Raw genomic sequence first — 72,089 nt, forward strand, 5'->3', positions numbered from 1 at the left:
AAAAATATTCAGAAGACAAGTAGAATTTTAAATCATATTGAGACAATTAGTTTCAGGCACTTGCATTTCAGAAGTTTTTAATTACATAGCCTGTTTTCCAGTATAAAAGTAGCAGTTTGAAAACATCCGTATTTAGATACTGCAGAGTTTAAGCATTTGCATGTCTACATTCAGCTTACATTTGCACGACTATGTCAAAATGTTTTTTAATTCCTCCTCACGCTTTAGGAGAAACATTCAAGAACTGACAGATTTGTGGGAAAAAACCCTCCAGTTGGCCATTAGCAAGAGTCAGTGATTTACATATAATTATCTAGACATCCACAACAGACCAATCTGCCAAGTAAATGGAATGCTAATGTGACAGCTGACTTCTAATCTCCGCATCTTCCTTACTATAATTAAAAAAATAACAGCAACAATGGGAAACCAGCATTGATATAAGGCGACTTAGAACTCTAATTCACCTAACTTAATCATCTATGAGAAGTATTTCAGTAAATTATTAATCGCAAAACATCAAACTTAATTTTCAATGAAAAACATCTCCAGCCTCAAAATTCATGTAGACCTTGCTTACAGAATGGGAAAAACGCTTCATTACTTCTAATTTCACCAGAAAAGGTAAGTCATTTGCATTGAATCAGCTTCTCCAAGACAACGATCAGGGTGAGCTGTTGCTTCTTGAGGGTCCATATGCTCTTACGGAGCACCTGGAAGGCTCGTTCTCTCAGATATTCAAGACCACAAATTTTCAGCATTCCTTGCTTCTGCAGGAATTACTATGGATTTTGCACTATATTATCTTTGGTCCTTATTGACAAAGGTATTTAAAATACATAACTCCTATTAAATCTAATGGTTAATTAGCTTTTTGTAATCTCTCTGTGTGCTGACCCTTACAATCTTATCCAGCCTTTGAGGGAACTAAACAGAAAATGCAGTGCTACTCTTTGTAGTTACGTAAATAGCCACAAAACATCAGGAATTGCTTTCTGTCCATGCCCTGCCAGCAATGGAAACTGGAGTCAGACCATGGTTTAATGAGATAATCTCCATGAGCAGATGTTAAATGCCCCTCAGTTAGAAACCACCAAACAGAGCAAGTTACAACAAGGATGACTTGAATATAAAAACCACCAAGGATATGCGTAAGTCCTAGAAGCTGCCCTACCTGTTGCACACAAGTGGAAGAGCAGGCAACCAGCTTGCATAGCCTTCCACCCAGTCTTACCCCTAATTTTGCAAGGGATGCTTTATAGGGTAGAATTTTTCTGTGCTCTTCATGTAGACGGCTGCAACGCTAGACTACAGCAGAGCAAGTGGCAGGCAGCCTGGGTCCTCCAGGGAAGATTTGTGGCAGCTCTTTGAAACACACATGTTTTCTTGAAGGGAAACGCCAAAGTGGGACTGGATTATTCAGGAGTCTGGAGAATGAGACTCAGCATCCCCATAAACCCAAGATTTCTCCTTTTTTTGGGACACATGGCAGCTGTGTTTTCACATTATTCCTTCTCAATTTCCAAAACTGAAGTTGACATTTGTGCAGTTAAAGACAAATATTCATGCGCTGTAACTATTATCATGGGTATGTTCTTTATGGAAGTCTGTTGCATGAACAGCTGTGTCTTCTGATATATGTAGATGTATCTGGCACACAGCACAGACACAAGGAGATGCCATTTTTTAGACATGCAGGCTGATAATCTGTGTAATACAGACTGCCCCTATCAGCCTGCACAAACAGCTTTTTCTTTCTTTTTTTTTTTTTTCCTTCCAGTCTGGTAGAATGGTCATTGTTTTTAGAAGATTTCAAGGCTCTTGGGCTTTTTTCATCTCACTCTAATCCTTATTAATAAGCTTTCATTATGCTAGTTATTTTATTTTTAAAAGTTACCAAATTTGGCCAAAAGTATTTTCACTGCTTTATATTCTTTAATAATTACTATTACTCACTGAAGCACAAAATTACCATGCATTGTATTTTTTTTAAATGCCCAAGTTCTTTTTCAACCTTTTATTCCCCCAAATATATATCATCTTACACACAATCCCATAATGAAGAAAGACAAAAGACAGCTTAGGAACTATAGTCACTTTTGTCTTGTTTCTCCTCTGGCGAATTATGAATTTTTCTATATGTAATATATTAAAAATAGAGGCTAATTGGTGTTGCGATATATGTGTGGAACATAGTTCTTGCTCTCAACCTGTAGTCCCTCCCCCAGTACTCTGCAATTCAGAAGAAGTCACCAGAATTTTATTGCCAAAAAAAGTGAGTGAATACATAGCCTATACATATCGAAATTGTATCTTCAAAATGGTCTCCCTTTTATCCAGAAGAAGGGAACAAAAAGGAGCATTGGCCTGTCTCAGAGCCTTGCATATGCTCAGCAAGTACAGTCCTGCTGAATGCAGTTTTTCTCTAGATACTCGCTGAAGGTTCTTGGTGGCTGCTCTGCAAAATTTGGGTCCTGCTAGAATACACTGGGATGAGCAAGCACAGTGATACCTCCTTGGTATCTAGCTCCCAACAGGTCTCATCACAACCTGCTACTCATTCTGATAGATCTCTGCGTAACACTGCCATGCCTCCACACTGAACTCTAAGCAAACTCAAAAATAATCTGTAGGATATCATCTTCTATAAAACAAATGTTTCTTTTTCCAAATATGTTTCTGGTTCTGTAATAATCTTCGGGAGAAACATTGAATGCTTTTCAGAGTCTCTCTAAAAAGAGGAAAAAAGGAGTACATCAAGGTTGTATTTGTTCAATCCCATGACTCCAAAAAATTGTTTTTGATATTGAAGAGTACGTTCACCAGAGAGGCATGAGGATTAGAAGAGAAAAAGCTCCAGATATTTTCAGTGCAAAAATCTTAAACATTGATCTCAGCTCTGAAATACAGCTCAGTAATTTAGCAAACATTGCCTGTAGCTGCGTATCAGCAGTCTTCCTTGACATGAAAGATGCAGAGAGAAGACTGACGTGACATAACATTAGGATAATCAGCTGCTGGAAACACAAATAAATGTGCACGCTTGAAAGTATGTAACTCGAGCTGAATGTCGTTAGCACATCTCATGAGAGCTGATTAAAGCAGCCATTACAATAAAGCAACATTGAGTGAAGTAGAGTTGAAATAACGTAGCGATCACAGCTCAAAGCAGTTATGTATATCAACTTGTGTTACGATGTGATGACATTCAAATTCTGAACAGCCGATACTTGACAGCAGTGAGATTTTCAGGCATCCATGGATACTGCATCACTCAATAATACAGCACGCTAATAAAATATTTGGAGATCTTCACTTTTTTCCTAACTTAAAATCAGTAACAGAACATACAGAAATGAATCCTAGTGAATAGCTGAAAATGCTTTGTAGATCAGACCATTCCAAGATTATATTCCATCTGATTGACATATATGCATAAATTGTTTCTGGAGGAGCACTCATTAATACAATCATATCAACCTAACAAATTTGTGTACAGATGGAAATTTCAAATATAGGCTTAAATAGCAAATTGAACACACACACAAAGGCATGGCTCTTCAATAAGCAACAAAAGCCTAGCATGGCAGGATGTTTTGAGCACCCCCTAAATTCTCCCAACACCAGAAATCTGCATTAAATGTCGTATTTTGTCTTTTGGGGAAATGCTGCTTTTATATCTAGTGTGTTAGTAAATAATTGTAAAGCTACTTCTCCATATTCTCTGACAGATCCTGCTGTGTGTTTTCTCTCCTGGATTACATACCCTGCGGAATGCAGATCAAGGACACGACTGATGATCCTCCTGTAATTACAAGCTCCCTAATGCTGCCAACACGAGTTCTATACAGAGACCTAGGTAGAAAGCACCCTGCCCTTTTCGGAGCCCTTACAATCTCTTATGCAGGCAGCAATCGTAAGCCATTAGAGGGAAAGAAAGAATATAATTTATTTGTACTTTTGGGAAGAAACTGGAAGATATTACTCACTTCATTTCAAAACTGGTGATGTCTGCAAACAATCCTCCTTATATATCCAACACGTTCTTACACAAGTTCTCCCAAAGGGATTCATCAACTGTAAGAGCAGATTCTTAGGTTTAGCCTAAAAATTAACTCACTTAAGAAAAAAAAAAAATGGTAAGAGGCAGACAATTTTGCAGACATTTTTGAGTATAGACCAAAGAAAGCCTATTTCTGCCTCACCACGCTCCATCATTAAGACTGGAAACGATAGATTCCAGAGATCTCTGTATTTAAAAGAAGCAGCCTGTATTTGTTTGCATGGTAGTTGACTTGCATAGTTCATTTATAACAATCAATCAGTAGCAAAGCTGCTGCAAAATGAACAACCCTTGAATACAGATTATGTAGAATATTAATTTCAGTAATAATTGAGTACTTGGAGGCTTGCATGTAAAGAGACTAATGTATTATACATCTCACGTTACGCTGTGAGGGGTTAGAGGACTTTGAAGCCTTACAAGACAGAAACCATAAATGTGCACACTGCATTATCAAGAGGGAAAACAAAGACTGAATTTCTAAGACACACAAACTTAAGATCAACCCACGCAAACGTGGGGGGAAAAGTGGACAGCTTACACCGTAAAGCCACTCTTTGAAAGCAAACCAACCATATCTGGATTATTTAAACTTTTAGAAAAAAGCCACAAAAGTATCTGCAATGTAATACTGCAAGCCACAGATTATTAGCATGTCCTGAAGTGAAGTTTTCTCTTCTAACAGATAAGGGTAACTGAAGGGATACATGTATTGCTGGTTTAATCTATGAATACATCTAAAGGGATGACACACCTGTTTCAAATAACTGGTCTCAGGTAACTTAAAAAAACCAAACAAACCAACCCCAAAATGAAAAAAACCCTAACCCCAAACAAACAAACCACTACCCAGTCCTCTTCGGCATCCTCAGTTTCTAAACCTTCTAAACTTTCTAAAAGTTCCCACTCTCAGTCTTTCAGCCCAAGCTGAATTCTGTCATTGAACAAAGTCAGCAGTTAAACAGAAAAAAAAAAGTCACCTCTTCACGTGTATAAGTAGCCAAAGCTTTCTGTATAGAAGAATTGATCCCTGTTCTTCCATAATCCATGTTGTGGAGGTATACTACACTAAGGGACAACTACTCATTTTGAATGAACAGTTATGAAGAAAGTCATGAGGATCTGTTTATGACAGTAACTGTACACAGTTAAGATTTTTCTGGTAAGGGCAATTGGAAATTTCTGTAGAAAAAGGTAAGAAGAAACAAAACTAAGTAAGTTCTGGTAAATGAAGACTGAAGTTTTCACATATCAAAATTTCTTTTAGTTACAAGGATGAGCTTAATAATAAGTCTATACATGATCATCTTAAACCTACAGCTGACAGACCAGACCAAATAGCACAACATAAAGTTCCTTTAATTTTAATAAGGGAATTATGAAAGTAACTAGAGGCCTCGGATACTTCAGGTTTTAAACTTTACAAACACCACCACAAAAAAGTAACCAAGCAATACAGACTTTCATCTGTTTATGATCCAAGTAGCGCATGCGCATTAGTGCTTGTGGAAACACTGAGACAGAGACGGAGAACAAGCCAGGGTGTCCTGCCTGGCTTCAAGCCGCTGCTCCAGAAGGATGCAGATCTCCTGTGTATGCTGTGTTATACCTGCCAGTCCTATGCAGATGTCAAAGGGTACAGCAGAAGATCCGAAGTGGCATCAACTCCCTACGTGCTAACACCTGAATGTCACCTAAAGATATGCAATCTGATTTATGACAAACTTCGGAAAACACAATTCCATTTAACCATTCATAAGTGCACCTGAACACCCGAAAGTCACAATTTTCATGCAGTTAAAGGCTATGGATGTGGGCGTCACAACTACAAATATGGCAGGGTATGAACTGTTTGTAAAACCTTAAGTACTTATATTCATTATAAACAGTAGCGTACGCTCCAAGTGAAGAATGACTTGATAGCAAATCATACATGGATATTGTAACCAGCTGCATCTTTTTCTTCTGATGCTGGACTCCCCTCCTTTGGTCAGTCTCTCTCTAATGTTAGTGCTGTAAACACTCCTGTTTTTCTTTCCTTCTGTTTTCCCTCTCACACAGTGGCGATCCAAGAAATCCCTTAGGTAACTCAGCTGCGTATTTTATGGTAAGGTGCAGATTTTTTTGAGGAAATGGAAGTCAAGAAAGAACAGTATTTCCAAACACTCCCTTCTCCTCTACCTCAGCAACCAACAACTTAAAAACTAATTCTAGAGAAGTATACTACCAAAAATACAGCTGCCAGGAACTATTTTGTAACAACACATCCAGAAAGATATATAATGCAGTGTATTTAAACACACTTCTTCCTCTATGGCTCAGGGCAGTTAGCTTAATACAGGAAACTCCAGATATGTTTTAGGTTTGAAAAGCACAAAAGGCAGCTGACTGACCGTTCGGGCTCCACAAAGGATACAGTACTTACCTTTAGAGAACATACTTTATTTAATAGAAGTTTTTTGCTCCAATATACAAAATAGGGGACTGTAGTCCCAATTAACATTTACATAGTTACACAGCAAATAATTTCCACCATTTACAACAACTGACGATTTTCCCACACTCCCCACTGTATTACAGCCAAGAAGAAATCCTATAATGTTTTACATATCAATCAGTTCTATTTTGTGCTTCCCTGCCTCTTTTCTTTGTTTTTAAGTTGCAGTTTCTGATATCAGTTGAATTAAGAACTTACAATTATTTCAGCTGCACTAAAAGAAAAATGAAATATATAATTTGGAATACTATCTCAAAAACCCTATACAAAATAAAAAGTCAGTATCTTATAAAAATACATTGCAGGAGTAAAACCAGTGATACAACAAAAATGTTTCAAATTTTGTTAGGGTATAAAATATTTAGCAACTAGCCTCAGCTTTTAACTACACCAAAAAAAAAAGAAAAAGAAGAAAAAAAATTCCAAACATTTTCAATTAACAAAAAGTAATGTGACAGTTCTTTTACAATACTGTACCTTTAGTATGCAAAGGACTTCATCCTTCTAACGTGCACCATTATCCAACTGATTCACCCCTTAACCCTTTTCCCACTGAAAGCTGAAAAAAGGTTTTAAAATTATTTGAATCCTTTAAGAAAAATCCAATCATATTTTCTGCATCTCCCACAATATTTAAGCTTTACTTTACAATGCTGGTAGTTTAATCATGATACATAATTTTCTATAAAAGAATTCTAGCCAAACCAAGGCTTTAGAAACTTTGCATTTTACAAAAGCAATTAATTACAGTATGACAGTTGCTAAATAGCCCAATTTATTTAGTGACCCTGTTAAAGATTTGTTCAACTGAGTGAATAGGTGAAGTCATTTCCTGAGCTAAAAGATACAGGTAAGTAAATAGTCAGTTATAGCAGCAGACAGGAGACATTCTTTTTAAAAGTTGCAACAGTATCAATAAAATAACTTTAGAAAATTACAACGATGTAAAAATCACTAGCTGAAGACGGAATGACAAGGATATCCAAGACCTGATTGCCATAATCTGGAATGCACATCCCATGACTTTCCAGAAATTACATTCAGCTACTGTCAAACAAGGTACTAGTAAGTGGAAGAATGTCAAATCACAATAGTTCACATTTCTTACAGATCAGGTGTTTTGTCAAGATTTAATTCTTAATGCTGTTTCATAAACCTAAAGCAAGGTAAACTGCTTAGTTTCAGAAATTTTCACCCTACAAGACTTAAGTATTATTACTTTAAAGGAATGTGGTGTCTTCAGTCTCATGAAATTCCAAGCCTGTTTCTTTTTATTACTTGGACATAATTTATACTTGAGACCTTGAGTGGTTTTTAAGATAGTCACCCATGCCATTGGCAACAGAATTGGATCCATTTTTAGGAGAGGGAATAATATTCTGAAAATGGTTTACTTTGATCCAAATCATTCTAATTTGCTTAGAGTATAAAACATTAACAAATTATTGAAGAGCTATAAAGACCAGTATACCACCACTGCACCATCATTTTCTTATGATACGCGTTCTTGAAGTTTTCTATGTAATAGTTTGATCGCTTTTTTTCACTCATTAATGGAAAGAGGATATTCTAATTTAATTAAATAAAGTACCTCACTTAGATACCAGTTCCTCCAGAAGGAAATCTCTCTTCTGTGTTATTCATTTTTCACAGACATTGTAGGCATTTTTTTTTAGAATTTATATTGGCTCTTCTTTAACATTTAAACATAATTCGTTTTAATTCAAATTAATATATAAAATTTCCAATACTTGTTAGAATAAAGGACAATACACAAGATCCTAAGTTACAATAATTTATAAATAAAAATAAACTATTACAAACCAAATCTTTCCCCATACGGAGATTAAAAGCCATAATCTTGACTGATTGTTCCCGATCATACATTATAAATAACGTAAGCTTCTTCAGAGAAGCAAAACATACTTGCCTCCCTGACACCAGTTTACATCTTCAGTTAAACTACCACCATCAAGAAGGCAATTGTGTTGGGCCCAGATATATCTTCTTGCTTACATGTTAACCTCCCAACCTCATTCTTTTAAACTTAAGCACAGGAAACTAAGTTCACAAAGAGTCCTTTACCTTTTATACACAAAGTCTGTATAAAAGACAGATTTCTAATGCTCCTATTGCACCAAACTGGCAGTGCAGTTAGAACCTGATTCAAATTCCACTGAAGTCCGTGAAAGGTTCTCCAGTGACCTTAATGGGCTTTGAATTAGGACCACAGAGATAGTATTACCTAATGGAAAGCTCCTGCAAGAGTGGCTGGTATCTCTCTTTTTGCTTATGGGATGCAGTGGAGATGTGTAGTCAGCATGATACCTGAGCAAATAAAATGAAAATGATACAAAGGTTTTAAGAATCCCAAACTCTTTGCTTAGTTGTGTGCAAACTGTGCTACTGCCCCTGGAGCTCCCTGCTTTTCTTTTTTCAGTGCTTGCTCCATTCCAAGATAGAGAAGATGTGAGGCATAAAAATCTCTCTTCACTACAGCTCCCCCTCAATCCCGAGACTGATAGAAGAGGATGTAACCAGACTCAGAGTTCTTTGAGATGTCTGATGTCAACCCGTAGAATTCTTCAATAGCTTGTGCATCAATTTTCTGTATGTAAAAACCCAGAAATTTAAAGTAAGAATATCTTGCGTAACATATACATGGCATTAAGTTCCACTCTAAAAACTATTGTCAAACAAAAACAACTTCCACATCATTACATAAAGTAATAAAATCCAAATAATTTTTAAACTTGTTATGTTTTGTTTTCCCCTCTGCCATCAACTGCACAGAGGGTAGCGGATATATACATTTTAGATATAAATTTTTAAGGATTAAGTGAACCTACTATAAGTGCAACCTTACATGCATTGCTTGCGTGAATTTCACACAGAAAAGTTTTAAAGACAACAATATCCCATTGAGACTTCAAATTCAATATGAAGAATGTAAGTACAGACTATCATTTCTAAATCTAAGCAGTGTAAGCCAATCAAGTGCAGAAGAGAATAACGAGAAGGCAGAGAATGAAGGCTGATTTCTTTGTTTTTTCACACAGAATGTTTGCCTGTGATCCTGGTAGCTTAGATAGCCTCCTATAACCAAGATTTTTGTGGAAAGATGCAAAACTTCTGCTAAGAAGATGAAAAGAGTACTGTCTGGTTTTCACTGTCATCATTTTCAGCTACAAAAGAAACTGAAAGCAAGCTCTCCTGCCACATTTTAAATCAAGGGCAATTAGGCTACAAACAACAAAAAGGTGGAAAGATAAATTTTCCTTCACTTAGGCAGATTTTATTTAGTCTCATTCCCATTAATTGGAATAAAACCTCTCTCAGGAAGGAGTGAGCCATTCCAACTTGATGAACCATGGGCCCAAAGGTCAATGAGATGCTTTAGATGTAAGAACAAAAAGATTCTTTCCTTCCTCTTTAGAAGGGCTAAGAGAAAAAAAATATATTACTGCCAGGCGTTACTGCTTTGGAACTGGAGAGATTGCCCCTGGTGTTTGTGAAATGATATGAAATCTACTAGAGCTCTCCCTGTTTTCCCTGGAGGAAAGTGAAGTTTTGACCCTATCGAGACATTTCAATTTACCGTGTATCTTGATAAGACACAGAGGCAATCCTTTCACTTTTCCAATAGCTCTGCATATTTCCATGTTTGTCATTTCCTGTGTGAACAACTGTCCATAATGTGGCTTGGAGAGAAGAACTCTTCAATACCCCTGACTCATCCTGCCAATTAACAATCGAAGTCCAATACCTGTCTCACTCATTTTTCTTCTTTTCAATTATGCAGTTCTTGTGTATTGTAAGGAAAATGTAAACTATTCATTTTATAGATTTAATTAATTCAAATAAGGTCAGGAAAAGGACTCCAACAGCACAATTATACTTCTGTTCATGCATAAGCATAGGCAAGGAGGAAAAAAAGAAGATGACAGAACAAGCAAAAAACCTGAGATGATATAAGGACACCAGCAGTTTCTGCTTTCTCTCTCAATAAAGAAAAAAAAATAACTGATGAAACAGAAAGATGACAAAGTCAAAACTGGTGAAGGGAATTCTGCTGTTCCAAGAAATCAGTTAGAAACAGTTGTTGTTTTTTTTTAATAATAAGAATTCCTGGAAGCATGGCTAATATTAGCAAGCATACCACCAGAGACAAAAAGCTCCTGTTTCAGGGATTAACTTTTAAATTTTAGGGCAAAATCTCAAAAATCTGAAGTTTCTTCCTGTACTGATATTTGCTACACCTTTCTCTGAAACAACCCAGGATACTCAATAAAACAGACTATCAGACTGATCCATTCCACTAAATCATAAGCTCCTAGAAAATAGGAACAAATGGCTTGCTCCAAAAAATCGCCCTCAGAAAAGAACTGCAGTAAAACCAATTTATCTGTATCTTCATTTGCCATGTCTTCTGGCCACAGGAATAGCTTATCAAACAAAGGTGAAAGACAGTGGCCATAAACAAAGAAGCTTCTTTTAAGAAGTATAAAAACCCAAATGCAATTCAAAGTATTGAACAGTCAAATTGTAAGGCGCAGCTCTGCACTCACAGTTATTGCTCATTTAGACTGGGGTTGAAGCCTCTTTTCGTTAGCATACCAGTCCTTTTACTTTAAGTAATCATATACAGAAGGGGGGTGCATACGCTCTGGTTGGTATGAGAAAAAAGTCCAGGGTTACACAAAGCTTACCTCAACAATGTCATCATCAAAAAGCAACCAAAAATCATGACTCTTCACTATTGCAATATAATGTCCTCTGTTAGGTCCACTGTAAAATAAAATTAGAAAAGAACACAGACAATAACACACATGTATGTACAAATGTATTTCATTAATTTTTTTTCTTGTAGAAAAGCAACACTTAACAGTAATTAAAATGTCTACCAGTACAATTTCTCTTTGTATGTTTCTTTTCTTTTTTCCCTCCACTTATCTTCATAATGAGGTCTTACTTATCTCTACATTTAATATTGTGCTAAAAAAAGGATTACAATTTCAAATGAGGAATAAGCAGCACAGGCATTGAAAATATAAATGAAATTTTTAAAAAAAGAGTCAAAGAAGTGAAATCAAGAAACCATTCTGATGTTTCATAGGGACAGAACAGATCCCAAACTATTTCTGATCTTCAGAAAGAAAAAGCTGTAGAGCTGCTGTTCATTTACAGTCTCAATCAGGAATCTCTTTACCTGGTCCACTGTAAACAAAAACTGAATTAAACTGACAGTTTAGAAGTCTCAAGAATCCTCACAGCAATGAGAAGGGCTCCCAATTAATTTAAAACTGTTATAATGCACAGCTCTTCAGTTTATGGCAGACAAGAAATTTCTCCACAACTACGACAGAAAAAAACCCAAACCTTTAAAAGTGTCCTATTTCTAATCAGATTTCAAGTAAAGAAATAATAACACTTTCTGAAATAGCTGAACCTTATAACTGAAAGTGGACAACTAGTTAAAGCAGTTCTGGAACTGTCTTAACCAGCTAAAAGCACTCATACAATTGTTATATCTAGATGAGGGAGGGAAGGTTGCCATCTGTGAGGGACATGTCTGTGTACCAAATCACATAACCCCATGAAACCAGGGTTCATCTCCTTCCAGGGCTCTGAGAATGGGTAAGGTTCCAAGGCTGCAGCTTGAATGAAGGAGAAAGAAATGGTCAGAATTGGACAGAATGGTCAGAAATGGACAGGTTCTATTTTCCCTAAAATCCAGAACAAGAGTGTCCCAGAAGACTATGGCACAAAGGCTTATCTTCCCAAACTGTCCTGGCTAACTTGAGATCTAGTCATCTTATCTCTACTCTAATCCTAGGTCTGTCTAGGGAGGAATGGGGGTGGGGGCGGAACAGAGGGCAGTAACTGGCAACGAGAGGGCAGGTCTGCCATTTTGAGGGACTTCAAAGAAGAATGGGCTGACGAGAACCTCATGAAGTTTAACAAGTACGAATGCAAAGTCTTGTGCCAGACTAACTCCATCCAACAGCACCAGCTGCAGACCAACTGGCTAGGTAGGCCCAGGAGGTCAACAAGATGAGCTGTTAGCCAGCAGCGCATCATTTCAGTGACAGGGCTGTACTGTAAGAGTAGAGCCAGCAGTGAAGTGATAATTCCCCCTACTCGGCATTCTGGGACCCAGAACTGGACATGGGATCCCAGACACGACCTTGTCAGTTTAAGGGAGAAACTGATAAACTGGAGGAAGTCCAGTGGCAGGCCACTACATTTGTCAAAGGGCTACAGCACCAGATGGATGAAGAGAGGCTAAGGGAGCTGGCTTTATTCAGCCTGGAAAAGACTAAATGAGGAATTCAACTGCTGCCTTCCACTACCCAAAACGAAGAGTTATAAAGAAATCAGAGCCAGGCTCTTCTCAGAAATGCACAGCGAAAGGACAAGAGGCAGTGGTCACAAACTGCAGCAAGGGAAATTCTGACCAGACATAGGGGAGAAAAAAAAAAAATCACTGTGAGATCATTGATGGACTGGAATAAATTGCCCAAAGAGGCAGTGAAATCAGCATTCCTAGCCATGAAACTGAGCCCAGTGCAACCTAATCTAACGTCAAAGTTAGCCCTGCTTTGAGCTTTAAGTAGTTGACCTCACAATGTAAATTATTCTATGATGCTAGATGTTAAATCATCATTTTCCACTTCGGGGTTTTTATCTACTCAATCAGTAGTTTGTAGAGTAGCCCTGATTTTAAGACATGAAACCATAAGAACATTTGTTGAATACAGCAAAATCAAACACAAATCTAACAGTCATATTTTGAAAGCAAGCAAAGTAATCATCAAAACTTGTAATTTATGGATATATTTCACAAAATGCTGCTCAAGCCTTAAAAAAAACCCACCCTAAAGGAAATGCTTTACAAAAGAATCTGTTCTATAATGCTTTCCTTACTAAGAAACTTTTTTTTAAAATGATCTTTAAATGTTATTACAGTTATGTGATACTGCGTGTTTTGTGGTTTTTTTTAAACACGTGAAATACACTGTTATCACTTTCCACAAAGAATTGTCATGGCAAGAAAGCCGTATGTTCTGTCAGGATTGGTAGCATCTCCCCACAATGCTTTCTTTCCTAAGAAACTTTTAAGAGTTCTTTACATGCTATTAGAGTTATGTGATACTGGGTGTTTTGGTTTTTAAACATAGTTAAACTTATACAAAAATCCCTTGCATAAAACAGAGTTGTTACCTTCCACAATGAACTACCACAGCAACAAGGTCATACATTCTGTCAGGATTGGTGGCATCTCCTGAGGTGTTAAATAAACGAAGCTCTAAAGGAAAAACTACTCTATAAGAGAGTTTTGTGTATCGATGCAGCTGATCCATGTATTTAAATCTCTTCAAATGGAGAGCTAGAATCATAGGCAGCTTTTTTACTTTCATCCTGAAAAAAAAAAAAAACCCAAACTCACAGTATTTCCAATACCCAGCCAAAACATTCAGTTGATATCAACAAACAGGAAACCTGTCTTACTGAAGTCTTTAAAAAATTTCGCAAGCATTTAAAGAAGCTCAAATAATTGACTGTTTAACAAACAGTGAACGTGTCCTGTATTGCTAAACTAAAGGTCAATTTTAACAATTGAGAGAATTGCAAATGTATTTAAAATAATAAGCTATAATATATAATAATAAGAACAGACATGATGAACACACATAGTAATTTAGATACAATAACTGCACAGCACAGAATTCAATTTTTAAACATAGCTCCCCATAGCTTTCCCAAAAGCAAAACCTAGATCCCACTTGGTATACAGGGGAGGCATTGCAACGAAGTTGTTCCGAGATTCTGTTCCAGTTGAATTTCTCAGTAAACTAGCCAAGTCAAACAAGCTTTTTAAAATAAGCTTTGTTACACCACTTTGTTACATATGTATTACTCCAAGTTGTCCTATCAAGCCATTCATTTAACATCGCCAAAGACTGAAAATAGCCCACTGTTATTCACCTTACCTCACGCTACCCAAACTAGCACAATAATTTCGTACAAATGTTGCAGCATTATTTTATGGCAGTCAAAGCCAGAAGGTGATAACCTAGTTTTACTGAGGGCTCACTGGCCCCTTTCCTTAGTTTGAGATCTCGCATCAGTGCCTACAAATCCTCATCAGCCAAGCACAGCTGGCCTGGCAGCACACACGGACTTCCACTCTCTGGGCAATAAATTTGCCCGTCCTAACAGAGCAACCAAGCTAGAGCGCGCTGCTTCTTGGCATAGCTAACTGCCTTAGATCAGCACGGTGCTGAAGTTTTCAAACTGCCTTCAGCCCCAAAAGGGAGCTCAAAAGTCTCAACAATACAGCCCAGGTTTCAGACATGTCTACTAAGACCATATTTTCAGAATGTCAGGAAATACGTTTGTACAAGACAATCCTTTTTCAAAAGATAGGGAGCTGGGGACAAAAATCCTTGAAAACTCACCTTCCTTCCCTTTTTCTCATTAAACTTAGACTGATAGTAACCTGTAGGAAACCTTGCTAGACTCGAATTTTCTCCATGGCCCGCAAGGGAGCTAGGAAATGAAAAAAGCTGGAGAAGAGCAGGAAGATGACAGAAGCAACTATTTTTAGGGAGAGTTACATTTTTATTATATTACTGAGATGTGGATACAACTTCTGCTCTATTTCTTTTTTCAAAATGGAAGTCCTCTTCTTATAATGCAACTGTGATAATAGGACCTCTTTCACTAGTGAAGAACACAACCTTTGCTAGTTGAGTAGACACTATCACAGATAAGCTCCATGTTATAGAGAGGGAAGAAAATTACGACTGTAGTGAAACTGAACTTAAGCCCCACATGAAAAGCAAAATATAAACAACAAAAGCTGTGTTTTGCCAATATGGCAGTGCCTACAGTACAGGTTTATGTCAACACAGCTTATACTGGTCAGGGATCACATTACCTCCCACACAGAAAAAGAGCTAAGGCAACAGAAAGGAACAGGACAGACTTGGTTTCACAACCCTCTAATACACACCAATTAGTAAGCTTAGGCAATGTGTGAAGGCAGACTTTGCAGATGAGATATGCCAAAAGCCAAGTGCTGAATCTATGGTAAACCAAATAACCAGAATCAGTGGTATAACCAGTAGAGCATGTCTGTGTTCCCATCCCTTCAACTCATCTATAAGCAGCCAAATACTTTCTCAGATAATGAATACCACACAGTACACAAAATCAGAGGTTTTTCAAAGGTGTAAACAAGACTAGAAGAATTATTAAGCAGACAAGAGTTGTTTTTAAACATAATGAATTGCAGGCTTCCACAGAGCTTCTGATGCTTTTCAGGAGCACTGTCAAGCAGAACTTTAGCACAACTAATTATGCCAGAAACTCAGTTAACAAAAAAAGTTACAAGCCTCATTCTGACTGAATCAGGAAAAAAGTGCTATCAAACTGTTTCTTACAGTAATTGGAAAAATTATTTTATTATCAAGACAAAACCAAGTTTAAAAAGTCACGTGAAATCAGTGACTTTTCATCATTACTCATAATCTTTGATTAGTCACTGGCAGTTTGTTTTAACTTGTCTTTTTAACTTATTTTTGGTCTTAAGACCATTCTTTTTCTCGTTTGTAAAATAAATAATGATCAAAGGAGTCCCCAAATGCTTTACATGGATTCTCATTACTCATGGATGTAGGCTCATTGAATTCAAGCAAGAGGAATGCAACCGAGCTACTCTTAAGTGGAAGAAGTGTGAGAAAAATTAAGGGAAAAAGAATGTTCTCCCCTTGCTTCATACATGCACACACAAGGAAATACAAGAGTATTTTCATGAAATGCATGGGTTATTTTTTTCCCTCCTTGAGTCTGATGTACCTTTTATGTGCTTCTTGCTTACTGCGACATTCTTCACAGTAATATTTGTATTCACTGCACAGAGTTTCTGTATTGCTGAAACCCCTGAATTAAAAAAAAAAAAAAAGAAATGCTATAGATACTAGTTTCTTGTCTGAAATACACATATAAACATGTACAATATAAACATAATTTTATACTCTTAAGTCTACATAAGCTAAAATTTGGTAAGCTTGTGAGCTTTTAGTTTTACTTCCTGCTTTCTAGGTAACAGATAAAAGACAAATTATGACAACTCAGATTTTTCCATCTACCTTAAACAATGAGTGATTGAAGTATTCTGCTCCACATCAACTGAAAGGTCTAAGAAATCTTCATCTTTGCTGCTTATCTGCAGGAAAAAAAACCCAACAGATTATAGTTAAAACTAGTTATACTAATTTAGCTCAGTGTTTCAGTACCATTTTCTATTGACAGAATGCATCTTTTACCTTACAACAGCCTTTTAAAAATTGTTACAAGTGGCCTTTCTATTTCAGAGATTTGCTAGATCTCTGTTTCTGATTTTGTTCAGAAAGAGGAGGAGGGAAGCGTATATGTGTCTGTGGGGGTATATAATGCCAGCTGTCATTATGCTGTGATTTCAGCTCAACAATATAAATGCCATATTCCTTCTACACCTCACTCTTTCCAAAAGAATACAATCACTGGAATTCTTCTGTTTACTGCTCTCACCTCTGTTCTTCCCTTATGACTCCCTCCAACTGAAAGTTATGTATTTGCATATCATAGTGTCCCTAATAAAGAGCACAAATATTTTACATCCTCTTTCTGGCTAGATTCATACTCTTAAATGAGCAGCAGATAGCAAATTTGTTGGTAAATGAGAGCATGGGACTTGGTCTGATAGAGGCAGAATAGTGCATAGCCATTTCTTACAAAAATGCAAGAATAACAATTAAAGTAAAAAAGAAAATCCTAGAAGCAGAGAATAAATTCCATCACAAATCCTGAAAAATGGTGATGGATGAAATCCACAACTGCCCTGAAAATGAACTGTGTCATTAAAAGGTTTAGGAAATAGCAATCTGCAACCTTGACTTTTGTCTGCTAGTGTTTCCTCTCTGTATTTAGAGATACTCAATGCCACTGATGAGAATGTCCTCTGCCTTTTATGACTCCTAGGTACAAAAGTAAATGCTTTTAGAAAAGATGCTTGGCTGCAGTTTCTTGATTGAAAGCAGAAAAAGTTAAACTATAGGAGAACTAATGTAAGTTGATCTTTAAAACATATGAGATTTATGTTCCCTTTTCAACTCAGAATAAAAATAAATGTGTAAAGTTGTGCAGACAATTCTTCAAAATATCCCATTGCAAACCACTTTTGGAATTATCAAACGTGAGTTTATAACACTAAGAACTCTGGTGGAAATCATCTTACCCTAGGGATTAAGAATGGCTCAGGAAAAAAAAAATCAGTTCTAGAAAATACTCCGCTGCAGTCTTCAGCTAGGACAGCTGGAATTAAGGAATCATGTGATCAGTGTTATTCAAACATGCAATTAGATAATTCTTCCTCTCTTGGTCTAATCAAAGAAAACTCCATGAAACAATAAAGATTTCACAGTCAGCTTTATCCCACGCAGAAGCTGTAAGGGTGGGGATAGAAGGAGAAGAGGAAAGGGATGTGTTGTACTTGGTTAAAAAGAGATTGGTACTGAAACCAGAAGTTTGCAAAAGGAATTCTTCCATATTTAGTGACAATACTGCCTTAAAGAACCTCTCTCAGCTTAGCCAGTCCATTGTGCACTTAGGATCATGAGGAACCATTAAAGGTTTTATTGAAAGAACAGCCAAGTGGACTTTTTCCATCTATGTTGATAATTTAGAAATTGCTATTCTTAATTTTCAAGATTTTTTGAACATTAGTATTTGATCAGTCCTTTTTCTTTCCAACATTAACTCATACAGTTTTAATTAAAAAAAAAAGAAAAATTGTTAAAAAGTCACCCTCCACTCTAACCAGCTCCCCCCACCTTCTGTAGAGCCTCTGTTTCAAATAAACATCACTAAGTTCCTTAGACTAAAGTCACCAATGCTATATATTTCAATCATCTATAGAATGAAATAAAGATGGACATGGTCAGAAAGCCTCATCACTTGCAGATTCAAGTCCTGATGTGTTCAAAAAGCCATCTGAGTGCTCCTAACAGGAGCACCTGAATAATAGTGAAGAATTTGGGTGTTCCAACATTCTGGCTAAAGGTGATGGCGTGTTGTTCTCACATCAAGGACATAATCGGCACTCAAACAGCTCAGCTGTACTCTGACAACCAGTGCCACACAGAACAGAAAATGCAGAAGGCTAACACTCATGGAATCTGTATTTCTTTCAGTTTGGAATTTCACTAGCAATGTGAGTCAGCTCACTGACAAAAAAGCTTTTGCAACTGTAGGCTCCCATGTGTGCTAAGACAGAAACTATTTTTAAATGAAACTGAAACAAAGGGCATGATTTATCTTGGTTTCAAAAAAAAAAGAGAGAAAAATAAAGTAGGGCACAGTTAAGGCTTCTATAGTACTCCTCTAAGAGGAGACCACTGAGATTTTCCTTATTGCCTTCTCTCAGTCCAAAGTAGAATTGAGCCAAAGAATTTTATACCTTGTAGAGTCATTTGAGCACAAGAACAAGACCATCAGCTGGAGAAAAGCATTATCCATATGTTTGGTGCTTTTGACCCAAGACAATTTCCTATTTTTCTCTGTAGAAGTACTGTCCACATTCAGCTGCTTCAAATTTAATCTTAATGAAGCCAATTACATTATTTTCTGGTTTACTGTTACTCTTTCCTTAAATTCTGAGAGAAATCTGTAAAACCATGAACTTCTAGATCATTTTTATCAATTAGCCACAAAAATTTGTAACATTCACTTCATCATATTGCCTCTACCAAGGAAGCCGGAAAGCATCATAACAAGAAATTACATTAAAAGCACGTAAAGACAACTTACAATCTGTTTTGTAACTTGTTCATTTTATAGTGTGGCTTGACCCATGACACAAATCTTTGTTAAAGAATCATATCTATGTTCCTTCAATTCCACTGTCCATACTTAAACTGAGGATAAATCTTTAGTCAGTTCATTTTTTATTTTAAAGATGGGCTAAAGAGACAGAGTGTCCTGGAAAGAAGCTCTTTTCTATAATCAGGACAATTGAAATTGGAATAAAATCTTGCCATGTTGATTTTAGGAACATTGAGTAGGTTTGGCCAGTTAGAAGATGATCATTCTCACTTACAGCAAAGATATATTATGCTTTATATTTAAGTATGCATTAAATTCCAAATTTAAATTAAAAATACGCTAAGGTTATTGTCTTATCATTAAGAAGCACTAGTTCATCCACTATTTCTGTATAATCTTCTACATGAGTTATATCCAAGTACTCCTGACATTTTAAGTTATATTTCTAAACACAGAAAGACTCTAAATGCCAACAGCTTCCAATAAACATTAAAACAATCATATATGCTCACTATATTTGAAAATAAGACACTATTCACAGTAATATTACTTAGTTAATGTGTCTAAATGTGTTTCTAAGTGCCCATTTTCAGGTCACTGTGTTTTAATTAGACACAAGCTGATACAATGAATAGACAGAAGCTGATAAAATAGTTTCCAGACTATTAGGGCTTGGAAACTAAGGCCCTAATATACTAAAAACCAATGTGTATTAGAACACTGAATTTAAAATTCAACTGCCTGAGGAGGCACAGTGGCAAACAGACATGGTGTATCCTGTTCAGCAATAGCTAACAGAAAAATAGAACTAAGCAATACTAGTAAAACTCTCAAAATTGTGATAGGCCTGAAAACTAATTAAATGTGGTGGCAAAGAGCATATCAGCATTTTAAAATTGTATTAAGGACTGTACCTAGATCAAAATCCTGACAGCAGTAATTCACTGACATAGGGAGGAAAGGTAATGATGTCAGTCATTAAGAGACTAAGCTAAACTAATGTTTCAAGAAGAAAAAAAGTCAGTTCAGGAGCTAAAAGAGAAGCAATTGACAGTTGTCATGAAATAGTTATTAGGGAGGGGAAATCTACCAGGAAAGAAAATATGGTAGCTAGAAATCAGCACCTAAATTACTCAAAATACCATGGTCTACTGAAGTACATATGACATTAGGAAGCTATTTTCTTTGAAATAAAAGAGAGGTGGGTATTTCTGGAGGATGGAGAAAATTACATGTGAAATATATAGATTTAATCTGATTAATTCTTCCTTTCCAACGTCATGCTGAAATATGTGCATTACCTAATTAAGGAAAATAGGTACAAAGACTCATACAAAAAATACAGTCATTTAGCTTTTTACAGTATCTAAGGTATAGACCGTGACAGAATTACTGTAATTTTCAAATTGTGCTGCTTTTTCTCTTTCTCAAGCAGGCAAAATTCAATTATAACTTTTTCTGAAATACATGCTTTCTCTTATTGTAGAACTATTCTCAAAGAAAATTTTACTATAGCTTACTCAAAGAAGGAGTTTATTTGTCAGGGTCTAGTATTAGAAGAATTCCTGTGGACAGACATTTAGGAAAGGATTACTTTTCCTGCACATTAATTTATGTTCTTTGAGAACCCCAGTCTACTGTCTCAGTGCCAAAAGCCAACCATAGTATCTTGATTTCAATGGCTTTAAATTTAAAAACTAGAAATTGGTGGAAACTGATGCAGAATACTTATTTATGGAATGTATCACTAAGCATGACATTAAATTATTAAGACATTAAATTTGAGAAGAACTCCACATCCCCAAGTAGCAGGCTTCATTGCTCTTAGGAATATGTCAATTTAGAATTTTCTAATCTAAACTTTGAAGTTGATTATGATCACACTGACAAAAATTCAATTGGGCATTCGCCTAATATTGACCCAAAGCCTTTTCCTACAATGCATGCATCAGCTGCTGAAATTTTCTCACTAACAAAGAAAAAATGCAAATGTTCATATGAATGTAAGATTTCTAAAGAAAGAAACTAATCTAGTATGTTAGTCTGTTGAGATAAATGAATCATGAAACACAAAGTTCTGAAACATGGGAATTCATTTTACGAAGTATATACGGACTTACAGTTTCACACGTAAGACATCTGGTTTCATTAGTTAATGTTCCCTGAAAGATTTCATGAACCCAGGTTGGGTCTGGCGGGCTGTTATTTTCATTGTCGATGTTGCCATTAGGCAGGCGACCATTTTGTTTCTCTTGTTTTCTTTCCTCTTGCAAGATATCCGCAATTGTATTTAATAGATAGTTTAAGAACTCATGTGCATCCTGCTGCATGTAGTTATCAAAAAGCTCTACAAGACAAACCAACAGAAGATTTCTTAATTAATCAGTTAGTGCTATACTACAAAAAAGTTTTTAAAAGAAGTCGAATTTCAAAACCAGTCTTTATTTCACGTCTTGAATCATTCATGACAATACACCACCAACCCAAAATGCGTACTTCACAGACTAAGCCAAAAATACAGGAGGTGGGAAGAGGGGAGGGCAAGTCAGCTTACATTCACAGAAATCTCTCAGCTGATCAGAATTAACAAAAGAGGGAACCATTCTGCAAGAAAACTAGGGCATGATTCAACTACCTAAACACAGGTGTACACATAGTGCCACCTGAAATGTTACAGCTTATCCCATCCAGCCTCCAGATGACAGTCCATGATGAGTTGGATCTCCTACAGGGGCTTATGCTATCTCTGCCAAGCTTAGGTGGATGTCTTGGATAAAAATTTTGTCAAAATATTGCTTTATTTATTTTCACTTTTAGGGTTTTAAGTCCACTGCTGCTGTCATAAGCACAGTGTCATCAATACTAGCAATGAAAATAAGATTAAGACCAAAAACTTAAAGACACTGATATTTTTAAACAACTGTTTTCTTTCTCAAAGCTCTTTAAGTAAGGTAGTATTTGTAGAAGCCATGTCAAATTAGCCTAAAGTTCTAGCCACAGCAAGAGCAAACAGGTTTCAAATTAGGACTTGAGGTAATAAATAGATGTCTGTCAAGATCTGAAATATTGCTTCTGGAGATTGGTATATGTGGCACCTTTATTACTGGTGGGCTTGTTGGATAGATAATAATGGATTCACTATGCTTTCCGCTTCATGTCCTCAGTTCGTCAACATTTCTAAGCATAATAGTTTTAGGATTAATTCAGTGGAAGGGGAATAGTTTCACTGGCACATACTTGTGATGTATAGCAATGATACAGATTAAAGCATGAAGCTGAACTCTCTTTCTTACAAATCTACTCTCGTTTATGTTCAAACTGGTACTACCCTGAAAACATCGTTTATTGGAGTCCCCTGGGATATCAACCTGAGAAATCCTCTGCTGCTACAAATCCTCACATTAGGAATGGGACTAAGAAAACCATAAAGGCATTGAATCAGATTTATTAATGGTTAATTGTTCTCTCTCTGATCAGGAATTCTTACAAGGAAAGTTACCTGCCAATTTAAAAGGCATTCTATATCACTGGCTAGTATCATAAAAGTCTTTTAATGTGCCATTACTTCAATTAATTATAACTTGCAATTTGCTTGCAGTCCAAGTGTATTGGGTTTCTGTGGCAAGGTTTTGGTAGTGGGGGGTTACAAGGGTGGCTTCTGTGAGAAGCTGCTAGAAGTTTCCCCCATGCCCGATAGAGCCAATGCCAGCCGGCTCCAAGACGGACCCGCCTCTGGCCAAGGCCAAGCCCATCAGCGACGGTGGTAGCACCTCTGGGATAACATACTGAAGAAGGGGGAGGGCAAAAACCCTGCGCAATTGCAGTCGGAGAGGGGAGTGAGAACATGTGAGAGGAACAACCCTGCAGACACCAAGGCCAGTGAAGAAGGAGGGGGAGGAGGTGCTCCAGGCACCAGAGCAGAGATTCCCGTGCAGCCCCTGGTGAAGACCATGGTGAGGCAGGCTGTCCCCCTGCAGCCCATGGAGGTCTGATTCAATTGGCAATAAATTAAATTAATTTTTCCCCAAATTGAGTCTATTTTGCCCGTGATGGTAATTCGTGAATGATCTCTCCCTGACCTTATCTCAACACAAGAGCCTTTCCATTATATTTTCTCTCCCCTGTCCAGCTGAGGAGGGGAGTGATAGAGTGACTTTGGTAGGCATCTGGCATCCAGCCAGGGTCAACCCACCACACCAAGAATATACTAAGAGACTGGCCTTCAGTGGAGGGATAGTTCCCAGGACTGGAAAGATGAATGAAGAAGATACTCAGTAAAGCTTAAGTTTTGAAGCGCATATAGGGACCACATGGAAGCTTTACTATCATTCACTTGATGGCATTCAGGAGTAAACTTCAAAGAGAAAAAAAAATCCTGAGTTATTAGTAAAGTAGGGAGGAATTTGATGCTAATCTAGATCATTTGGAGAGGTTAAGTAGTGCAATAGGTCAGCCAAGAGTATGAACCAAGTAGTTTATTTAATGAACTACTATACTATTTTTGAGAAGTAAGCTCAACTCTGAATCTAGCCAACTGCAAGGTCTTTATTTAATCAAGTAAGTCAAGGCAGAACAAGAGCTACAAGTCTCTTGAGGTAAAACACTTCAGAGATTCTTCACAGTGGTACATCACGGACCTCACACGGCTATGTGCCCTTCAGTAGATAAGCATTAAGTACAACAGAATGAAAGCTACACATTGTTCATTTTATGATTAGAATTTAAGCAAATGTAACAGTATACCTTCAGCTGACTTCAACAGCTGCTTCCCAGCCAGTTAAGCTTTAAGGTCATTAATACATGTATATTGTATTCAGACTTTGAAAATAAAGATGGAATAGCAGCATTACAGTCTGGAATACATTAAGATTATGTTGGCAGTCATCACCCTGGTATAGCTGGATACTGACTGGAATAGAATATAGATCGGTATTGCATACCTACCTGATTCTTTAACTAACTCTTCTTTAAAGCTCAAACTTATATACCTTTACAATAAGCACTTAATAGCATACATGATGTCCATGTAATCACTGCCCGACAATTTAGCCATTTATTTGTAGAAAAGGTGAGAGCATTGTCATTAAGAGACCCCAAAAGCCAGCAAGAGCTGAACTTTCACATCTGATTTCTCTAATGAAGATTTTCCAATTGCCGCCTTCTGCTTAGAATTTTAGTGTCATGACATAATTAAGCATTAAAAAGAACACTTTCTTAAAAGAACTTAATGGCTCCTGTGGTTTACTTTCTGCTTTCCATTTGAATCCATTCTCCACATTTGTCATAGTTAGTCAACATTCACTGACATAATGAACTATTTCTGTAAATGCATCAACATATAAGCATACTTACTCCAGTATACTTACGGAAGAATTGAATCACAGTTTTCTATTCTGCATATGTAAGAGATTGTACGTTACCTGAGAGCTTTTTTTTAACAATATTATTACAACTCATGGTGTGCATTTGCTGGAGGTGTAACTTCAAATTAGGAATGCCATAATATTTTATTTCTTGTTTTTACTACAGAGATGGTCATCATAACACTTAAACACTTTTTTAGTCTGCATACACAGTCTTGGAGAGATTACAACAGTACGAACATGTCTATTGCAGCAGTGTTAAATATCGTACCTCATACAGTTTATTTAAATCTAGTGGCTATTTTTTAGAAAAATTTTATGTTATGTTTTTATAAAAGCATATCCAAATTGAGTAGTAGATTACAAGGTTTCATTTATATTTTAACATTGAATTATTTTCTAAAACATTTAGAAAAGATAAGAGTCAAGTAATATTAAAAATCTCTGGAAATATCTTGAAATTTAGGATATCAATTACAATAAAAAAAAATAGCCAAAATTACTTAGTGATTTTAAAATTCATTAATCCTTTAAAAAGTAGGTCAAGCTAAGTATTGCATAAATTCTAAATGAATTTAAAAATTTGTGGGTTTTTAAGCTGCATTCTTGGAGGGAAGTCTTTACCGTCCTTTCTACATGCTCAGTTTGGGAGACTGATTCCTGCATTCAGAGAGTAATGGTTTTTTTAAACACAGAACAAAAGCTTTACAGTGAATTTTGATTATAAAAATACAATTCATAGAGAGGCAAAATTAGCAAGCAATTTCATAAGCAGCCACTGACAATACACTCCGTTCTACATGAAGAGAGACAGACAAGGATTCTCTCTCAAAACGGCTCCAAGGTTACACCCTTGTTCTAGGGTCACTTCTTCTCTATACTGCAGAACCAAGAACGCTTCCCATGCGTAACAAATACGTAGGTATTCCACTATGTCAACTTCAGAATTAAATCATAATCGCTATTATTATTACACAACAAAAAGAAAAAAAAGTTACCGTTTTCTTTTCGTAATCTTGTTATAAATTTCTTTGGAGGTATTACTCCAACTTTTTTCTTCTGCGTGGCTATGCTGTGGAAGAGATCAGCTAAGCACGTAAGGAGATTCTCTTTTTTTCTTGGTTGACTCTTGTATGCTAAGACTTTGTCTCGAAATGGTCGACAAAAATAAAGTGCCTGAAGAACTGAATTGCAGTAGCATGTATTCCCAAACTATAAAAGAAGAGAGAGATTTATTAGCTTGCATTGTATTACTGTAGAGATTAATTAAAATTAAAAAATTTTAAAAATTAAATCCAAAGTACAAGAGAATGCATAAGCAGGCGCAAATTTTCTGCAGCTCATTTCTTCTTGACTTTAAGACAGTAAAGCATATTTCTGTTTCGCAAAGGATTAACACGTACACTGTTAAGTAAATGCAAGAAAAACCTAGGTAAATTCGAACAATACTATATGGTTTTGTCTCACTCGTAAATTTAATTTATTAGTAATATTTTGCATTTACTTGGGTCAAAATGTTCAACAAATACCACCAATTTCACAGCTCCCAAAATATGCCCAGGTAAAAATATCTATCCATCTACCATAAGTCAGCCACAACAGTAAAGAACAGGCACAGCATGACCTTGTACTGTGAAGAAATTCAGCTGTAAATTGAGAGCTTCTCAGACACTTCAGAAATTGGATTCTCCAAATCTTATTAGTTGTGATCAAAGTCAGAAATAACTGCTTTAACCTGTCCCTACGTTTTCAGTTCTCATTTCAGGGTGACAGGATTGGCATTCGGGAGCTTTCTTAAAAGACTGCAACGTGGCTTGTTTAGGATTCAAAGCTATGGCACAGGTGGTAGTTCCAAATCGAGACTGAAAGGAAAAGAATGCACAATTTGGACACACGCATTTTGAAGGAGGCAGGTCACTGAATTGAAACGGGGCAGCTAGAAAGGCATCCATAACCCGCTTTGTACCACGACACTCCAGGTGTCCCTCTTCCCCAGACTCCTTCCAGTTCTTAGGCACTTGAGTCTTGCGATCGCTGACACTGCCTCCAGCTCACCCCAACATTGCAACCCTCCCCATCACCTCTGAGAAGGCATCATGAGCTGTCACTGGATAGAGCCACTCTCATTCTATGCTGCCCTCCTCCAGTGAAACCTATTATCTAACACCGAAAGTGTGAGAAAAATCTTTATAAGGCCCTCAGCAAGCAATCCAACCTTTCAGCTGCAGTCACTCAACCTGCAAATTGAAGCCTGTACCTGCTACACACATTCTGTAAAATGTGAAAATTACGTTCATATTTATGTTTTATATAAAGATAGTACCATATATGGGTAGCAAATTCTAAGACTATATTGTGATGGAGAGACTGTTATATAGCAAACCAAGTTCATTTAGAGATATTTTAAGAGCAGGTTCTTTCAACAGAGAAGAAGAACAAAAAGCTTTTACATCTTAGGAATAACAGGGAAGTAACTGGTTTTTGCTCTCTCCCGATTAAGACAATGATAAACAAGAGCACCACGCAATTTAATCAGAAAACTGGAAAGTAAATTGTTTTCCTTTATTTTAAATTAATGAAATATGAAGAACTACTTTCTAAATACCCAAGACACACTCAAAGAATGAGGAAGAAGTGTATTTTAAAAAAAGATATTAACAAGTTGGATATATGAAAAGATACTAACAGGTTGGACTCGATGATCTCAGAGGTCCTTTCCAACCTTAATGATTCTATGATTCTAAGTCTTAAGATCTCCATATTAAAAAGTGAGGAAATTAATGCCATTATTTTTATTTCTTTAAGCTAAGGAAAATGCTTATATTAGCTTCCTTGTGGTCCAAATCTGCACTCAGGTAGGTCAATGAACTTAAGAGGAAAACCAGGGCTTTTTTCCTTAAAGGAAGCAGATGAAATCACACAGTAGTTTATGTCAAAACATTTAATATTGTAAGCTAACTATTTAGGAGTTTATAATTAGAAATAGCCATAAAAGGAGAACTACATTAAAATGTTAAGAACATTCTTAAAATTAAATCAAATGGGAAAAGTGCTAAAATTTCTACACCAACTGTCAAAAGATGAAAAGGCAGCAAATTAGAAATTTCATAACATTCCCATTTTAAAAATGAACAGTCTGATGAGAAATTAATTATAATGGCTAACATGCAGTGAGAGACGACCACAATATGAAGCAACAGAGTACTCAGAACACTGAGCAAAATTCAGGAGATTAATTTAATATGAATGTATGTTAACCTACATGCCTGTGGATATGAAATAAAAGCAAGCAGATTAAGTTCATAAAAGGTTTTCTTCAACCAAATTCAGAAAGACAGTAGGCAATTGAAGAGTTTGAAAACAAACTCCTGAAGAAACTGTAATTAGTTCATGTTTGTTTTATATCTAAAGCATCAATCTCCACTTCAAAACCTAAACTCTTTTTAAAATAAAAGCTTTCAGTCATTAAAAAATTATAATGGCATATGTACTAAACAACAAGGGGGAAAAGGTGGGAGGTTTCTAGACTAAGCAAATAGGATATTTGTTACATGAATAAATGCTGGTTTTACCACCATAATTGCTTTACTTCCCATCTTTGACTCCAATACAAAAGCACACCTCTCATTTAGAAAACGCCAAGACCTTGCTCTAGTCTCCCCATCCTCCTACCTCCTACTGAACACCTACACTTGGCTTTCTAATTCTGCTTCTTCAATACTCATCTCTCCTGCTAACCTGGCCGACAGACGCCTTCCTTCTCCTCTCACTTGATAGTTAGCACTGCCTCAGAAGCATAACGCTTGTAAGAAGATGCGCACGCACTGCACTGTATAATAAGAAGTTTGCCACCCTAATCTGTATGTTTTGTAGTGACAGTGTAAACACTCCAACACCACTCTGAAATATGAAAATACACAGCAGTGGAAGCCCATTAAACTATTCAAAACAAGAAGGATATTTAGCTAGTTTGAGAAATTAGCTAGCTTCATTCAAAATATAACTGTAGGAAAATGAAATGCTTGTTAAGTCTGCCTCAGAATAACAGTATAAAACTCTAAGAAAGACTGCAACTGTAATTTTATATCTTTAACTGTCAAGCTGTACAGGCTACCTCTATCTCATTCAGGGGAAGGTAACAGAGACTATATAGAGTAGAGTTATTTTAACCTATGTTTTCAACTGGTTTACTGCTTGCCTCCTTGTTTCTGTGAGGATCACCTTAAGATGTGCATATCTAAGAAGAGTAAAAATCCAAATTTGCTCTTTCTTTCAGTTCATATTGTTCTTCTGTTCTAAATTCTGAGAAATGAGATTATTTCCTTTCACAAAAATACTGCACTCTGTATGCTTCCCACACACATCTTTTTTTTTTTAATTCCGAAATCAAAGTTACAACACTTGAACCTGTGTGGAAATAAAAAAAAACAAAAAAAAAACGAGACAATCGGGGAAGTTGCAACAAAAATGCCACACACTCACTAAGGCTTATAGCCTTATAGTTTACTCTTCTGATGCAACATACAACTGGGAAGAAACTTGGTTGTTGAACCCCACAGATCTACAAAACCAAACAAGAGATCTACAAGAACTTAGATCTGCTTAGAACACTGCCGTTGTGCAGCACTATGATTCCTCCCGGTTGTCATGCGTTGGCAGCTCTGACAACGTTTATTTGTTGCAATGGGCCACGCCAATAAACAGGATTTCTCCAAAACACACAGATCCATTGCAAGAGACTGAATAACCAAACTTTCTGCTCTAGAAGTCTGGTAAACTGCTGAAGAGCTACCAGAGTAGCTCTTATGAGATTAAAAATGTTCATTATTTCATACTCATTGGATAAAATAATTGATTTAATTTGTGAAGCACATAGATTTAATTAGTTTGCATTACTACACTGTAGAGGGAAAGAAGAATGATAGGCAGACTTGATGTTCCTGATTGTCCATGTGCATGGGACATCATACTACTAACATTTTTGACTTACCATGTATCTTAAATATTTCCTGCTGATTTAGTGAATGGTGTTGTCCTTTCAAGCCTAAGATGAATTTTCCATTTAGAGCTTTCATTGACAGAATCAAACATCCCATCAACCGTCTGGTCTTCCATATGCTTCCCATAATTGCCCTTTCTTAATTCTTTTACCTCTCAAATTGTTCTTTCAGCACATCCCCTGAATAATCCCTAGATTCCACCACAAAGCTGGAGAGGAGATAAGATAGTGCTTCTACCTCCTCTTCTCTTACACTACCTCTGGATAAACACTACATTCATCATTGACAGATCTCCATTTCAGAATTGTCATCTTTATCTAAAACCCTGTCCTGCATTCAAGACATCTCAAATGGCTAGCCATCACACAGTTAGAAGAGAGCTATTGATTTCCACATTATCTCCATTTTTTCCATTATTCTGGACAAAGTTAGGACAAACAAAATCGATAAACAAATCAGAAAAACTTAGCAGTAAATGTTAATGAACCTCTAAGAGCTTAACTTCTTGTAATTGCTATAAAACAATTAGAGAAATCAATGAAGGCAAAAATTGTGATTTCTATCATTTCTCAATCTAATAGTACTCTTATTATCTAATATTTCTTTTAATTATCATTAGCTCTGTCATACTTCCTTAAGGCCACCGGCCATAGTTTGCTAATGAAGAAGTCACTACCTTTCCTTTTCCTGATAGATTTAAATTCTGCAAGCTTATTACACATTTATGGCATATACGTACTGTGTATAACAGATCTGAAAACCATCCAAGCAACAATATGACTGAATTTCCTTAGCCAACCATTGTACCTGAAAAACAGAGCACCAGTGTGCCATAGATATAACAGAATCCCATTTCACTATTTGGTACAATTCAAAGAATTTTGGTCCATAAAACTTAATTGTTTGAAGCTAAAATAAGCAACATTCCTGTACTACACAGAAAGTTAAGAGCACTCTGAGATACCTTAGATACCTGCCTCTTATGTGTATGGTTGAGGGCAATGACTTAAAGACAGATCTACCCTCAAATTTCCTACTCCCTCTGGACTACAGAAAGCCAGAATTTGTTGATATTCATCATATATATTAGGAAGATTGTCCTTTACTGAAACTTTTCTTAGGGGTACAAAATATGTAAAACTTCAAGATTAGGCGTACAATACAACTTTACTGTTAAGTCTTAAATCCTCTCTGGACTTGGACAAGAAATTAGGAAAACAGGTTACCTGTCAACAGAATAACAGATTTGAGAAAAGACAAGAACAGCTTTGATGGAAAGCCTAAGCGCTGCTACAGAACTATCAACAGTTGAACTACTGCATTTCCTCTTTTCAGAGAAACAACGCATCATTTTGAAGGTATTTCAACTTCAATGAGAAAGGAAAAATCACTTATTTAAGTCATGGCATTTGAGATGCACGTAAGTCAGCTTATCAGTAAGAGTGTTTACTGACTGTACAGTGTATACTCGGACTGCAGACTCTTGAACCATGTCAGTGCTAAGAACCTAGAGGTAGAGACATATGTTATAGTAGCAGGACAGCACTAAAAGTAATTAGCTTCATTAAGAAATGCAAGACGATAGCTCTTCATAAATCAATTTGGTTTAAATATGTACTTTCTGAAGCCCCAATAAAGAAAATCATTTAATATTTCATTTCAGAATAACACAATTTCTAATAAGATATACTTTTCATGGGTAATACCAGAAATTAAAATTTCAGTTATTCCTTAAAACTAACGATTGACTCCAACAATTCAGTATGTTTTTCCACCATTGCTTTCCCCTTTGGGCTGAGTATTTTTTTTAAATCTTAATACAAATACCAGATGTGAACACTTCATATCATCAACAGTCTTTCACAGATTTTTTTCTGGTACTGTATTTATTCACTTAGATTGGCATATGATGAACTTCAACCTACATATTTTAAACAGCTTTTTTTTTTTTTTACTTATACATTTTAATAGCAAGAAAGTGATTTAAAAAATACCCTACAATTAGTAAAAAGAAACAAAGTATTAAATATACAGTCCAATTTCGACAATTATTTCAGTAGCATATTGCAACAAATACATTGAATATTGGAACACATTTCAGTAAGTGTGTATATTCACTGATTATATCTTTCAGTGTTTTAATTATTTACTCAGTCGCAGTCCTGTAATTTAACAAATCCACTGGTGGCATTTCAAAGCAATGAAGTTATGGACTGAAACTTACATTAACCAAACCAAAATAGTGCTCATTGACTGGAAATTGTTCTGGACCAATCTCTTTCTCCAAAGCTGAGGCATTGGCGCCCTAGAAAAATCAAAAGCAGCAAAATATTAGTGTTGCAGCTATGTACACAGGGAATTTAACTAGTCGAGAAAAAAAAGTAACGTTTTTTGGCAAGGATAAATGACCAAAACCAACCAACCAAAAAAAACCCCCAAAACCCCTGGTCACAACTACAGACCTTGCTAACACCAAATCAGTATCTTCAGATCTCAGACCATAAGACTTCAGGGTTACTAAACTTACTTACACAGAACCTCTCTGTAGTCAGGAGGGAGGAAAACAAAAATGAATGAGTGACTAAATATTGAAAATGGATGAAACACCTTCCTGTCTGTACCCTGGAGGAGGGGGGAGAAAGTGGAGTTTGTGACCCAGCTCAACAATCATACGTGGCAAATTAACCAAACTTGTTTAGTTAGTCTATTGCTTAATGCAAAGACAAGCTCGGAGGCAGGATAATATTAGCCATGAATGCAGAAAAATCCACCATTTGAGTTCCCTGTTGATTTGCAGTTTCAGGATGTCTAGATTGTCCACAAAACCATTTCACACAGGTCTTAAAGCAGACAGCAAGTCTTCTGTGCCATAACTGAATACCTACATACTTATAATAAAGAACCCAACACTCTTCCACCACAAGAAAATTATTTCAACATAATCCAAAATACCTTGGAGATATGTGTTTCCAAATATGCTCTGTTCAAAAACTTCTCAAAGTAAGTTATATCATTTTCATGTATTTTCATGTAATTACACTGTTTTGATGTTCTGTATTTATTATTTTCAGAGTGGAGCTTCTTTAATAACAATTGCATTAATATAGTATTGCAAAGCAGGTGATACAAGGCCAAATGGTGAGCTCCTCTTAACAAGTGTAATTTTCATACTGTGTGGCACACTTCAGAAAGTTAAGAAATGCAGATTGTTCATAGGAAGCAAAGAGACTGGTCCATTACACTTATACTGAAAATACAAAACATTCAAAGTGCTTTGCTAAATACCTTGAATTTTGTAAAATTAAAAGACAACATGGTACAGCTAGTGCTGGTGTGCATTACAAATGCTGCAGCCTTTGCCCAACATCTCTGTTGGGTCTGATCCTCAAAAAGAAGTCAGAGAAGGTAACTTTGATTACTCTGTGGTTCTGCACCCTGTAGACTGTTGACTGAACTGGTGCAATAAACACTGGGTTTCAAAGGACAGAGAGGGGTTTTATTTAGAGACAGAAAAACCTCTGCGCTCGAAAATTCAGACAACAAAAAAAACCCCTAGCCTTCTATGAGCTCTTACACTGATTGCTTTTAGAGTAAAGCAAGTGGATCCAACTCTAGATCCCTTTTGTTGTGTACAACACTGATATATATCTCTCTATATATCTATATATATCTCCTCTATCAAACTAACACATGAGCATGAATATTCCAGCCTAAAGTCAGGCCTAAGTGAAGCTAAAATAGCACATAGTATACAGCAAAGAATCTTAAAAACAGATGCGATTCATTCCCACAAGTTCTTCCTTTACACCAAAGATTTAGCAAATAGCCCTGGACATTACAACAATAACATCAAATTAAAACAGCACACAGGATTTCACAGATTAATTACAGATAGGGGGAAGGGGGATAGAATTAAAATTAGGACTGAATCAAAATGTATGAAATCGAAATGGAAGTCCATTATGTGGTATCTGCCATGATGTGATTGTGGTACTGCAAAACTTAAGAGTGGTTACGCAGTCTAGCTTAGTAGTTCTGAAACTGGAAACATGGTCAAAGGCCCATTAGGAGGTAACAACTTTAACTAGAATAGAGCAAAAGATAGTGTAACTCCACGCTCGAGACAGTACAGCTCTGCTCCATTAACAACACAGCCCCAGCTGCTTTTTCATCAGTCATATCCTAAAGCCTCTCCTTTACTGGTGATTTGGCTGCAGGGCTTACGACTTTAGAAGCCATTCTCAAATGGTGATGGTGGTGGTAAGGAAAAGGGTCATTTATCCTTGCCAAAAACCCCTCATTTAAGATTAAAGCACTCCACAACTTCTGAATATTTAGTTTTGCAGCCTTATTGAAACACTCCCACAAGCTCTGGCAAGGTGGATATTATTTACAAATAAACTAGAAAAAAGGACCTGTGGAGGCCTTTTTACCCTATTGTTAAAATCTCTACTTCTTTAAAAACAAATACATTCAAGAGCAGGCTTTTAGAAAATTCTTTCTCTTTTCGAAGCTAGGGTGGAGTAGCTGCTTTATTCTATCTTTGGAAGGAAAAATATTATTGTATAAACATTGATGTTTCTGTTTTGTACAGACCTGAACACTGTTTTCTAGCACAATAAAGATCCTGACTTGGCAATGAGAAAGCCATGCCAAGATACTCTAATATAGTTATGGTTTTCTGATTATTCAAGGCTGTTTCATTCAAGGCTTAGACTTTCACATGATTTCAAAGCACAGCATTATCTGTGTTTGAATGCAGTCGTTTATGAATGTTTTATTACTACAAACCAGCATGGACATTTTACACCAATATAAAAACCCTCAAGCTACTTAAGACTTCCCTCTACAGCGCTCTTTTTGTCTGTCATGAAGGATGTTACTCCTCCCCCCAAACTAATCATTTATACTGTGCACAGCGTGTTGGTTGCAGAGAGTGAAAACTTAGTATGCAGCAAGGGCTTGAAAGAGTATGCTAAAATGCACGTTCACACCTGACCTGTAAAAGCTATTTTAAAACCTAACTAACTACCCCTTGCTACAAAAGGCTTCCCGTTCAGCATTACAGTACACATTATCAGCCCCAGCTGACCCTTCCATTACGCAAATACAGATGCAGAGGGGAAGCACTGCGACACCACCAACTATTACGGTACCACATCATCTTTTGGACAAGAGGACAGCAGAGGTTTAAGGCAGAAGTGGACTCTATCTATCTCTTTCCATCCGCCAAGATGGACTTACTGGGCTTGGGATCTACACTTGGGAGATTTCAGTCTCTGATGTATGCTGCACAGTATAGAATTGCTTCCTCTGCCACTGAACTGGGATGTGGGAAGATCCCAAAATGAACCTCTCTTTTTTGGGGCTCACGGAACAACCCATACAATAGGAGCTCAGTCCCCACACAGCAACTTGGCTTTGACATTGTGCAGGGGACAGAAAGGGACATCATCAACTTTGGTCCGTACACCCACCTCCAGTTTCCCTGCCCGTCTGGTCAGAAGCACGCAAGGTCATTACCCAGAAGTGGGAAGGAACAGAGGCACAACAGAAGTCCAGAAAAGCTAATATTGCAATAGTACTGGCATTTACCAGTTTTTGCGTCATACTAGTATAAAACCCATACATCACCAAACGCTGCCTTACGTTACCTGCCTTCCAGCACAGAGATTTAGACAGGCATACAGAACACATATTTGTCATGGTTACCGCAATATAGGTTTATAAAGTGGAAAGTTCAGCAGCTAAGGTGTGTATACAGGAACACAATATGAAATCCAGATTTGCTTAACTTTTATTCGTTATTGAAAATAATTCTGGAAACAATGTTAAAATATCAATGATTATAAAAGAGTGTTTTCACACATAATGGAAGTTAGGTGTAAAGCTGTACACTTCATCCTGTGTTTAACTTCAAACTGATACGAGAAAAATCATGAGTAATCTCAGTTTAACCATGTTCAAATCAGTTGAACATTTATTGCTTATCTCCCCCACCAAGTTAAAGAAAAAGGCTATATTATTGGATTTATCAAAGATCCCCTTAGATGCTAATTTCTTAATGATGGGATAAGAATCTGTGTTTACCATGGGAGGCCCTTAATTAAGTTTCTCAACTTTTATTTTCAAAAGAGCTCGAGGTTTCTATAAATTAACACATTGAACATTGACGAAATGAGTGGTTTATTTCAGTTTAGTGGAATCAAAGCCCAGAAAACACACTGGGAGAGGAAGGTGTAGTATCTTTTAATTAAGTACAGTTGAATTTTCCTGATCTTCAAGTTTTACAGATACACATTCTCCCAAAGTTCTAAAATAAACTAAAAAACCCTGACATTGTACATTTCAATGGAAAAGAGGAAAAAAAATATAAAGTGCAGACATATGATGGGGTTTTTTGTTTGTTTAGTTTTTCACTTGCTAAAGCAATAATATCGCTAAATGCCATTTCCACTTTCATTATTGCCTTTTCTCACTGCCTCAGAGGTCACACTACTGTGGTGCTGCATGTCGAACTAGTACTCCTGAGACACGCTGACGGCTAACATATGGATGAGCTAATTGGAGCCAATCTGTAAAGCAAAACAGTTGGTGCTTATGACCTGACATAAACATTTTGGGTTTCAGAGGGTTTTTGCCAGATTAGTTCTAGGCTGGCTCTGTGACTGAACACCCAGCTGCAGCTGAACTATGTTGCTTGGTTTAGTTTCCTCCAAAAGGAATCTAATTTGTGCACTCTAAGACCACTCCAAGATGCAAAGCAAAGTATGGTAAATTGGGATGCCTGGGAGAATCACTTCAGAATTGCACACACCTTACCTGAACTAAAACACTAACGAAAATGCACCCAGCACTTGTCTAAAGAAAAAAAAAAAAGCCACCCTATATTAAAAATACTGTCTAAAAACATGTCAGCAAGCAGGCAAACAATTGCAGTTTTAAAGTGTCCTACCTTCTTGTTATCATCCAACCTAGAAGGCAGCATTTCTCTTACAAAGACTTGATTCATAACCAGTCTAATGTGCTTTGAAGATTACACTGGTGTTAGTCTTACTGGGATGGGATAGGGGCGTTTGATCCCTTGCTAGAATAAATATCAGTTGATAACTTGGTGGGTCATCTTTTCAGTAGTCTGCTGTAACAGCTTTCTCCTTTAGCTTTATTTGTAAATTTCCTGAGTAAAACCAAAAATTTCACCTTAAAAAGAAATTTCTTATCTCAAAACTTACATTGGTTGTCAAAATTCTGAAGATCCATTTCTCCCTTCACACGTGCGCTATGCTAGATCCTTCCCTATAATGCCCTCAAGAAGCAAGGAACAATAAAGATAAAAGGTGACTCACATAACTAAACCATGTCGCAAAGGTATATGTAAGCCCAATTTTTTAAACACGACCCTAGCTATACGTAACTGAACAACAACAACAAAACACACAAAACAGAACTTTTTTTCCTCCTAGTGACAGAAGGGCATTACAAGTAAAAGGGAAATTCAGTAACCAGGAATAGGAATGTTTTCCTGAACAAGAATAAAACATTACAAGTGTAAAATTAATGTAATTTATAATTAGCAAAAATAAATCTCAGTATAGAAGCACTCATTTACCAGTGCTTTCACTTTTTTATGGCTTGTATTACAAGACTCTTCCTTGTCTGTGCCACTAGTGAAGGTATACAGAATTTCATAGCCTACACTAATGAATGCACCATGACTGATGGAATCTTCTGTTAAAGAAGAAATACGTAGTTCTACTCTTCCAGTTATGTTTTATCAGAATATGTGAACTCCTACTTTTCCATGTATTTATATGAATCAGGATTAGGAGCAAACAGAATAGCTATATTAAATCAGTTTATAGCTGTTGTTTCGACTGCAGTCAAAATGGAAACACATTGCTTTTGATACTGTTTCTAGCCCAGGAAGCAGAAGTGAAATATGCTGAGTGAGATTCAATAATCCCTGTTGTTCATTTAATTGCAAAAGAACATGCATTAGTAATACACAACTTGATAACCTAACTATGAAATACATGGATAGTTTCAGTTCATATTTTTAAAACACTTACAAATAGAGTTATTTTCTTAACTAATTAGTTTAAGACATAGTCCTGTATATTCTAATCATGTGCAGCTAAGACAAAAGTTTTTTTATTGAGTACAAAGGAAAAACATCTCTGCCTGGGTAAGGAAAATGATAGCATAGTACAAAATTACCTTCACTGCACATTTGGTATGTCTACGACACCCATCTTTTTGAGACCCACTAAGCATACACAACATATTTTCCCTCACAGCAACTAGATATAGTCATACTTCCTTCTGTTTTGAATACTGAAGTCAAAGAAAGATAAGTTACTCTCACATATTAAGCTGAGACTTGGAGAATTAGGGCTCTGGGCTTGGCTCCTTTGTGGAATGAACCTTCAAAGCACAAAAAGATGTAATGATGCTTTTACAATTCTTCCCCAACTGCTGCCAGACTTGAAATGGACTTGTCTACTACTCGCCCAATACAGAATGAAATCATACTGCTAAAAACTAAAATACTGCTGTGGTGGGTTAACCCTGGTTGGATGCCAGGTGCCCACCAAAGCCGCTCTATCACTCCCCTCCTCAGCTGGACAGGGGGAGAAAAATACAATGAAAGGCTCGTGGGTCGAGATAAGGACAGGGAGATCACTCAGCAATTACCGTCATGGGCAAAACAGACTCCACTTGGAGAAAAATGAATTTAATTTATTGCCAATCAACTCAGAGTAGGATAATGAGAAATAAACCCAAATCTTAAAACACCTTCCCACCACCCCTCACTTCTTCCTGGGCTCAGCCTCACTGCCAATTTTCTCTGCCTCCTCCCCCCGAGCAGCACCGGGGGACGGAGAATGGGGGTTGCGGTCAGTTCATCACACGTTGCCTCTGCCGCTCCTTCCTCCTCAGGGGGAGGACCCCTCACACTCTTCCCCTGCTCCAGCGTGGGGTCCCTCCCACAGGAGACAGTCCTCCATGAACTTCTCCAACCTGAGTCCTTCCCACGGGCTGCTGTTCTTCACGAACTGCTCCAGCGTGGGTCCCCCACGGGGTCACAAGTCCTGCCAGCAAACCTGCTCCAGCCTGGGCTCCTCTCTCCACGGTCCACAGGTCCTGCCAGGAGCCTGCTCCAGCGCAGGCTCACATGGGGTCACAGCCTCCTTCGAGCATCCACCTGCTCCAGCATAGGTTCCTCCACGGGCTGCAGGTGGATATCTGCTCCACCGTGGACCTCCATGGGCTGCAGGGGGACAGCCTGCCTCACCATGGTCTTCCCCAGGGGCTGCAGGGGAATCTCTGCTCTGGTGCCCGGAGCACCTCCTCCCATCCTTCTTCACTGGCCTTGGTGTCTGCAGGGTTGTTCCTCTCACATGTTCTCACTCATCTCTCCGACTGCAATTGCGCAGGGTTTTTGCCCTCCCCCTTCTTCAATGTGTTATCCCAGAGGTGCTACCACCGTCGCTGATGGGCTTGGCCTTGGCCAGTGGTGGGTCCGTCTTGGAGCCGGCTGGCATTGGCTCTATCGGGCATGGGGGAAGCTTCTAGCAGCTTCTCACAGAAGCCACCCCTGTAGCCCCCCCCTACCAAAACGTTGCCACCCAATACACTGCCAACAAGATAAGTCGTATTTATACTGTATAATTCCAGAAAATTCCTGGGGTAACGCTGTTTATGATATCAGGTGCCGTTGCTTCCGTTTCCTCCGATCAGCTGGATTTTCAACAGCATTGGTGCAACACATCTCATAATGACACTTATTGAGTGGGGTCCCAAAAGATCAAAACTATTACCTTCAAAGACTTTTAGTTAAAGGCTGAATTACACTAGCAGACAAGATAGGAAATCTGTGAGATGTATTTAAAAGAGGATCTGATGGTGACCTTAGAAAGCTTTCACTGCCTAAAAAGTACAGACAGTTATAAGCATTATATTAATCTTTAAGAAAAATCAGACTTACCTAATCACCCAAAATGCAGAGGGGCAGAAAAAAAAGAAAAAAAAAGAATGCATTTGCTCAACCACTTTTGTTGATAAACTGCACGCTGTGGTGTGTTTCACGTGCTTTTTCAACCCACATAACTCCTGTTTCATAAAAAGTATGTTGCTTTTATAATTTCCCATTTTCATGGAATTATAAAAAGAACTTGAGTTTATGAAAAATGGTAAAAACGTTTTCCAGTTCTGGTCTACTTATATTAACACACCATTCTGGTTCTACACTACAAAAAGTTCCAGATTTTTTTTTTCCCCCTCAACTGAAAGATCAGATAGACCTTATTGAAATGAATCATTTGCTAAAAGCAACTAACTTTAGCAAACTTCCTAAGCTAGGGAAAAGAAGTTACCCCCCTATACAGGGCTTTTATACACCTCTTTTCTTCAACAAATTTGAAAGAGAAAAGTAGACAATATCAATTATTGGACAGACATTCTTTTGCCACATTTTTACAGAATCATTCCTAGAAGTTTGAATGCAAATTAGCTGCCTCAGTAGCTTAAAAAGTAAATACAAAGACTATATAAATGACCAATCTAAATATAAGCTTTTCTAGTAATAGGATCAGTTATTCCCACTGACACAGCTAAAAATTCTGTTGGCAAGACTAGATTCCCAAGTTTGCGTTTCATTGTTTCTTTGTGCTTAGAACTGTATACATACAGGTAAAAAGAAAAAGGAATGTTTATATAATTGAAATTATCCAACTAAGTAATATGCCAACTAAATAATTCTCTGTGCTGGTATAAATATTGCTTTACAGCTACACAACTTCAGGAATTTTTTCTGTGTGTCTCATATTGGACATTTGTTTCATATTAATTTAGAGTCAAATTCGTATTTTGATGTAAATTTAAACTAAATTTGTCTAAATTAATCAGTATACTACACAGTGTCACAAACCCAGTATTTCAAAGAGCAAATGTACAGACTCATCTTTTATTACCATACTGTAGCATGTTACATCTACAAAAATGATGATGACAAATGTCATAATCATGCATGAGTCTTAGTGTCATATTTATCACGAAATATTCTCCTGATAAGAACTCCAACAGATAAGCGAACCTCCCTACTGTGGTTTAAGCTCTTACTCCAACTGTCTAACAAATACTTCTCCGAAATTTAACGTGCTTGCAACAGAGTCGCCGCAACAGAACACGTGCCTGAACACTCCGGTCCACTGATCAAGGCGGATGCCGGTCACGATGCCAGAGTGAAATGCAGCGGCTGAGGCACAGCACATGTTCCTTCTTGCCAACTGTGCTACATGAGCAAGTCAGCTGGATAAAGGAATACCATAACACTGCTGTTTTCTCTGTGTTACTTTAGTCCTCTTCTCTGCTCTCGTTGCTATCATCTCCTCACTTTGAAGCTGTGTTTTTCTACAACTTTTCTTTCCTTGCTGTAACTCGCAGTTCTCACTTCTTCCAGTATGAGTCTTCTGTACACTTTCCTGTGGAATGTGTTAACCTGACCATCAATTAATGGTTAAGTATTATAATTTGTGCTTCAGAGGAATCAGTGCAATTAGAAGGAACAGGAGTGAGTACATCATAGCCATTTCTGGCTGACTGCAAACTCTGGCAAACATCAATTTACATTAAGTGCAGATTTCACAATCAGATTTGAAAACCCTATTGTAAACAAAGAATTCCTTAAGCAGTAAGGAAATCCATATATGTATACCTATCTCACAGTTAGTTATAAAATTTTCCTGCAATTCAGTGTTTTTATAAAGCCTCTCTGCTACGGCATCCGAGGTAGATGCACTGCAGCCTTCCCTCAGCTGGGCACTTGCAGGGTCTCTTTCCTCCAAGCTTGCCTTTTTTTCCTCACACGCTTATTTGAACTTAAGTACCTCCGAGACCTCTTCACCCTTGTCAAATGTGACTGAAACAGGCAAAAGGGCAGTGGTGACAGCACCCTTAGACAGGAGACAGGCAGGGAAAGGACAATAGCCAGCCATTCAGCATGATGCCACAAGTCTTACTCCTTTCAAAAACAAAACAAAAATTTGGATTGTTAAGATATGCACAGGCTTCTCACGCAGAACACACTGTTACATCAGGCAGTCCACATCTAGCTACAGACTCCGTATTTGATGTCAGTGTTGGGGGGCTGAATCGGTCACTGAAGACATTCAGCGACACTGACCCTGTATATAAGATGCTAAACTGGCAGATAGAGAAGGGAACACGTAGACAAATATCTGAAACATGAAGACAAGATTTTCACGTCTAAGGCTACAGCTTCTACATCAGCATAGATTTTAAATGTCATTAAACTTTTTCACGTTGTGCTAACATAATCAACCAGTTTCTAGAAGAAACGCTGAAAAACAAGTACTACTACCATTACAACTTCCTTCTGTATGTCTGAGACTGACGTCTTTGCAGCTTTTTGTAGCTTTTAAGCTACAAAGATAATTTCTATCTTCTCTTTACTTCAGCTACTATAAGACTTGATACTTTTCAACTGGTGACAAGTGTTTGCTGGATTCTAGATAACGGAAACAAAAGTCAGAAGTACTAGATTCAATCTGTATTTTATGGGGAGTATAGCTTGGGGGACACCTTCATTGCAGTTAGCATGGGTTACTTTACCAGTCCCCAGCCATGCATAAAACCCCCATATAATTCAGTCAGGTAAGCCTTTGACTGCAGTTTAATGCATCGATGAGGGTGAAAGGCCAAGTTCTACCTTTTAACCTCATCCATTTTGCAACAAGAACAGTGGCTAAACCACTCAAGGGCAAAGGTATTTTCCAGTGCTTTTCCACAATCACCAGTCATGTAATTAAGACTTACTACAGCACGAGGAACCACGGGAGCGGTAATGTAGAGCAAAGAAGTCCAAGGAAGCTCAAAGGGGATACAACACTAGATACAACAGTACTAGAGGAAGAGCTCTGCCATCACTGGAGCATAGATCAACGAACTAAATAAGGCTACAAAAGAACCAACCCTTTGCAGACAGGATGTGCTCTTGTAAGATCATCTCAAAAGGCACCGTGGCTAACAAGCCAAAAATACTGGATATCACTCTTCGCTGTACCCACACAACCTGCCAGTACTGTAAAATGTAATATATTGCTTTCTAATATTCAGAGCTTGAACAACAAGGATAAAATGCATAAAATATAAGTGAGTAAGTAAAAGCGAAACTTGAATTTGGACACAAAAATGGAAGTCATGGAACGCAGGACTGCGATGGAAGAGCTTCTTCAACAGACTGCTCTGTTACACATTATAAGTGTATGCGCATGTTAGGTTTGCGTAGGCACAAACTGCCTCTTGACAAAAATTGCCTGTTACTGGTTTTGTACTAACCAAACACAAGAAGAGAAACAACAGCCTGAGAGGTCTTGTAAGAGGCATGGGGAAAGGCAAGAAAAACTTTTAAGAATTTTTAGGAAGTTGTCTGGCAGTTTATCAAACAGTGGGTTGACACAAAGAAGAATTGCCAGAAAAAAAAATAGTATTACTCAGCAATTATATTCCTTTTTGATTTTGCAACAAAATATGCTTAAATGTGAGTATATGCCTCTTGTTGAAATTAAAAAGACCTGCCTGACCATAACCACATTGTTGTAAACAACTCCACAATAAATACCAAGTGCTTCTTCACACTATCTTTACTGAAATATTTTTAAGCACAATCTTATATTATCTATTAAGTGCTGAAAAAACTTTTACAGCAGGTATCCTATGCTAGCTGTCCCATCTCACGGTACTATTAAAGCTCATGCATCAGAAAGGCCCAGGAAAAATCTTATGCCTGGACTTTATCCACCTCAGTGCACACGACTATGATTGGACAGATAATACCTAATTGCCCTCAGAATTTCAGCTTCATGGATATAGACACTTTAGTTAATCATAAGAAGATTTTTAGTTGAAAAAAACTGTTTTGAGATTGACCTACATGCCAATGACATAATGTCAATGACATAATATCATTTCTAATAATCATACATATAGAATAAGCTTAAACTAGCTGCTTGGCCAGTCCAGACCTACAACTTCTATGCTGTCCAGAAGCAGAAAAGTGAGGTCCCATACTGGACCTAAATCAAGAGGCCAGCACTGAGTTTATGTTGACACAAAGGCTAGTAGTGGTCAGCTGTGGGTGAAAACATGTTAGCTAGAATTGCAATAAAACGAGATCCTAGCTCAAGGATCAATCACATTGACTCCTCAACAGTCTAACCTAAAATCTAACTGCTTCAGAGAATGAAAACTCCTGAAGCACATGGTGTACGTCCTACAGTGTTTGGCCATATAAAGATGTTGGCTCATGAATTCAAGAAGTCAGACTCTCCAAGTCCGAACGAAAAGATGTGATCTCCCATACCACAAAACATATTACTCCAGCTGATCAAAAACCACCTGAGCAATCTCACCCCATGGGCTTACAGACGTTCATTCAAGATTCCCATGGGCCACCTCTGAAATGTCTGTTTGAGATGTTAAAGCCTCTTTGCAGCAAGATTTATGAAAACCATAAATCAGTTTCCAATAATATAAAATGTAAGCACTTCCCACTGTTGACATTATGATAAGTCATAATCCCCGTTCAGCAAATGAACAAACTAGATGACAGAGTGCATTTTTCCCCTTAACCATCTCTTCCCTTCCCCTGTGGAAACAGATTTGGGAACAAGAACTTTCATTTGGCCATGGAATAGGTAAGAAAAGAGCACAAATGCAAGATCTTCAGCTGTGAACCATCAACGCATCTCTTCTATGACATGTAGTGACTTCTACTGACTAAGGGATATTTTCTTCCTTAAATTCAGCATTCTTCCATCAGTGAATCTACCCAGCTCCCCACCCCTCTTTAAAAAACCCCAAGAGAGCCTTATCACATCTGTGTATCTGCTCATAGCTCTAATTTATCGAGAGAGAGGCTAATGAAAAAGCAATCGCTGGAAGAAGCCTCCTACCAGCACCCGGATCGATGCAAGCAAGGCAAATTGCATGCCAACGCGCGGAGCCTGCCTGCCTGAACCCACCAGGCGGGATGCTGACACTTTGCGGGGTAACCAGAGGAGCACCCCTCTGCTAACAGCCCAGGGAGGCAATTACAGCCCCACAATTACAGCAGGAGGAAAGTGCTTGGAGAGCTGGGGACAACTGCGAAGTGGATCGGGAGAAGGAGGGTGCTTCTAGAAACCCTGCCCTAAAAGCCTACTTGCAAGCAGCAGCCCCGCACGCGAGGCAGCGTCCCGAAGCTCTCCCCCGGCGCTGCGGGCACGCTTCGGGGAAAGGCTGCGCTCCCACCCCACGCACGCCTGCCCCGTTCACGGCCAGGATCCCGCCTCGCCCCCGGCCGGCCTCCGCCGATCGAGGCTGAGCCTCCCAAAGCCGATTAACCCCGCTCCGCTTCCCATCCCCGGCCCCGGGCCGGCCGCCCCCCCGCCGCCGCGCCGCCCACCGCCGGGGCGCCGCGCACAGCCGGCCTCCCCCGCAGCCCGCCCCGGGCCGCGGCCCCTTCCCCCGCCCCCGGGGAGCCGGCAGGGCGGGAGAGGGCCGCCCGGGCCCGGGCCGCGGCCCCTCGCTCACTCACCATGGTACAGACGGAGGCGATTTTGGAGACGGTCATTAGGATTTCCATCCGCCCAGCGCCATCTTCCGCCCAATCGCAGCGCCGAGCCGAGCGGAGCCGGGCTGGGCCGGGCGGGAGTAGGAGGGGAAGGGAAGGGGAGGCGGGCGGCGGGGGCAGCCCGGGCAGCCCTCACCGCCCCCGCCCGCGCCCGCCGCGGGGCGCACGCAGCCCCGGTGGCCGCCCCGGTGGCCGCCCCGGTGGCCGCCCCGATGCCGGCCGGGCGCGCGGCTCCCCGCCGGCGCCACAGAGGCTCGCTCCCCCTCGCCCCGCGCGCGGCCAGCACCGCGCGAGCCCGCCCCGCCCGGCCCGGCCCGGCCCGGCCCCGCCTGCCGCCGGGCCCTAGCGCCGCCGGGTGACGGCCCCGGCCGCCCCCCCGCCCCCCAGCCTCGGCGCCACCTCCCCGCGCCCCGCCCCCCGCCCGCTCCCCTCGGGCCTGGCTCCGCCCCCGCCACCTCCCACCCGCCACACGCGCATGCGCGGGGCGGAGGGGGCGGGGCGGGGGCGCGCGCAGGGCCGTTTGCGGGGGCGGTGCCTCGCTCTCCTGAGGGCGGCCGTCGCGCCCCGGCGTGGCGGTGGGCGGGCGGCTGGCGCTCGCTGGGGGGGCCCCGTCTGGCGGCCCTCAGCGCGCAGGGTTTACTTTTTTTCATTTTTCTTCCTTCTCTGGCCCTAGAGTTGAAGTGTAACGTGCGGCCAGTGGGTGAGCGCCGGCAGCGGAAGAGTTGGGGGCAGGGGGATTAGTGGATGTTGCTATACTCCAAGTGCTGAGCCGCTCCAGGGAAAGAATTCCCTCGGGAACTGGAGAGGAGAGTGAATAGGCACAGCTCATAGCCAAACGATAAAAGCAAATTAAAAAGTAGAACTAAGAAAACTGTTGCCTTCTATCAACTTAATCACTCTAATGCCAAACTGACTTCAGAGTGAGCTGTGACATCTGGGCAGCAGTTGTCTTCTGAAAGCCATCCCCCAGGGTCCCTCCCAGGAAGAGGGGGACGTGGGGGGCCACGCACCTATGAATTCCTCTCTTCTTTCCTTTTTTTGCTTCATCTCTAGATGACCAGCTCTTTGGTTTCTGTGAGTCCGGGATTTGCACGCCCCAGCCTCAGACATCTTGGAAAGTAAAGCTGATCTGTAGAGTAGTCCTTTGTACCAACTACTTGAGGTATCTGCTTGGGAATGGGATGAATCGTCTAGATGCGCCTGTTTGGCAATCTGGATGACTCGTTCAAGGTGTTGGTGTCTGCATTAAAGAAGCATAAAGCTAGCTAAGATATAGAATCAGAGAATCGTTTAGGTTGGAAAAGACCTTTAAGATCATCAGGTCCAACCGTTAACCTAGCACTGCCAGGTCCACCACTAAACCATGTCCCTAAGCACCACATCCACACGTCTTTTAAACACCTCCAGGGATGGGGACTCAACCACTTCCCTGGGCAGCCTGGTCCAGTGCCTGACATGGAATGTCCCACCCTGTCTTTTTTTTTCATAATGTGGGAGCCATCTAGCAGATCAAGACGCATTATTATTAAGAATAATGTCTGTGCATATAAGGCCTAGATCACAATGCATCCTTTCACTGTAAAAAAGGTATTTTGGTATCTATAACACTAAGTCATGATACTTTCTATGACCTTCAGAAGTAAACATTCTTTATCAACTAAATTAATGGAAATAGTAAATTTTCCTTCAGCTGAAACATAAAGAAAGAAGATGACTTTAGAAATTCTTATAACTAAAATCTATTGCAACCTGAAATATCCTCAAGCAATTCTTTTATATAATATCTGTGGTCTAGAAGTATATATTTCAAAAGTATAGTATTGGAGAAAATGAATGCCTCTTGGATGACTACATTCAGAAACAGTTGCCACAGAAACCATGGGGGAGGACAGCATCAGGAGAATGAGAAAGAATAGAAACAAAAGGAGTGGATTGGCCATTTTTGTGCAAAGAAGCAAGAACGGATATTTGGCCAGCTGGAAGTGTCAAACTTTCAGATATCCAGCAGTTCATCTACTGAAATACGACGCTGCAAGATACATCTGTAATACAATTCCTTACAGTATTAATCAGACGTGCTACAAGAGGTACTCCTGTGTAATCCAGAGTGGACAAAGTCTTCAAAAAATGACACAAGGAAAATATGACGGCATGCTGTTTCCCTGAAGCAAAAACACAAAAAGCAATTGCACTATTGCAGAAGCTTGTAACATTGTCTGGAAGATAATTCAGTTTGGAACTAATTATGTAGCATCAGGTGGAACCGTACAGGCCATAGAAAACTGCAGGAATCTTGAAAGGCACTCAAACGGAAAGTCAGAGATTGCCTTTAAGTTTCTTCCTACTCATAAATTAGAGAAAGAAGGCAAAATGTACTTAGTGTGAAGTGCTCTTTCTGTCTGTAGTTCCAAGGGAAAATTTAGATGTTGTGGAGTATTGGACCACATTTCAAAAACAGTGGGGGATGTACGGCTACGCTGGCCTGCATCTGACAGGTGTGGGCTAATCGTGGCTGGAGACTAAGCAGAGCAGCTGCGAAGATGCTAAATTAGTAACATACAGAGAGACCGATTTTTTTTTTTAATTCTGTGTAAACTGAGGTGCTGTTTTATGAGCAAACTGAACTCATGCCGCATAGAATGAGGGGAAACACAGAAACCATCTGCGTACCATCGACCATTAAAATGAAGTAAAATAAGAGGAAACGAGTAAAAGAATTGGAAATTGTCACTTAATTAATTGTCATCGCTAAGCCCCTTGGGGTGATTGGAATTATTCACAAATTAAGTATTTGACCAGCTAAGGAAAAACAGGGTGGGTAGACCAGGATTGTGCGCGTGTTTGTGTATGCTTGAGGAGACAGAGCTTTGAAAGCAGCTACAGAGTGACTGTAACATATATATATCAGTATGGTAACTGACCCTGTCTGAGACAAGGTCTCAGTCATATCTTGTATCACTGGGGAGAGACAAGATCCACCTGACAAAATGCGACAAGCGCATCTTTGCCAGCTGGCCAGCCAAGCTGCTGAGGAGAACTTTAACTGGGACGTCTCGTGATCACAGACCCTGGGTTTTGGAGGAATTTCAGCCTGCTCGACATCTGCTACAAGCACCACACATCAGGATGCAAGCAGTCAAGGAGATTTCTGAAAGGCATCAAGGGCAACGTCTTGATACTGGCTGGGCCAACCGGGGGTGATTCACAGCTGGATCTGCTCTTCACTAACAAGGAAGAACTGGGGGCTGTGGTAATCAACAGCTTGGTTACCTAAGCCTGGGCTGTAGTGACTGAGGAGTGGAGTTCATGATCCTGTAGGGGCTGAGGAAGGAGAGCAGTAGACTACAGACCCTGGCTTTAGAGGGACAGACCAGTTTATTCAGGAAACTGGTAGGTGGGATCCAGTGAACGGCAGCTCCGAAGGGTAAAGTTGCTCAGGAAAGCTGGCAGGAGAGCCCAAGGATCCCAATACTGAGGAAAAACAAATAAACGTATTAGTATTTTCAGCAATGAGAAAGCAAAACTGATGTGCTGTGAAGATAAAAAGAGTGGCTAAATAGGAAATTAAATTAAGGCTGGGGTTATCATAAGATCTATATGGTTTGGTAAATTTATCCCATTCAGATATAGTGTGTCTTAACATAGACACAAGTAGAATTACTTAAAAATGCAGTGAGCAAGTCATGTCTGCAGAGATGAGGGGCTGTGTTGTGGAGAGCAGTGACTGAAAACTGAAAAGAAATTAAGAGTTAACAGTGGCCATGCCAGCAAAAATTAATTTCCAGTCTAATGCTATGGTATAAGCAAATAATGGAATCCTTGACTATATAAACAGAGACGTGGCAAGTAGGAAGAGACGTTATTTTCCTTCTATGTATGGCATTGGGGGGATTTTTGTGGCAATACTGCGCTAGCCTCTGGTGTCCTTATTGTCAAAAGAATGCTGAGAAATCATTTGAGGCTGGAGAAAATTCTTTGCATGGAGAGACTTAAAGAGCACAATCTGGCTTATCAAAAAGAAGACTGGAAGGTGGCTACAGTGATCTTTAATCTTGCACAGTGAGAGGCGTAACAAGAAAAAATAACTATAAACTGAAATCAAACAAGTTTAGGTTGTAAATTACGCACATTTTTTAACAGTGGAAGACATTAATGGTTGGAATATGCTGCCAAGAGAAATGGCACATCCAGTATCCCCTAAGGGCTTCAGTGAAAGGATAGATGCTTTTCTCACAGAAGTACATTAGTTGAACAGATAGAATTCATTCTCTGCCCTGAAAGTCTCTCAGACCGTGTAGTTGTTGTTATTACATTACCATAACACCTAGAAACACAAGTCAGAGGCCAGAGCCCTTCGCCTCCTTAGTCACTACGTAAGACATTAAGAGAAAACCCCATTCTATCTTCTGAAGACCTTATACTCCAAATGGAAGGAGGCACCAACAGACACAGAGGAGCAAAGAGAAAATATAACAAGTGTAAGCTGCTGCTGCTCATCCTGCGCCTCTCCTTGTTTCATAATCTTGTGGTTTGGCAGGAGCCCAGCTTACTCTGGGGTGTGTGGGTAGGCTGGCTTTAGAAATTGAAGAGTAGGCATGGTACAGGTACGTTTGTGCCTGTACCATCTATCTGTGACTACAGATGGTTTTGCTGAGTCTAGGGCACGTCAGGTTTTTATTAACGTTGCTTGACAACAGAATTGGCCCCATGAATCTATTTACCAGCTCCGCTAACCAGTCAAACCACCGACCAGTCGGACCATTGCTGCAGTATGTGAATGCAGACATATCCCATCTGTTGTTGGACTAGTACACAGTATGATTGCAAGATTGTAGCATAATAGGACCATAGGATAATTCAGGTCGGACAGGACCTCGGGAGTCTCTAGTCCAACCTTCTGCTCATAGCAGAGTCAGAGCTGAGGTCAGAACAGGTTGCTTTGTGTACGTATACCTCTTTACTTGTTCTGGAAACTCTTAAATTTGGATCCAGACATAATAGAGGCAGGGGCTGGTCCTTGCAAGAAAACCATCTGAATTCACCATCTGTATTTCTATTGACACATAGCCCAGTGAAGGTCATCCTCCATTCTCACCATATATTAGCCAGCCTTGCTATGGAAATGCACCTTACTTTGTAGGCAACGGGTGTTGCAGGATTTGTGCTATGAGGTAATAGGGAGTAAGACATAAAAGAAATTTTTCCCAACTTGTATTTCATAATTCCGAGAAAACGTGAAGCTGCATCAAATTATACAGAACTGGAATCTTTAACACATTATGTGAGTGAAACTGGATCCTTCTGGGGAACAGAAGAGACAAACAGGAAATATATTCGGAAAGTCATGTTATATCAAACCATCTTGTACTGACTGACAGGTAGTTAAACATCTGTATTAGTAGAATAATCTTTGTAAATTATGTTGATGGTACATTTTCAGAAAACACAACTGTTTTCATAACAGTTGTACATGCTCTCTGGGAACCATGACGGGGGGGTGATGGTAGACTAACTGGATATGGGAGGATCTGAGCAAGTACTTAAACAAGTGATACATTTTATTCATAGGTTCAAAAGAATAAATCCAGTCTTAGTTGTAATCATAAGCAAGACATTAATAAATTATCATCACAGAAAACTATACATACTATAAAAATCATGATACTATAATTGTACAATAGATAAATATTATTTTATTCCTTAGCACTCTTCATCAGTAAATCTCAGAATATTTTACAAAGAGGTGTGAGAAATAATCATTCTTAGATCAAATCTGTAAACAGAATAAATTAGGTGAGAGTTCTCCGACAGGGTAAAATTTGCTCATGATAATTTTTCCCTTACACTCATTTTGGAAGACCAAAGCTTTCCTCAGTAAAGGTGTTGGGTTTTGTTGGCTTGTGTTTTTTGTTTTGTTTAGTTTTTTTTTTTTAAAGCAGAGGGTAATATTTGTTTCTTGCAGAGTTCACACATGGGGATATTTTGATACTTTCATTTTCACAGCTCAGCTGATACTGGGCATCTTGCCATATATATAGCTGGCAAACCATTAACCTCTTATTACACAAAGGATTACCAGCATCTGAAAAGTTAAAAGAGAAAATAAAAAAATTTATGCTACTAAACTGAATACAAATTTCTACCAACAGCACTTAAAGTACACATCAGTTAAGAGAGATGTCCAATAAGAGTGTAAAACATAAGAATTTAGTTGTGTTGAAAATAACAGTGGATTTCTAAACTGTTACCACTGTTTCAGTCTTTAGACTCCTAAAAGCAGGTGGAATTCTAACTGAAAATAAAATTACAGTTCTTAGAAAAAGAGTCCATTTATAAAATGGTAACTCTTTTGAAAGATGTCATTTTATTCTCCAAGAGAAACGTGTGTAGTTTGGGTCTCGGTGATCTCGATATGAAAGGACGTGAGCTAGGCACGAAAACAATAACTGTGTGCTTTTTGACATTGTTCTGAACAGAATCTTTTGGAGAAATAAGGCCACAAGTATATTTAGAAATAAGGTTGTTTAATATTGTAATGAAGTATTTTCAATAATAGAAACTTCTCTTAAAAAATTAATGGCTTTGATCCTTGACACAGGCACTAGAGAGACCATTGTCTCAGTAATTCCAGTTTCTCCGCAGTGTGAAAACCTCAGGAGTCAGCGACAGCGCTCTAACACTAACTTGGAAAATCCATTACCAGAGGTGAGAAGTACAAGACGCTTCTTCAGTCTCTGTGTTCTCTACCAGAATACCAAGCAAAGCTTCCCGCTGCAGTCAGCAAGACAGTGTTTTTGTGATCTTTGCAGCAGTTCTCCAAAAGCAAGATGAGCTGTCATGTAATAACAACAGTGACGCACAATGTGACAACAGGCAGCCTCCAGGTGAAGAGTCTTTGTATCATTACAGTCTCTCCCACTAATCAGTTCTTTACAGTACCAAGATAGAAAGGAAGCTGAGGAGGAATATGTAAAACAGCATGCAGATAGCTACGCAGTGGAAAAAATTATCAATAGGAGGTAGAAAAAATACTGGAAGCAGCTTTGTGGAGATAATAAAATTGCTAAAGAGCATTTACTGTTAATAGCCTGTGTTTTTCATGACACTAATGGGTGGTTAATTATTTTTGTTTTAATTGAAACATATGTCGCAGTTAGCAATATTTTGCGCTTCCGCTGATCTAAAGCTATTGTTCAAGTGCATGTTGCAATCAGTTCTCAGACAATGCTCTGTTTGTCAGCAATACAGAAGTAAAATGATTTTGATTTCTTCTCTTGGAAGATTTATACCCCGGAAAACCCACAGTTTCCCTCTGTACTTGCAGATGGTCAGTTAAATACTCCCATCTGGTTATACTTGTTTTTCTCTGGTTATACTTAGTTTTTTCAAAAAAAAAAACCAAAACAAAAAAACCAAAACCCCAAACCCAACAACCCAAAACAAACAGCCAACCACAGGTTATCACATGAGCAGCAGAACTAATAAAGCTCAGTTTCATGCAGATTTGTGCCCTGTGTCTTTATACTGCAGTAACCCGGGCATCACCTCTTTGTCCTGTATGGCCTCATTTCCTCCTTCCATTTCCCCTGCGATTTCATTTCCTCCTCTCCCCCTGCGGCACTTCTTCTTGCCATTTGCCCTCTATTTGTTTTTTCCTGTTTTGCCCCTTCACCTGCACTGCCTCTCTCCCTTGAATAAGCTGCGGCTGCCTTGGAGCAGCACATATGCTAATTAGCTCACATTACTATTTTGCATATTCTGTGAAGGACTCCACAGCATTTCCCAAATACTAATGAATCAACAATAACCCTGCTCCATAAATATGTGCTACTATTCCTACTATACGTATGGGAAAGTTGGTGTAGTTTATCCTTGGTTGGTCGTAGCTTGGTCAAGTTTATCCTTTGCTAATTCTCCATTTCGCTTCTCCTTGACTGACCATTAATTTGTCTTTTCTGGCTGCAGTGTTTGTTCAGAGCAGCTGTTGTCTCACTGACAGAGGTTGTCAGAGCGTAGCCAACCCTCATTATTTTATCGCAAGCCTTGTGATATTTGATAGTTCCCTTGCAACCACAGTTCCCAGGTTCAGGTGATGAAGATTACTTGAGAAATTCACCTTTTGCTTATTGTAACAAGTTTCTGGCTCAATAAGCTAGAAAACTGAAAAAATGTGATGGCAGGACTGAAAATGTTCAAATAGCGCGAAAATAAAAGCACATGTGTTTTTAAAAAATACAACTGCATCTGTACCTTGTCACATCATGGGGTCTGTCTTAGGTTCATCATTTAAGATACTGGTATGTGTAAGACTGCAGAAGCTACAGCCAGTTTCCCATTTTGGAAAGGAGGCTGGCCTGCAAAAAAAAAAAAAAAAAAAAAAAAATCACTCAGTGAAGGCTGATATTTTCTGATCACAAATTCAAACTCTGCTAAGCACCTAGGAAAGAATATATAACTGCAATTATAATCACATGTGAGGTGCTTTAATGCAGAAAACAGTGTGCTTTTTAGTCCTGTAGTTTCTGCATTTGATTCTTCTTTCCTCTTCTTTCAAGAAGATGCTATGGAGGCAGGATAGGATTTTCTTTTAGCATCCAGAAGATATGTAGAACTAGAGCAAGACAATAATGTTTACTGAAAGATTGTTACAATCTGCTCAGTACTCGAGTTTGCAATAACTCTGGTTACTTCATGCATTATTAAAACGAGCATTTTGTAGCACTATTAAAATCATAAACATGCTGCTTTGTCTTTATGCACTCATAGAGAAAAACAAATTTTCTTTGGCATAGTTTGAAGATAAATTTAAATTTGTGCTTACTGGGATTCAGCTAACGCTAAGTAGAAGACATTAATTTACTTGAAATAAAACTAGCAATATTTTAGATAGCCCTTTCCTTCCAGCAAGATTCTTTGCTATTTCATAAGCAATTAAAAACAATGATGTTAATGGCTCTGATTAGAACAATTAATGAGAAATACAAATGGCTGCCTCAGATACCAATATGCTAATACAATGCCATAGAGTATTTATAGAATAGAGAATCATTCCACCCACATTTTTACTTTATGTTGTTGCACCCATCAGGCGTGTTGCCTTTTTAAACTGCAGCACCTGATGTTGAGAAGCTAAAATCACAGACGCAAAACAATCATCTCTGGCACCTATGGAGGTCTTCAGTCCAATCCCCTGCTCAAAGCAGGTCCAGCTAGATCAGGTTGCTTAGGGCCATGTCAAGTTTTAAACAGCTCCAAGGATGTAAATTCCACCATCTCTCTGAGCAACCTAGTTCAGTTTTTGACCACGTTTACACTAAAAATGTTTTCATTATCTTGAGTCAGAAATTTCCCATGTTCTAACTTCTGTCCATTGCCTCTTGTTCTTCTACTGTGCACCCCTGAGAGGTGCCTGCCTCCATCTTCTCTGCACCCTCCCATGAGACAGCAGAAGAGACATACAAGATTTCCTTCTTTGCCAGATGAGCAAACCCAGCTCTTTCAGCTTCTTCTCATACATCCCTGTGCTTCAGCCCAGTGACCGTCCTGGTGGCCCTCCACTGGGCTTGCTCCAGTATGCCCATGTCTTTTGTGTCCTGGGGAGCCCAAAACAGGACACACACTCCAGCTGTGGTCTCACGGGTGCCAAACGGCAAGGAAGAATCCCTAGCCCTGCTGGCTAACCTCTTGCTAATACAGTCCTGGATGTAGCTGACTCTGCAGCAAGGACACATTGCCGTCGTCCACCAGGACCCTCAGGTCCTTTTCAGCAAAGCCCCTTTCCATACAGCCAGCCCTCAGCCTGTCCTGTTGCATGGGGTTATTCCAACCCAAGGGCAGGACTTTGTGTTTGCCTGTCCTGAACCTCAAGGTTCCTGTCAGCCCATTTCCCCAGCCTGTCTCCGTCCCTCTCAGTAGCAGCCCTGCCCTCCAGTGATATGAGCACTCCCAGCAATTAGGTATCATCTGCAAACTCACCTGAGAATTAGCACCAAAAAACTGTTTTGTAATACAGTTTCAGTGAGATATCATCAGTTCACACTCAGTGTGCCATTATAATAAACTGTTCCTATACGTGACACTTCACATTGGGTATTACATTTCAGCAGCAAAGCTCATATTCAGATCTACCTAAAGTTAAATCTCTTTGCCCTCCAAAGTTAAGCCTGTCTTGAAAAACCAATTGGCGTAGGTAGAGCTTCTGTTGAAATTATACTTTATAGTGAATAAAATAGTCACATGCTAGAAATCAGATAAGGAAAAGGTCAACTAAGTCTGACCCTCGCCAGTTGGCAGTTTTTTCCTAGAGTGTATTTGTTTTGTTTTGGCTTATCTACTTTAAAATGATAAAAGGCCAACTCTGTCCTGTTTATTCCTTATAGACAAAAATTCTTTGAAGACACTGAGAGTTTTGCCTGAGAAAAATCATCAGTATACAAGAACTGACTTTGTGACACCAAAATCACTGAGAGGCCTGCCATTGCATGACTGTGAGATTAAAAAATTCTCTCCTAGTTCCCAGCTAGCAGGTTAAGGACAAGTACCGAAACATTTACAGCCAGAAAAAAAAAATCAACCCCAGGAGCTTCATGTTTGGTGGATTGTGATCATCTTCAGTAATAAGAGGGAGTATCTCAGAAGGAATTGGTGCATAGTAAGTAAGCTAACTGGGACTGTTGTGTACAAATCTGATCACTGATACTCAAGAGGGTACTCACTCAAGTGTGGGAATGGGAGCAAATGCACAGAGCCTGCTATGGGGCTGGAGGCTCCAACAGCCTGGTTTATTTAGCTTAGTAAAATGAAGGTGTAAAGGGGTTATCATTCTTCTGTGTAAATAATTACAGAAAAAGGGCAAACGTTGTTCTTCCAGCTAGAAGTACACATAAGCTCAGACATAAACAAATGAACAGAAAATAGCAGTATGTTCCTAACCATTAAGCCAGTTATTTCTTAAACTGTAGTTAAGAGCTTCCAAGAGGGCTGGCGAAGGGCTGAAGGGGAATTGTGAAAGATCAGATTTTTAAAAATATATTTTAATATTAATTCTATACTTATATTCAACACATTATGAAAAGAAAATCCCCACATTATGCAGATTTACTGATGGCAGCAGCTTGGTTCCTCCATGGCAGAGGAGCAAAAAGTATCCACAGTTACCAGCTGTGTCAGCCAACGAGTGGCTAATCACCTGTAGTCAAAACAACTAAATATACAGAGCAAAGCTGGTGCTGACAATGTGAGGAGTTGCTTGTTCCTGGCTAGATGGGTTGGACTCAGGGGAGGTTACACAGAGAGAGCTGACTTCAAAAAAGCAGTAACACTTACAAGAAGATGGAGAAAACACTGCATTAATGAAGCCGGTTTCCTGAGAAGCCACTCCGTTAGTAAAGGAGGAAAGGGACATTAATTGCTTTTGAAATGAAGTTTGATAAATCTGAAGTTTGATAAATGGATTATATGATTTGGTAACCGTGAGAAGCTGGTCACGGTTACACAACAGCTTCCTTGCAAGTTCCTGATGATTGCTGTATGGCCAGTAAGGCAGTATTCACTGAGGTACACGTACAAGTAGAATGCCGTGTTATTCAAATATACAGTTGATTGGCAGAACTTGTCAGTACTTCAAATTTTATGTGGCAGTTGAGATAATGATGGAAAAAAGGCCATTTGTTTGGCTTCAGTATCAATCTTCCTGCTTCTAGTAGTATTTTGAATTAGCAATTAATGTATAAGTAACATTAGTGTGACGAAAACTTTCACCCGTGTGTGACGTGCTGGGCCCCATCAAAATTCTAGGTCTATACAGGTTTTGCTTTTTCATTTCTCTCAAAGGCACGCTGTCGTTATTTTCCATTCCTCTCGAACGCCTGACTGGCAATGCAGCTCAGTACAGCCACCTGCACCGGCACTTGGGCAGTCCCACAGTGAGACCGCTCAAGGAGTTTGTCCGTCCAGCCATTTTGGGAGGTGATTGATTGATTAGACACAAATGTTATTGATTTTAACTCCCGTGAAACTAGGCTCAGGCTAATATTTACAGAATGGGTTTTGTGGATGAGTTGAACTGACTACCAGAAATAAAGAGGTTGTTAGAGCTAGAATCATCGGGGAGCTCAAGAGACCATGAAAGGGGACAGAAGCATGGCTCTGTGATGCCCGGCAACAAGATCCTTTTGGAAAGAGTGAACAATGGAACAACAGGGTCACCTTAAGAGGTGACACAGATGACTTTGGTCGGTAACTTTTTGATCAAAAGCACTGGGTACATGCTGCCCTTCTATGGATGGGAGCCTGCCATGGGGTAAGCAGTTAACTTCACAATCTTCACAATCTAAATTTTCAATTTAGACTCTTGGTTTTGCAGCGTTATCACAAGAGGAACTGAGATTTCAATCCTCTTTATTTAGCACTTATTCTTAGTTATTTCTGTTAAAATTTTGCTCCAGTCATAATCAGCTTTTTTTTTCATGTAATGAATGCATTATGTGAGACACAGGAGACCTATGCCCTACTGAAGGGGAATATTTTTCATTTTTCACCTCGAAGCCCTTTACAAACTCTCATTAATTTAAATTCCTTCCGCACCCCTGCTGAATAACCTAACACAAATGCAATGTCACACTCGAGATCTCTGTGTGTATCACTTGGTCCTCTGAGCTTAGGAGCAAGCCAGATCCCACTGTGCATTAAAATTTCGGTGAAGGATTCCTGACAACCCCATGTGCAGAATCATCATAGCGCATTTATTCTTTAGAGAGAGCTGTTGTCCAGACAGATGCTGCAGAGAAGTGTCAGAAACAAAATGGGGCCCTCCCAAAGAAGATACCAGAATTGTGACTGTGGGAGCTTGGGGACTGGAAATGTTTTTTTTGGCGTGGTACTTTCCACTCTGAAAAACAAAGTGATGTTTATCTAGTCCCCACTGCTCGGACTTCTAATGAGCCCTCCCTTTCAAGCTCCTTTCCCCAGCAACTTTGGAATTGGCTCCCATTGCAGCTGCTTTCCCTCTCTTGCTCTACCTCCAAGCCAGGGAGAGTAGGAGGGAAACTCAGTCTACCATGGTGTAGTAAGATTTCCAGAGTACATTAATGGGTGGAGCACCAGCCTGGGACCTTCATGGGGTTTTAGATCTTCACGTTAAGCTGGGCGTTGCCACTCATGTTCACCCCCGTCTTGAGGATGTGGTGTTTCTGCAGCAGAACCAAATGTGGTATTAGCTGTACAGCCTAGGAGGAATTGGAATCTGGGTCCTACAACTGCAGTTTGATCAAGGAAGAACAGTTTAGGCTGGGTTTCTGAAGGGATGAGGCAGGGCAGTAAGGGAAGCACCCGCAGTCTGGAATGTAGAGCTGCAGGTCTCCCCCACGTCTGCTTGGCTGCTAGCTCTGGTTTCCAGACCAGAACTCAGCCCACAACTTGTGCACCTTTATCTGCTAGACACAGCTATTATTAAGAAATCCTTTTGTGAGCAACATACAAAGGCTCTTCAGTCTGTAAGTGCTCAGTAGGCCACAGATTTGGGAAACCGTGTATGAAACGTTGGCAGATAGGATGGACCTCTGGGTCAGACCCAGACAGCATGCCCAGTGAATGATTCAATGGAGACAAACTGTGAAACATGATTGTTTCTTCGAAACGTGGAGCTAAAGAAGGATCCCGGGAATGTGCTAATCAAGGTAGATTTTATGAATAAAAACATTACTGAAATGTTAAATAAACCTGTCATGCATTTTATTCAGGAAAAAAAAAATAATGTAGCAAATCCTGAATGTCTTACTTGGCCCCAAATAAAGCAGAGTTCAATTAAGTTCACAGTTACTACTGCCTAATGAATTAAACTTACAGGCTTTATATGTGGACATGAGTTTCAACATGTAGAGTTTCCTCCCCCTTCTTTCCTTCTTTCCTGCTTGATTTGCCCTCTATGTAAATCACTGGGAAGAGTAAGGAGTTCAGCTCACTGAAAATCCCTATCTTCCTTTATTCAATAATGCCTTTTCGGATTTGGCTTCCTGTCTTTACTTTGCTTGATATCCTCCCAGACATCTCTCTATCTGTTGCCAATATGCTTCCTCACCTAAAAGCTGTTCAGGCTCATAATTATCTTCACGCTTGGAAACCTGGGCTGAATGCATATTAAATGATACGGATTTTCTCTGCATAGATATCAGGTGCTGTAAATTCTGGATTCTTCATGGTGCAGAGCTGGAATATAGACACATTTCTTCTAAATATAACACTTCACTCCCAAGAGATTTCCTGTGGAGACAGGGCCTCTGTTTGTCATAACACGCCCCACCAGCTAGCTTTGCAGGCAGAACCTGATAGTGTATTTAATCCTCCATATCCACTCTTGCAACCCATAAACATTAAACTGGCTTTAAAATAATGATAGAAAGGGCTTAAGTTTTGCAAGACAACATTAGAATAACTGTGAAATTAGTCAGAGGATCAAATATGTTTTTATATGCCACTTTAAGTAATCATCCCTCCCCTAAATCAAATAAGTGCTTCTTTCATTCAAAACAAAAATTCCTGCAGTAGGGCAACTTCTCGCTGAGACAAGTTTTGAGCTGCCCCTGCGTGTTTAGCTCAGGGGAGGGAGGCCCTTTTGACTCACTCCTGCCTGCAATCGGCTTCCCAAGATGATTCCCGTCTGCTCCGATACTGACGATGCACAAACACAATGAGTCACGCCGTCAGCTCTGGAAACTGCTCACCACTCCGCTTCATTTTCAGGCACCACACAGCTGATGCGACCTGTGGCTCTTTGTTGAGAATCCGTACTTTATTTATCTTTGTGGAAACATCTGCCACACAAATTGGAGATTAGGGCATGATAACAATAATAACAAAGCCCATTATAGTAATAAGAAACACCAAACCTGAGCAGCCTCTCCGCTTCTCCCACCATGCTTTCCTGCCCAGCACTACCTGATCTCCAGTCGGGCAGCTGTGACTGACACATGGCAGCAGAAGGCTCGCATTACTGCAAATTTAAATTTCGGTGCACTTCTTTAACGTCGTAAAACAACTTCTTGGCTGCTTATATTTTACATTATGGACGGCGGGCCAGCCGCTCCACCACAGAACTCGCTCCTCAGCATCCCTGACAGACACTTGGCTCGTTTTCCCGCTTCCCCGCCGTCAAACCTCTCCTAGCCCCGCCTCACGGCACAGCCATGAGCAAAACCGCCATTTGCCCGTGCTTTGGCGGACGGGTCACACTTCTGCCGGGCCAGCTCCGTGGCTGTTTATCAGGACCGGCGTGCAAACGCTTCCTTCACGACATCTACCTCTCGCAGGCGGTCAGGCAGGCAGGCGGGCGCCTCCCCGGGGCTTTCTCTCAGGCGCGGCGCGGGCAGCCCCGCGAAGGCCCCGCTGTTAAGGGCGGCCGCGGCGCCGCCTCTTTCCTTTCGCTCCGAGCCGCCATTTTGTAGGCACGCACGGGGAGGTGTGCCGAGCTCTGCTCGCCGGCCTCAGGTGCCTCCGCGGCTCCGGGTGGCGGCGGGAGGGCGGGCGGGACGCGCTGGCGTCGGGGCGGGTGGCCGCCGGCTCAGCTGGGGGCGTGCGCGGCCTTGCTGGGGCGAGGGGGCTGAGGGAGCGGGGAGGCCGCGGCCTGCAGGGCTCGGTGCGGGGTGCCGGGCCCGGCCAGGCCGGGAGGCTGCCGAGGGATGGAGGGCAGGAGGGAGGGGACCGCCGAGGCCGGCGGCGGGTGCAGGGGCGGGGGAGCGGGGCTCCGCCGAGGCGGCGGCACGTGGCGGTGGGCCCGGTCAGCCCCGGGGCGGCCGGCGGGACGTCGGGGGCGGGGGAGCGGCCCTGCGCCGGCCCCGCGGCTGGGGCAGCTCCCCGGGGTGGGCCCCGGAGCGGGGACCGCCGGCTGCGCCGGGACTTGGGCTTCGCTAACGTGTCTGGGGGCCGGCGTCCTCGTTGGCCGCGGCACCAGGTGCCGGGGCGGGGGGGCTCCTGTGGCAATAGGAGACGCAGGTTGAAGCTAAATAAATTGTTACACTCGGAGCACAGATGACCACGGTTTGTATCGTGTCAAATGTAATAGTGGCTGAGAAGTCTGGTAGTAGAGATGTTGCCTTTTGGATGCCTTGTGAGGAGCGGCAGAGGGAGCTGGGCTTGCTCGGCCTGGAGCAGAGGCGGCTTTGGGGGGCACCTAACAGCACTGTTAGCAAGAAGACTGATCCTTGTACTTGACAGGAGCTAGGTGACTTACTAGCATCCATTCAAACCTGAGTTACCCTCTGGTCCTATAAATACCATTCTCTGTGAACGTCTAAGCTAAAAACATTGCTTGAATTGACCCAGCAGTTTGGAAGTGGTGTCATTCTGAGTGAGCTTAAAGACTTGTTTTTTCTGAAATGTATGAAAATGCTGTCAGTCAAACTTATAGTGAATGAACTAGTAGTTCTGAATAATTTGCGTTCGTTTTTACAGTAATCAGCCAAAATGACGAACACAAAAGGAAAGAGGAGGGGGACGCGTTATATGTTCTCAAGGCCGTTTCGCAAGCATGGTAAGTATACCTTGTAGTGAGAACAGTGTATTAAGTGACTGACCTGTTGGGACGTCAACAGTCCCTAAGTAGCATTTGTAAAACAATGGCTTGTGTCAAAGGATAGCTGACAGCTTGGGCTAAAAACTGTAGAATGATATGCAAGTAACCTCTCACCTCTTACAGCTTATGTATTGGTATTCCGATTGCTTCACAGTAGTAACAATGCTCACTCTATCAATGCTTGAAAATTAATTTGAAGGTGAAGAATATATTTCAACAGTTACTTAAAATTACAGTTTGTTGCCTCTTAGCAATGAGCAGTGGTAACAGCTGTTTTCACAATGAAGTAGTAGTAAATAGTTGTAATGCCTTTTCAACTTTTGCATTAGGAACGAGGTTAAAGCTGTAATTTTTCCTTAGTTGGATTTTTTTTTTTTTTTTTTTAATTGGGAGCATGTGAGGAGGTAATTACTGCTTGGGAAAAAAAAAAAGACAGTTTGATTTCTCAGTTTTACATTTTTGAAATTGAATTTAAATTTGAGGCATTTTTACAAAAACTTTGTGAAATGTGTGATCTGTGCCCCCCACCCCATTTGGGGGGTGTGTGTGTCTCTGTGTGTGAAATTGTGAACTTTATAAGTATCCAAATTTGTATCTCTTAACAGGAGTTGTCCCTCTGGCTACCTATATGCGCATCTACAAGAAGGGCGATATAGTTGATATCAAGGTACTTTCTACAGTACTACACAATTAAAAGCTAAAGCAGTGTAGTCCTTTACAGTCTCCAGTTTCTTGAGGTAGTCTTTGTTGTTACTTGGGTCATGTGTGTCAGCACAAGTACCTGCTGCTCACTTTTGAAGCAATAGTGGACTGACAATGCTACTGAACCAATAGTAATGCTTTAGTGTCACATGCTGCTTTATGTGGGTTTTTATATGCTTGTGTGTGTATGTATATCCTTTATATATTCAGCTGTGCTCCGTTACTGTGCGTTCAGCTGAAAAAAGTGAGTGAAAGATGCCATATCTAATACTGGGGTTGCTGTATGGTGCCTACCAGCACTGCTTTCTTCGGAACCCCAGCTGTCATTTTAGTCGGTGTTCTGTTTTGCCGGATTTGCACCTGCTGTTCAGAAGAGCCATGGGTTATGGTGGTGTAGCTGATAGTTATGTCTGTGTCTCTGTGTCATTGTAGGACTATACTTAAAATAAGTACATACAGGGATGGTGATTACAAAGCCACATTAAAACTAGAAACCAAGAAATAAATGGAAGGATACATCATATATATTAATACAGGGGGAAAAAAGTGAAGCAGCATTTCCCTTCACTTGGTATTTTCTAGAAGTTGTCCTTTAAAAACAACTGTACTTTCAAAATTAAGTTGTAGTGAATCTGAAAGCCTTTCGTCAAGGATTCGTACTTTGTTGAATCCTTTAGTTTCATTTGAAATGCACGAGTTTTCATAACAGTCATACAGAAGATGGTATGTAATTTGCTTATTTGTTATTTGACTCCTGGAGAACTGCACTGTTCAGAATTAACGCTTCTTGATGCACTGGAGCTTGATGATGATTGTCTCCTGTGATTGCTTGCTGAAAGCAAAGTGATCAATCATTTCACCGACACTGAAAGCAACCAGAATTGTCATAGCAGAATTTGATAGTCTTCAGATATAAAGTGTGTGGTTATAAATTCTAATGTATGAATAAAATAGGGGTAGTTTTAAATCAATCTCAAGTAATTTGAAATGTGTGCTTTAAATAACTTCTGAAAGAAAAGTTCTTGATGTTGCTTTTTTCTTTTTTCCAAGTTGAAGTTTACAGTTTATTCTTGTTTTACCTCTTAACAGGGTATGGGTACTGTTCAAAAAGGTATGCCCCACAAGTGTTACCATGGCAAGACTGGAAGGGTATATAACGTTACTCAGCACGCTGTGGGCATTATTGTTAACAAGCAGGTTAAGTAAGTAATAAAGTTCCATGTATTAAAATGCTGTGTTCGGGAAAGTTGATCTGTAATTGCACCCTCCTTTCACTTTGCCAGTTAGACAGTTATTGTCTTGATTGGTCATTCAAGGTGGGTAAAGTATATCTCCTTTTTATAACCCAAGCAAATGATGCTCATTTGACTTGGATCCTGTCAGAGGAAACAGTTTTTATTTTTCTGAGCACCACTTAAAGTGGCGTTACCTGATGAGGATTATCAGCCGACTTTCACACTGATACTCAAGCCCTTTTTAAATACTAATTTGTAGCTGTATTCAGCTGGGTTTTGTACAGTTTAGTCAGAAAAGGACAAGTTGTTTTTCTTCCAGTAATTGGACTGGAGTACAGTGGCAATGCAATTCTTCGTTTGTGTGCTACAAGGTTAAATTTACGTGCTCTCCACAGTCTTAATCCTAAATTGTCAGCACATTGTTATATATTAATAAGCTTTCAGTTATATAAGTTACATCTGATTTGCATCTGCAGCAATGTATTTTGAGTGATTGCCCTTTAAAGAAAAATTATCTGTTACTGAGCTTACGGAGTTACTCATGTAAGGGCCGTAAAACTAGCTTTGAAGTAGCCTTTTTTTCAAGTGCAGTAGATAAAAAAAAGATTTCTTTTCTTAGGGGCAAGATTCTTGCCAAGAGAATTAATGTGCGTATTGAGCATATTAAACATTCCAAGAGCAGAGACAGCTTTCTGCAGCGTGTGAAGGAGAATGAAAAGAAGAAAAAGGAAGCAAAAGAAAAAGGCATTTGGGTTCAACTGAAACGTCAGGTAATATTTTTATTGTAGTTGACACATTGTTGATTCAGTTCACCAAAAAAAAAAAAAAACCCAACCAAAAAACCCAGAACAAAAACTGAACAAAACAAAAAAAACAACCAACAAAAAAACAGCTAGAACCAAACCAGTTGAGTAAAATGTTGTTTTCTTCCAAAACAACAGTATGCTATGCTGTAAACTGAGCTTTTCTGTCTGTCTTTAAAAAACAAAACAAAAAAAACCCCACCTGACATTAATGAATCTGCTTACAGCATTCTGAAAAATCCAGGTCTCTGGCAGATTTTGTTGGAGGTGTCTGTGGCTGCTACCCTCACTTGGGTTCGCAGTCCTTTGCAGGAGGTGGTTTGTTTTGGTTTTGGGTTTTTTTTTTTTTATGAGAGTAGAGCGGCAGCATGCAGCGTGTCTGCATCTGAGCTATCCGATGTGTTTGGTGCCTGAACAGAACTGCACTGTTCTGGATGGAAGTTGTATCCTTGGCGGTGAACATAGGGACGGATGCTTCCTGTTGTGTTGCTGATCTCCAGCAGCAGCTGTGGCTGATTCTGGGATCAGTGTTGCTTTTGGTTTAGTTGAATTTAGCTGCAACGGTTTCTGTTGGAACCCTTTAAGAAAAGAATGAATAACTAGATTTCAGAGAGGAGATATAATGGCTGTTGCTTCCGGAACCCTAGGGTACATCGCTTTGTGATAATTTGGATTAGTAAATTACAGAGGGTAAAGCGTAGGTTTTTTTTATTCAGCAATGAAAGTCAAATACACTTTCTAGCAGATCATTTTCTTCTATTCTTTGAATCAAATTTTAAAGAGACTAGGAATAGTAAAAGTGCTGTAATGTTTATATAATAATGTGTTAAATGGTTGTTAAAAAGAATTTTGTATAAGGTTTGTTTTGAGTTCTAGTGCCATGACTTTTCTTTCTTTTTTTCCTCTGTTTACAGCCTGCTCCACCAAGAGAAGCACACTTTGTGAGAACTAATGGCAAGGATCCAGAGCTGCTGGAGCCTATTCCCTATGAATTCATGGCATAATGCACATTTAAAAAAAATAAACTGAAGAGCTGGTTTTGGACAAGTGTATGTGATTGTGGCTCATGCCTTTAGTGTTTTTGGGACAGATGCTTTAGAACTTCTCTTTCATTGAAGTTTGTTTATTTAACTTGCCTTATGTGGTGCTTGGTCATTTAAATCATCTGCAGCTTTTGATGATCAGTTAAGTCATTTATATAGACCATAAATCCTGGGGACATTGAAATTTGCTAATGCTTAGTGATTATCATCCTTCTTTGATTACCTAATGAGGTAATATGAGAGGACATGGAATATTTCACCAACAAGCTTAAGAGCATATACCAAGAATTGTACAATGTCATTTGAAGGTTTAATTTTTTTGTGGGAAAAGGGATAACGGGCTTCAGATTTCACTGATAAAAGCTTTTGTCTAAGAGGCCTCAGATTTATACCAAAGAAAAATTGTGGAAACAGTTTTTGAAAGCAAACTCTTGGGAAAGGCTGTGGGAGGATTTTGGTGTTTTTACCATTGTAACCTGTAAAAGAAGGATTTTTAGAACATACTCAGGCCAGTAAGCGTTCTTATGAAATTGTAGTAGTTTAGAAACAAGGCTTTAATTCCCAAACTGCCAGCCTTTGTAATTTGATTTTTATCATTTGCATTGGCTGGCATAGCTGAACACTTGAGTTTTGTTTTTTGCATGTCTGTTGAATCTAAACGTCTGCCTGGATGTTCTAATGCATTCCTCTCATCCCCTTGATTTTATTGGTAACTCACAAAACCCCGGTGCTACCTGCCCAGTGTTTCTTGAGTGGAAGAACGTCTTCAGCCAAGTGTTTACTAACCAATGCTATTTTTGTGAGCTTTGTTTGAAGCAGCGTGAAGCTTGCTAAAGAAACTGCTGGAGATAACCTGCTTTGTTAGCTTTGAACATGCGTAAACTCAAGCTTAACTGTGTTACAGATCTGGAAAAATAATATTTTACCTTTCTAAGCCTGATGTAAGGCATTGCTTAGCTACGTCAAGTGATGTAAAACTACTGTCTACACGTAGAGAGAGTAGAATACTAGAGAAGGTAGTGACCTCGAGCAGTTTGTAGGTATTGGCTGTTGAAAGTGATTGAACAGTCAGTTGGAGGTGTTGTGGTTTAAACCCAGTGGGCAACTAAGCACCACGCAGCTGCTCGCTCACCCTCCCCGCCCCAGGGGAAAAAAGTAAACCCCGTGGGTTGAGATAAAGACAGCTTAATAGGACAGCAGAGGAAGAGAAAATAATAATGCTAAAAAATATACAAAACAAGAGATGCACAATGCAATTGCTCACCAGCCAACGCCCAGCCCATCCCCGAGCAGCGATCGCTGCCCCCCGGCCAGCTCCCCCCAGTTTATATACTGGGCATGACGGCATATGGTATGGAATAGCCCTGGGGCCAGTCGGGGTCAGCTGTCCTGGCTGTGCCCCCTCCCAGCTTCTGGTGCACCGGGCAGAGCATGGGAAGCTGAAAAGTCCTTGACCAGTGCAAGCACTGCTTAGCAACAACTACAACATCAGTGTGTTACCAACATTATTCTCATCCTAAATCCAAAACACAGCACTGTACCAGCTACTGGGAAGAAAATTAACTCTATCCCAGCCAAAAGCAGGACAGTAGGACAGCTACTAAGTTTGGGAGTAAGAAATTGAGAGAGGTAATGAGGTTTGCTTTTTCCCTTAATTCTGGAGTGCCTTAAGCAGGAGTGTTAAACCGTGTACAGATTGCTTATAAATTAAGGGATTAATGCCTGTTTGCATTTACCTAACATTCAGCTGTGGGTGTTCCTGTTTTCATGGAATGTAGCTTTTGGACGTTGAAGTCTGTCTGGCTTGGCCTGGTGTTGAAGCGTGACAGGCTTTAGGCTCCAGAGGTTCAAAGTCACAGTGAGCAGGTCTGGCGTTTGAAGTTCCTCCATGCTCCCCATCTCAGAAGATGGAGCAAGCTGTAGAGTTGGAATGGCTTTGGAAATGCCTTGGAGAAGATGGAACAGTGCCTACCCATGAACAGACTGATAGGTGATATTAATACTGTATTTTGACACCGTATGTATTGGGCATAGAGTGCACCACCATCTCCTGCAGCAAAGGTTGATGAATCTCTCTTAACTTCCACTGTTGCAGCTTGTGCACTTGGCTTTTATGATCAAGTGGGGTTTTCCTGGAGCAGCTAGATCCGTGTACTAAGCCCTAGACCTTTATTACCTTCTTTGGCTCGTGGATTTCCACAGCAATTTAAAATCGGTATTTGACTCACAAGATGAGCATCGTTTTCCATTAGGCTTTGCGTCTGAAGGAGTTAAGTGGGAGGTTTCACTGGGTACGATCTTCGGTGATGGTATTTTAAATTTCCTTCCCATGCATGCTTGTGTAAGTTATTTTGGTTCTATGTCTGTTTTGTACTTCGCTGTCCACAGTGAAGTGGATTAGCTGTAGCATCATGATGAACTGGTTAACAGTAACTAGAGGCAGTGGGTAGTTCCAAACTTTTGAATTTATCAACAATTTGGAATAAGACTAGACAGCATGCAGTGGTCTCATTTAAGAGCTGTGCTTCCAGAGGCACTGTGCATTGCAACAGTTTTCATTTTATTTAGTCTCAGTGTTTTTAAGGTCACTATGCCGACAGCAGATGCTCTTAAATGCATATTTGGAAGCTGTGTGTGGGCTGGGAGGAGAAGGAGGGAATGCTTTCCTTGGTCAGGATTCCCAGAAATGACGGCAAATGAAACTGCGTTTGTGTAGCAAGAGAATAGCCTTTTTTGGGTTTTTTAATGGTTGAAAACAGGACAAATTAACTAAGATATAACCTGGCTACCTGTTAGTTGCTCTCAGTGCAGTGGCGGTTTTCCTGGTCATCTCAAGTTTGCAGAAGCACAGCTCAGATGTTTACAGAACTTGGTATCTGCTCTTGAAGTTTGTTTCCCATGCATTCAGCTGCCCTGTTTTTGCATAGTCCTGACAAAAGAGGGAGATCTGTGAATTGGGAAAAGTTGCCGAAGAACTGCCTGTGAGGACATCTGCAGTCATTAAACTAGCGTCTACATTGAAATGCGTCCTTCTTGGTAGAAGAAAATAGTTCTAGGCGTACGCAGAACTTGCAGAAGATTCGGGAGGGAAGGGGGGTGATTTCAGCAGTTCAGCCTCTGCCCCTCTGGGTGGAGGAAGCTTGTTTCTTTATGGTGGAGTTGCCAGTTTCTCTCCTCTTCGACTCGCTCTGGAAGAGGTTTTACGCACTAGACCCATAAGCTGTAACACGTTCTTTGCGGTCCTGTCCTGAGGCTGTGCCTAGCAAGCAAAATGCTGCAGCGAGCGTGCCAGCTACAGGCTAGGTGTTTCCTCTCTCTTCGGACCATGGCAGAGCTGAATTTTGTTCATTCCACGACGCTTTGGATTGTGGAGAACTGTTGTGAAATCTGCAAAGCTATAGGTTTCCCACATAACTGGACACACCTTGAGCTAGCAGAATTCAGGAATCCCTAGTTTAAAGGCCAGTTTTGCAGAAGTGCAGTATTACATGTTGCCTATCTTCCAGTCCCTTTCTAGCACAGAGACTTCATTATCCCGGAGCTGGTGGACAGGCTGTCCCTATACAACATGCAGAGAGTGAAGTGCTGATGGATTAGCACAAGCCGTTACACTTCAGTGCAGTGCTTTGTCTCCATTCCACGGAGCCGAACTGGGAGGTGGGGGCTGAGCTCTCGCCTCCTTACCAGGTTTTACTGCCTCGAACCATTGCAGCTGGTTCCCTGACAAAGGCTCTGCCGAAATCTCCTATCGTCTCTTGGAGAAGAAGCATGGAAGCCTTCTCCTGAGCTGTCAGCTTTGTCTTTTTTAGCGTATCGGTGACACTGAGGCCTGAGGTTTCCTCAGGGCTGCGTAGGCAGTGTTAGCGCGAACACCGTGCGTGGTCAATGAAAGGGCAGAAAGGGCTGGGGAGGAGGAACTGTGCCCGTGCAAAGGGGCTGCGGGCTGAGGACCTCGGGCGGGAGCAGGTGAAGCGCGCGTGCCTGAGCGGGGCGAGGGGTGTGCAGACACCTCCAACCCCGTTCCTGGGGGGGGGGAGGCAGGTAAGCAGCTGCTATGATGCACAAACAACTCATGCTTTTGTAATCTTCCTGTCGTGTGTATCAGATGGGTGAAACAGTCTTGATGTTCACTCCCTTGTCCTTCTCGGTGCAATCCTGGACTCGGCATGTTCATGGCCCTCATGATCGAAAGGATGACTGGCATCCCAGTCAGAGATGCTGCACTGGGATGTCCTGACTGGTCCAGAGGATGCCAAGAGCTGTGCGTACACCTGCCAGAAATGTTTTCCTCCCTGTCCCAGCACAGGCAGGACAGGCTCCCCCTGTCCTTGCAGAGACTGCAAGGCGCAGTGGGTTCCTGGTGTTCAGGGTGTGTGGTGAAAAGGCAGGGTTGAACTGGGCTCGTCGCTGCCTGGGTAGCACCTCGTGACTCTGGGGTGTGGGTAGTGTCTCCCACAGTGCAGGGGGCACCCTGCTGCTGCAAACGGCCTCCTTGCATGGGAGGAAGGTACCAGCAGTCCCTGCAATGCTGAGGGTGGTGGTATGGAAGACACAGATGATGAGCTTTTCATGTCCATGCATCTGCCTCAGTGGATGTACTACCAAGGTCTGTGTAAGAAGTTGTAGCTGCTGGGGTTTACACAGTCGTAACCATCCTTGCTCATGCATTGGGTAGGGACATCGCTCCCATCAGCAGCACCCATACAGCTCAGGAACCCAGGAAAATACAAAGCTCTGGTTGAGTTGCTGATTTCCTTTTCCAGCATTTGGAGGAAGAGGCTTTGGGCGATGGCCTCTGGGCCCTCAGTCACCTTTTTGTCCATGCCCACTCCAAACTGTTTAACCATTGACCAGCAAGAATTGGGGAGTGTAAGGAATAGCTGCAGTCTTGAACATGGGCTTGTGCTCCTGAAAGTTCATAGGAGAGTGGTGAAGCCATGCCAGCCCACAGCAAAGGTTCTCGCCAGTGCTCTTCCACATGGGAACGCTCTGTGCCTGCTGCTCATTCTCTCACAGGGTCCTGCCAATCTTAAGCCCAGAACTTGTAGCTGTTTCCACAACATCAGCAAAGACTCCTGGGAAAACACTCTGCATTTTGCTGCTTAGAGGAGAAAGGAGCTCCAGGTGCTCTCAGGATGTACTCCCTGCTGCAGCCTACCTGCTGTGGAACGTTACCGGAGCTCGGAATAGGGAGGTGGGTCAGGCAGCACTGTGGGGTCCCTGGGACTCCATGTGGGTGGGACTGAGTGGTGTTGCTGCGGGAAAGGGTAGACCATAGGGATGGTGGCATGGGCCATCTGCATGGGATGGGTGGAAGTACAGCCTTGTGCTTCCCAGGTAGGACTGCCAGCTAAGAAAGGAAAGGCTCCTTGGAATAGCCGTGAGGCCTGTACATCCCAGGGGTAGCTTGGTCTGCAGAACAGGGACAAGCTACTCCGAGCCCCCACATGAGCGGAATCAGAGCCCCAACTGCTTCAACCTACTGAACTGCTCCTGTTGCACCAGAGCAGGTGTTGATGGAGAGACAGCCTGTCGCTCCCTGGAAATTAATTCCTCTGCAGGGTTTCCTACCTGGGTTTGCACAGTCATCTCTCGGCTTGACCATCACCGTTGGCCTTTTGGGGCTGCTCTCAGCAGCGAGTGAGGCAGCATGAGCTCTACAGCTGCCCAGAAAGTGGGAGCTCCTCAAATTTTGGGGACCGTGGTTGTTTAATAGCACTGCTTTCACAGCTCAGCACCTGGGAATCATCTGTCTGGAATGGACTCATTTCAGTAGCATTCTTCCAAGGGCGTGCTGAATGTACTCTGATAGCTCTTTTGTAAAGAAATGTATAAAAATAGCCTGTGTTGGCACTGTGAGCAAGGCCAAAGACAAGTGGTGGTGCATGACAATGGGAGCGGATGACAATAGCGTGAACCTCTGGAAACCAAAAGAAATCTTATTTACAAAACTACAAGAGAAATCTTGTTTACAAAAAGAAAAGGGCTCACTGGCATGATGGGAAATGAAGTAGGAATTTTAGAGGCAATCGGTTTTTCAGCTTAAAAGTGGCCTTGATGTTACCATGGGGGTTCTTAGGCACTAAAGTAAGACAAATAATCAACAACACTTCTTCCACCGTGCTTTTCCACAGGCACTACTTCAACTGGTGTTAATTTGCGTGGTGTTAACTCCTGTGAAGTATGTGTAACCCTTCCGCAAAGAGCGGTGTGGCATCGTTATCAGGTAGAATATTTCTGGGGCACCAGGGGAGAATCTTTAAACAGGGCAGAACATTGTTTTGGGGGGCTGGCCAGTCCTCTGGCCGCTGC

At 40.2% G+C, this 72,089-nt stretch overlaps 3 protein-coding genes across 10 annotated transcripts in view; 2 read left to right on the plus strand and 1 right to left on the minus strand.

Annotated features, from left to right (window-relative positions):
- Window positions 1–1,215: 1,215 nt before the first annotated feature.
- On the minus strand, window positions 1,216–45,592 carry USP12 (ubiquitin specific peptidase 12). 6 transcript variants are annotated; one of them, XM_082303814.1, is made up of 10 exons: window positions 45,392–45,592; window positions 32,018–32,098; window positions 25,792–26,005; window positions 21,551–21,777; window positions 16,718–16,794; window positions 16,425–16,508; window positions 13,785–13,982; window positions 11,270–11,348; window positions 3,990–4,077; window positions 1,216–2,731 (listed from the first exon to the last, which is right to left on the minus strand). In XM_082303814.1, the coding sequence occupies exons 1-9, from the start codon at window positions 45,437–45,439 to the stop codon at window positions 3,991–3,993; spliced, it is 1,095 nt and encodes a 364-aa protein (XP_082159940.1). In that variant the 5' UTR covers window positions 45,440–45,592; the 3' UTR covers window positions 1,216–2,731; window position 3,990. The 6 variants fall into 6 exon arrangements, 4 of the variants coding, with proteins under 4 accessions (XP_082159940.1, XP_082159942.1, XP_082159939.1 ...); XR_014227391.1 differs by lacking the exon at window positions 1,216–2,731 and adding an exon at window positions 7,038–9,168 and having other exon boundaries at window positions 3,997–4,077; XR_014227392.1 differs by lacking the exons at window positions 1,216–2,731; window positions 3,990–4,077 and adding exons at window positions 6,143–7,119; window positions 8,806–9,168.
- Window positions 45,593–60,764: 15,172 nt separating this feature from the next.
- Window positions 60,765–65,786, plus strand: RPL21 (ribosomal protein L21). Its single transcript, XM_082303810.1, has 6 exons — window positions 60,765–60,910; window positions 61,874–61,952; window positions 62,600–62,661; window positions 63,786–63,898; window positions 64,551–64,701; window positions 65,649–65,786. Exons 2-6 carry the CDS (start codon window positions 61,886–61,888, stop codon window positions 65,736–65,738), a joined length of 483 nt encoding a protein of 160 aa, XP_082159936.1. The 5' UTR covers window positions 60,765–60,910; window positions 61,874–61,885; the 3' UTR covers window positions 65,739–65,786.
- RASL11A (RAS like family 11 member A) overlaps window positions 65,697–72,089 on the plus strand; it is a 9,096-nt gene continuing 2,703 nt past the window's right edge. The window contains exons 1-2 of one of the 3 annotated variants that reach the window (XM_082303808.1): window positions 69,883–70,971; window positions 71,912–72,089. The exon at window positions 71,912–72,089 is cut by the window's right edge and continues 1,039 nt beyond it. The gene's annotated coding sequence lies outside the window, so the exon portion shown is untranslated. Of the gene's footprint in view, window positions 65,784–69,882; window positions 70,972–71,911 lie in introns of those variants that run through there. The other 2 variants (XM_082303807.1, XM_082303809.1) reach the window with 2 other exon arrangements.

Source organism: Platalea leucorodia (assembly GCF_965183815.1).
Source record: "Platalea leucorodia genome assembly, chromosome: 2".
NCBI lineage: Eukaryota > Metazoa > Chordata > Aves > Pelecaniformes > Threskiornithidae > Platalea > Platalea leucorodia.

Excerpts from the sequence above, each read along its gene's own strand:
- RPL21 (XM_082303810.1), top strand. The coding sequence starts at position 61,886 with ATGACGAACACAAAAGGAAAGAGGAGGGGGACGCGTTATATGTTCTCA. Across the intron at positions 63,899-64,550 it reads ATTGTTAACAAGCAGGTTAA|GGGCAAGATTCTTGCCAAGA; the intron begins GTAAGTAATAAA and ends TTCTTTTCTTAG. Across the intron at positions 64,702-65,648 it reads GGGTTCAACTGAAACGTCAG|CCTGCTCCACCAAGAGAAGC; the intron begins GTAATATTTTTA and ends CTCTGTTTACAG.
- USP12 (XM_082303813.1), bottom strand. The coding sequence starts at position 45,439 with ATGGAAATCCTAATGACCGTCTCCAAAATCGCCTCCGTCTGTACCATG. Across the intron at positions 11,349-13,784 it reads GTGGTAGTTCATTGTGGAAG|TGGACCTAACAGAGGACATT; the intron begins GTAACAACTCTG and ends TTTATTTTACAG. Across the intron at positions 9,169-11,269 it reads TTGATGATGACATTGTTGAG|AAAATTGATGCACAAGCTAT; the intron begins GTAAGCTTTGTG and ends TTTTACATACAG.